Raw genomic sequence first — 72,089 nt, 5'->3', positions numbered from 1 at the left:
GGGAAAAATTATCCTAACACAAAGTATGATGTTAGAAATGGTTATGTTTTATTTCAATTTCGAGGAACTACCTAGATCTGAATAGAGACTGAGCTTTCTCTATTGTTGTAATTGTACTAGTACTTTGAAATGTTATTGAAAGAGAAGAGCATACCACTGCTCCATGCTTGGCACAGCTGTATTCTTCTCTGCAGATCCTCCCAAGCTGTCGGGCAGGATAGGGAATTTTGCTGCACAGCCATTTTCAGGTCTCTCCGGCAATTTTAGATTGGGTTTAATGCTCTGCCTGGGCCTCTCAAGGATCGCTGACAGAGTGACCATCATGTCCAAAGTCAGGCAAAACCACAGACAGAAAAAGACTCAATGACTCAGCAACAGGCTGACAGAACTGGGCAAACTAAATAGGGTGCTAACGAGTGCTAAACAACAACCGTGAAAACAATCAGAACTAAAAGGACAGACAATGTTTAAGAACAAAGAAAAAAAGAAAATGAACCTTACAATATGTTACGAAAGTAATGGCAGGATGTGCTTTTGGATTGCAAACATAGAATGGGCAGCTACAAGTTAGAATCGTTTGAACATTTTATTAAAATGCGGTCATGACAACAGGTAGAATTGCCTGGCCGGCACAAGCTTGACTCCCATTAAAAGTAATGTACCGGAATAAGCTGTGACTTTAATAGGGTATTCCTTTTATGGTTTTTTCTTAGGTCTCTGCTCATGAGATGACAGTGTAAGGTCTGAAAATTGGCTCTCCCTCAAAGGGTGATCTCTTGAAGCATTATAGGCAGAACAATGGACATTTTGTCAAGAGATGTCAGAAAACGTCAAATTTAAAATCCGCAACTGACATTTTCAAATAAAATGTGTAATGGGAAGTAACACAATCGATTGGGATTACTCAAGTGTGTAGTTTTGTAGTGACAGAACCTTTGTTTTTCACATAGATAATCATTATTTCCCATAGTTCGATCAAATCACAATAGTCGGGGGAGCTAACTCAACCCTGCTCTCTCTGAGTGACAGAGTTGAGTGCATACAAAGACAACCCAATAGAAGCAACAATTTCTTGAATTGATATTTGTCTTTATTCCCCTTTAACTCAATGATGTTTGTGGATTTTTTTAACATGAATAGCTAATTTTGGGTCACAAAATTTTAGCCCAGAACCTTGACTGCGTCATTTCATGTTTCATTTCTTGTTCTTCAGACTTTCTGATGTAGACTTGCAGTTGCTTTGGTTCATTGTTTTGCTTTAGTGAAGTGTTTTGTTTGTGCTAGAGATAACAGGGTCCATGTCACCAAATGCATAAACTGATTATGTCCCTCCCTGGTGATACCGAACAGATATTAATATACCACACAACAATAATATTAAGATTCAAATATTCTGTACTGGTCCCGGGTCCCCACAGGTACATATAATAATGTCTATTGTCACGTTGGTATAATGGCAATTACCGCACTGGAGATGGTCCGCCTCCCACAACATGCCAGCTCCCAAGAATGTCCGCCTCACACAACAGGCCAGAGCCTGTATGCCTCCTGGTTACCCCTAGTCCTTTTGTGTACCGATCTTCATTCACACAGCCTTGTGTAGTTATCGTTCCCTGAGTCTCACCATCAGAACTCTGCCTCGGGCTCCCTCCTGGTCTCGGCATCTAGTGGAACAGAATTAGGTTGCTGGGCGACACTCCCACTGCTCCCCGTGACACACTCTTAACAGAAGTTGTTACGGAAATACAATATTTATCTTGTCCCTTCAATTATACTTAGCAAGCGTTCAGCGTAGTACTATGTCCAGTTGGTTCGTCTGCACTGCGCACCATTGTTCCGTGGATCATGAGATTTCTTTGGACGCCTCGCGACTTCTTCGCTTGTGCCCTCCCTCCTTGTCACCGTCTATGCAGTAGGTCTTTTCTGTCCTTAAGCCTCCTCATCCACCTCCGTTAATGAGTCTGCCCACTGACACCTGGTGCTACTCAGTCTGATTCGCGCAGTGTTCCAACCCAGTGGTAAATGTCAGTTTGCACAGTCCAACCAACAAAATAAACATACAACATAGGACAGACATTGTATAATTATGCATTTTTAATCAACCACATACGACACTAGAATCCCATTTTTGGCCAGTGTCTGTCTGATCTAGACATGAACACTAACCTTTGCTTAGGCAAGAGAGGCCTGTAGATCCCTGGAAGTTGTTTTAGGAATCTTTGTGACTTTTCAGCAAGTTCAGCCAGGGTACACGAGTGGGCTTTGGTTCAGCAATGTATTGGCTGACGTCAGGATAACTCCTAGCACAGTTCCACAATTTCCTAATCTCTTTAAGACAGTGTTTCTTAGTCCTGGTCCTTGGGACCCAAAGGGGTGCGCATTTTTGTTTTTGCCCAAGCCGACAAGTAACCAACACAGCACTGGTGATGAAGGAGGTATGCGACACAGTCATCTCCCAGTTGGAGTAGAGGGTTTCACAAAGTGACCACCTGATCGCTGCCAAGCTGGTTGACAGCTCGATCTTTCCACAATTTATCCTGTCATTCCCTACATCTGAGCTTGACAATGCGGTGAAACTATGGCCTCTAGGAAACTAGGAGAAGTTGAAGTCTGAGCTGACCACTCTGCACCGCCACACTGAGCTTCACACTGTTAAGACAGCCCTGTCTCTGTTAAGATCCATCCATGAGACCGTCACTCTGCTGAAAATTATCATTACAACACGTATGACGATATCTGAGTCAGAGAGGAACTTTTCTACCTTGAATAGGGTAAAAACCTTCACTCGCAATACCATGGGACAGACGCGACTCAACGCATTGGCCATGTTGTCCATAGAAAGCCAGCTGATTCAGCAGCTACATGACTTCATTCCCAAAGTCATTAAAAAAGTTTGGACAGAGGAAGAACCGCTGTGCCACCTTTCTCTTCAAGTGAGCCCTCAGCCTTGGTGAGTGAAAGCATATTTTATCATCCTGCCTTTGTGGTGCTGGTCCGTGTATTGGTCATATTTTTGGGCTGTATCGATTGATATAGATTGTGACGAGTGTCAGTGTGTCCATGCTTATCTATTAAGGTTGTTGTCATAGAATGGATCTGGATCCCTAAATAGTTGTCTTTCCGCTTCGTTGTGGCCACCTTCAGTGGTGTTGAGGCCATTGTTGTTCGCGTATGGCCCTGAGCCTGGTTTGATTCCTAATTTTGCTTTTTAAATGTGACAGTGGTAATTTTACATGTGTTTGAGAGAGAAGGAGAACAATTACAGAAGAAGGTCTCTCTCTCACTCTCTCTCTCTCCAGTATGTGTACTACAACACCTGGTAGAAGCAAGCCGCTCTGTTGTTAAAAGTGTTTTGTGGAGCCACGCTGTTTGTTGATGTGTTAAATAAACACATCAGTAGCAAGAGCGAGTTTTGTAGCTTTTCTGGTATGTATTTGGAAAAGGTTTGTGCCCCACCAATTTTTTACATATAAGAACGCCACTGTAAATAAATGCTGATATTTGTTTGAGTTTATTTGTTTAATATGCCTGTTTAATATGCCAACCCAACCCAGATAGATATTCTGATATGTGTATTTCAACAGTTTGTGCATCTAGGGGAGCACATTCTTTTTCTCACTATAGTCAGAACCCCATTAATGGAGGGTGGGAATGGCCAAGGAATGTTTCTTCCTCAATCATTGTTTTTGGGGTGGGTAATGGTTTATGGTTGTTTTGTGTTTTTAGTTTTTTCGTGTACCCTCAGGGGTGGGGCAGGAAAGGTGTGGGTTAGTAAACATTATAATTTTGTAATTGTATGTTTACGTCTGTGTTTCTTGGGGAATGGGTTAGGGCCATGCTATAGTTTAAATACTGCAAGTAAATTAAGATGGAGGCTGTCAATGACCGTTAAATCATACATATATGCTATAAAAAAATGAATGATTTAAAAATACAGTGGGGAGAACAAGTATTTGATACACTGCTGATTTTGTAGGTTTTTCCACTTACAAAGCATGTAGAAGTATGTCATTTTTATCATAGGTACTCTTCAACTGTTAGTGACAGAATCTAAAACAAAAATCCTGAAAATCACATTGTATGAATCACAAGTAATTGATACATCAGAAATGCAGAACTTAATATTTTGTACAGAAACCTTTGTTTGCAATTACAGAGATCATATGTTTCCTGTAGTTCTTGACCAGGTTTGCACACACTGCAGCAGGGATTTTGGCCCACTCCTCCATACAGACCTTCTCCAGGTTTCGGGGCTGTCGCTGGGCAATACAGACTTTCAGCTCCCTCCAAAGATTTTCTATTGGGTTCAGGTCTGGAAACTGGCTAGGCCACTCCAGGACCTTGAGAGGCTTCTTACGGAGCCACTCTTTAGTTGCCCTGGCTGTGTGTTTCGGGTCATTGTCATGCTGGAAGACCCAGCCATGACCCATCTTCAATGCTCTTACTGAAGGAAGGAGGTTGTTGGCCAACATCTCGCGATACATGGCCCCATCCATCCTCCCCTCAATACGGTGCAGTCGTCCTGTCCCCTTTGCAGAAAAGCATCCCCAAAGAATGATGTTTCCACCTCCATGCTTCACGGTTGAGATAGTGTTCTTGGGGTTGTACTCATCCTTCTTCCTCCAAACATGGCGAGTGGAGTTTAGACCAAAAAGCTCTATTTTTGTCTCATCAGACCACATGACCTTGTCCCATTCCTCCTCTGGATCATCCAGATGGTCATTGGTAAACTTCAGAACGGCCTGGACATGCGCTGGCTTGAGCAGGGGGACCTTGCGTGCGCTGAAGGATTTTAATCCATGACGGCGTAGTGTGTTACTAACAGGTACAGTTAATACAGGTAATGAGTGGAGAACAGGCTTCTTAAAGAAAAACTAACAGGTCTGTGAGAGCCGGAATTCTTACTGGTTGGTAGGTGATCAAATACTTATGTCATGCAATAAAAGGCTAATTAATTATTAAGAAATCATACAATGTGATTTTCAGGATTTTTCTTTTAGATTCCGTCTCTCACAGTTGAAGTGTACCTATGATAAAAATTACAGACCTTTACATGCTTTGTAAGCAGGAAAACCTGCAAAATCGGCAGTGTATCAAATACTTGTTCTCTCCACTGTATTGGGCTGGTGTTGCCTTGGGGGAGGTAATCGGCTTGATTTCATTGTGCCATAGAGTTCCAGCAACGTCTCTGGCGGGGCGGGTGCCACTGACCTGGCCTTGCATATAAGGTAATGTGATTGAGCATTTCTCCAATTGGCTGGCTCACATTGACTTCATGGTTAAGGGAGGGGGTATAAAGAAGCAGACCGGCTGATCAGACAGGTTTCGGAGGACGCCTGTGGCAACTTACGATTCTCCTGACTCCGCAGGTACTGTTGTAGTGGTGGCACATGGTTGTACATTGGGGTTGGGAGAAAAAGGGTTTAAAATGTTTATTCTGATATTTGTCCAGTTATAAAGTGTACTGCCTTGCAGTAAAAGTGGGTGGAAATGTTCAGTAATGATATTTATTGTCCGATTTTTAGCCAGAGTTATGCAGAGACCTTGATGAATGGAAGGTGGAATCTGAGGACCCTTAATGTGTTGCAGTTTATTTCTGCAGTGGGCAGACAGACCCAATCCAGATGTTTATGGAAGAAAATGAGAATGGACTCTGTGATTGATGTATAGAGACAAGTCAGAATTGACTGTGAGGTTTTTAATAGCTCACTATCCAACTTTGTTTTCAGATGCCACAACTCTTGCAGTTTTGTTCTCTCACTTGAGATGATGGTCCCTAGGAACTTTTTATAATTTACCTGTAAGAAATGACCCATCAATGTGAAGAGAAGTTGGGAAATGTTCTGATGTCAATATCCACTTCCACTATTTTATCTGTGTTTAAGTTATTTTGACTGGAGTAGGTATAAATAACTATCTTCAATTGGTTTTCTGTTCAATCAATTTTGACACTACAGTTACCATTGGTGTTCTATTGTTTTCTTGCCTGCACATTAACATTTAAAAATGTTTTCAATTGGGAATGGAAATATGCTCTCACAGTTGAAGGAAGGCAGGACATGAGGAGCAGAGGTATGGCAGGGTAACCTCCTTTTAATTGTAACAACAAAGGTGAGGCAAATCGTAAACTAATGCACAACACAACTGGCACAAACAATGATCCACAACAGGAAGAGCAAAAAGGCTAACTTAAATAGGGTCCCCAATTAGAGTCAACGCGGGTGACGAGAGGTAACTCTGCAGTCCGTCTCCAAATGTGGTCCCCAGGCGCATAGATATGCCTAGAGGCCCCCAGCCAGGACCTGTCACATGCTCCACTCATCATCATAATCTTCATCTTTTGATGTGAAATAGAACAAGACCAAACATTGGACATAAAGAAAAACATTACTGAATGGGCAATCACTTATTGTTATTGCAAAAATGCTCACAGTTCAAAATTTTAAATGTAGTTGTGTTATGTAAACATTGCACGAATATTGTAATAAAAATGTAAAGTTGTACCATTGAGAGTAGAGGGAAAAGAACACACCACACTTGTTTGTAGATCTCTAGCTCATATAGATAGTGAGCTATTAAAAAATAGTTGTTTCGAAAGATACATTTCTGTAAAATCACTGAGATTGAAAATGGAAAATATAACAAACAAAATGCAAGTGGTTTTAGAGGTACAGGTCATCTGGATTGGAAGCTATTAAAAATAGTTCATGTGATTTAGGTAATAGAATAATGCATGTAATTCTAAAATAAAATCAAAATAATGAATATTGAAAATATAAGAGGTGTACCTTTCAGAAGAGAGTAACTGGAACACACCACATTTGTTTATAGATCTCTAACTCATGTGGATAGTGAGCTATAAAAAAAATAGTGGTTTTGAAAGATAAAACCTGTAAATTCACAGAAATCGAAAATGGCAAAACTAAGCGGCATACTCTGGACAAGGAAGTTCAGTGAACAAAGTACAAGTGGTTTTAGAGGTCCATGTCATCTGGATTGGAAGCTATTAAAAGTAGTTCATGTGAATATAGGTAATATGGTTGTAACAATGCATGACATTTTAAAATAAAGTATAGATAATTAATTTGGAAAAAAGAAAAGTAGTTCATATAAATTTGGTAATTGAGTTGTAATAACAAAATGGTAGTTAGTACATTTTATACAGAGAATTGTATAATAGAGTAAAGGTTAAGGAACACACCACATGTGGGTCCTTAACCTTTACTCTATTAGGCCTGGTGGTCCAGTACCCCCTACCAGACGATAACAGAGCAGATGTCTTCGTACTCCTTATGTAAGATTAGTGTCAGGATATCAGCACCTGAAACAAACATTTTGAGAGCCATAGTGCAAGTGCACATATTGCATGATCACATTATTGCAGACAAATCTTATAGCAATGTACATGGAATAATTTGTTCATGGAGTTCCCCATCTGCTGAATATGTTCTGATATTAATGCATTAACCTTTTTTCTGATAATTCATATGAAATAGAACATCTCATGTTGTTTTGAATTAATTCATTAGCGTTATCTCCAAATAGGACTGCTTTAGTGAACACACACAAATAGGGACCACAACTATTCAACTACCCATCTACCTGAGCTTTGAAAAACGATGATAAAATATTTCATATTTTCATATTTCAGAACAATGTCCACAACCTTTGCATGTAAAGCCAAATACTGTAATGCCAGGTACTTCTGTAGTAGGTGAAGAATGCTATGCAGTTAATTCTCATGCTGCTTTAAGGAGTCCATAAATGTAACATTCAGTGTTATACAGTTCTGTGCATGTACTTTCTTTTTAATATCTATAGCTATGGCCACCCAATGGTCATTTAAATTGACATTTATTATTACATTTTCAAGATACCACCAATTATGTGCTACTCTAGGTACCTTAGGCAGAACATCCATCGTTTCAGAAAATAGATTTTGTAGCTGTTGGCTAACAAAAGATGCAGGGCACATCAGCACAAAGTGATCCTCCAAATGAGATTTAGTGAGGTCAAGGTACTCGTCAATTATTTTATCACTGAACCAATTTCCATTGCTTATTGTATCAAAATCCTCAGCAGCCAGTGAAGATGGTTTTCTGTGAGTTGGCTTAGGAATGTCTTTATTTTGAGAGGAATCACATTTGTCAGTGCACATGTGAATTACTTCTATCTGACCAAAGTGGAGAACTTCTACACTACTTGTATGATCATTTGCAAGAAGACAGAATGTGTCCTTAAGCAACAATTTCTTGAGTAATGCAAAAGTATAGCCCACTGGCATCTTTGATGTCTTAGTGCAGTTTGCATGCCAAAGCTAGTCATTATATTTATACAGTTTCATAAATGGGAATTCATCAGAAATTTTGACTATACTGGAAAGAGAGTGTTTGCTAAATATCGAAGGTGAAGTAAAGCTTCTAGGTAAGTGCATGCTCACTGTGTCCATTTTTATAAGAAAAGTATTTGGGGTTTGGGTAACATAACATTTGTAATGTTGGGATTTCTTAGATACATTAAATGCTCTGTTCTGTTGGACTGAAACAAGATGTTCACCAATGCTTTCTGCAGAAATCTCCCTTGGTTCTACTATGAGTTGTTTTGTGTTTAGACTGTGAATGTAGAGCAGGTCATTTGCCAAGAAGTTAGCAGGTAGTATTTCCTGAACAAAATCTATATATTTTACATAACTATAATGAAGTTGTTGTTGAACCATGGATTGTGAAAACATGGTTGAATCGACTGCTTGTAACTGGGAAATGGCCTTTTTGAAGTGACAAGATGGTTTCACTTGATCAGCTCTAAGTAATCTCTTATGGCATTCTTGAAATGCTTGTTTGTTTTGATACCAGGGGAGTAAATGATATATAAAATCTAGCAGGACATTATGCTGAACTAATTTCAATGATGGAATGGTGTGGTTTATTTCTATCAAAACTTGCTTTAATACACAATGCTTAAATTTGTCCAGGCCTCTGAATTGCAGACAACAAAAGAGCAGCAAAGTTCTCTTTAATATCTGAACATTCTGTAATGGATTGTGAGTGTAGATTTTTAAAAGTCATTTTTACAATGCTGAGTTGTAACAAGTACTGCAAGGTTGAGTTGAACCAACAGTTTCAAGCTCTGTTTTCAAATCTACATATAGTTCTTTTAGGATAATTCATAAAATCCTTCTGAGAATTTAACAATTTGGCCAAATTTGACTCATTACACAATTAATTCTGATTATTGCTTATCCCTATATTTTCATTAAGACTAAATGAATTAGAACTTATAGGTGGAGGAACCTGAAAAGACAAAGATGCTTTGGTGCTTTTTTCCTTTTCTCCCAGCCTTCCACCGGTTGCGGCAATATTTGTTGCCTTTTGGGATTTCGAACTTTGATTTTCTCACATATGTCTCTCTGGCCAGCTTTATGCAGAGTATACAGTTTTCCAATACATTCATCAATTCTATGTTTTTTATCATCAAGAAATATAACTTTTGTGTTTTTGAACATCATCTCACTAATTTTCTAATTCTGTTTTTGGTTTTGACATGTATGCTTCTGAAAACCTCTGTAAATCTTTGTTTTTGAATTGTGTGTCCAACAACCCTTTCTTAAAGTACAGGTTCTGATCTGTGCATGGGACACTACTGCTAATGTCTTTGATGCTTTTTTCATGCATTTGAATAAAACAATAAATCAATAAAAGGTGATTTTAGGTCTTTTAGAACTTCCTGCTCACCCAGTCGCTCAGATAATCTGCACTCTAATTCATCCATTGAGTTACATTGTGTCCAATTGGATGGGTGGAGTAAAATGCCAGCAACATTTGCAAATACACAGTGCCTCTTTATTTTTTTGCACATAATCACTCTATAGAGTCTCCTAAACATTTCCTACAATACATTCACCACGGCCTATAAAATAGCAATTTTTTTATAGGGCAATATATATTTCATATACAGTCATTTGCATTGTGGCCAATAGTATGGGTGGAGTAAAATGCTAGCAACAATTGCAAAAACACAGTGCTCCTTGATTGTTTTGCATATAATCACTCTATATAGTCTCCTGAATATTTCCTACAATACATTCACCGCGGCCTATAAAATAGCAATTTTTTTATAGGGCAATATATATTTCATATACAGTCATTTGCATTGTGGCCAATAGTATGGGTGGAGTAAAATGCTAGCAACAATTGCAAAAACACAGTGCTCCTTGATTGTTTTGCATATAATCACTCTATATAGTCTCCTGAATATTTCCTACAATACATTCACTGCGGCGTATAGATTTATTTTTTCTGTATGAGTCAATACGTACTTCATATCCACTGAGTTACATTGTGGCCAATGGTATGGGTGGATTAAAATGCCAGCAACAATTGCAAATACACAGTGCCCCTTGATTTCTTTGCATATATTTACTCTATCCACTCTCCTGAACATTTCCTACAATGCATTCACTATGGTGTATAAAATAGTTTTTTCTGTATGAGTCAATATGTATTTCATATCCACTGAGTTACATTGTGGCCAATGGTATGGGTGGATTAAAATGCCAGCAACAATTGCAAATACACAGTGCCCCTTGATTTCTTTGCATATATTTACTCTATCCACTCTCCTGAACATTTCCTACAATGCATTCACTATGGTGTATAAAATAGTTTTTTCTGTATGAGTCAATATGTATTTCATATCCACTGAGTTACATTGTGGCCAATGGTATGGGTGGATTAAAATGCCAGCAACAATTGCAAATACACAGTGCCCCTTGATTTCTTTGCATATAATTACTCTATCCACTCTACAATACATTTTTAGAATAAACACTAAGCAAAGTGTCCAAATCAATACATTTAATATTATTAAAATCAGGTTTTAACGCGGACTTGTATTTTGAAGGCAAAATCCGAAAACCGGAAGTCTTACCGAATCTCTAATGTTGCCAGCATGACGCTTCTTTTGCTTTTCTATTCCATGAAATGAACCTCTTCCTGGAATCCCAATTATTGAGACAGGAAGTTGATCCCCTAGTAACACCAGTCACCACCAGGTGGTGCAAACTACATATGGTGGGTACATTTTTATATACAATAATGTCAATACCCTTTTCGAGAATGTTTTGAAGCAATAAAAAACATTAATAAATCACAAATAGGCTAACACATCCTTAGATTTTCAGTTATGTTCAGATAAAAAGTAAGATTCTGGAGGATCAAGGGTTATTGTATTAATTGTAATGACAATATCTGACAGACCTTTAGCCTGTAATGTAGCCCAATCATATTGATTTAGAATTTGCAAAAGTAAAACGCAAATTCTGTCAGCTATGTAAACTCTAACATTGATTGATCCCGCAAAAGGTGTTCAATTGTTTATAGGCTATTCCAATTTGTCTTCTAATACCTTAATATGAATGTAATCTAATTCAAACTGAGTTTGAGTAATCAAAAAGTTACATTATTGATGGTACAAATGTGGACAGGTAACTTGTAACTGTAACGGATTACATTTAAAAAGTAACCTACTCAACCCTGTAACTTCCTCACTACACAAGGATGTTCCCCTTTGATGTCTCTAGTCATTAAGTCTATGAACCACTGGTTTAGAGAGAACCTAGTTCAAGCCTAGTTCAGCCGGCCCGCAATAAAAAGCAATAATGTTTGCCCTCCCTGGATTCAAACACAGGTCTCCCATGAAAGAGGCTGTGTCTTTAACCACTACACCACAGAGCTATATGTTTGCAAGAGTTGGTATGGCATATATAGCGAGTTTGAATGTGTCGTTAGACACCATTAAGCATTGTGTTAAACTGAGTAACGTCTCTTGTTAAGTTAACCTGTACCACACATCTATGAACTGTATGGCTTTTGCCACTGGCTGTTTTAACAGCTTATTAGCCATTCATGAATGACATTGATACAATAACTATTTTGTTGACGATAATTGACTTTTTCGTCAAGTGAAAAGATGAGAGAATCGTGTAGCCAGCAAAGGTTTTGTCTGTCCTGAACAAATCCTAATACATATTTCGAAAATCCACCAGAAATAGTAACAATACCAAAGTAAACAGTTTTATTTTAGGCTTTCTATAACATAGCTATGGAAAGTTGTAACCAGCAAAGTTTTTGTCTATCCTGAACAAATCCTCTTTTGCCACTGGCTGTTTTAACAGCTTATTAGCCATTCGTGAATGACATTGAATAATTATCTATCATCTAACTGACTTTTTCAACAAGTGAAAAGACAAGCGAATTGTGTAGCCAGCGAAGAGTTCATGTATCCTGAAAAAATCTCAACATCCATCAGAACTGTTTCATTTTAGGCTTCCTATAACAAACCCTAAGGCATAATGTGTTTCAACGGTGACAGGAGTGAAACGCGGGAACTGTTGTTCCATAGTCCATCTCTCTAACCACTACACTGCTTAACAAGGGGGTGTATGTCTGTCTGTCTGTCTGTCAGTCAGTCAGTCAGTCAGTCAGTCAGTCAGTCAGTCAGTCAGTCAGTCAGTGACATTCGCTCTTCTAGGCTGGCTCCGCTTATGCAGTCCTGCAAAAAAGGAGTAGGTATTGTAAAAGAGACAAATCATTAATCTGAAGGCTATGTGCATAGCAATTGAAACCTCCCATTTCTAACTTATTAATAAAGCTATGAGCAAAATAATGCCCCCTTAATACATGTTATCAATGGACCTTGATAATTGTAGGTTCTTCTGAGAAGTATTACTCTTTTACAATGAGTAATAAAAACAACTGAAATAGTAGATTTTTATAGGGCGGAAGTAACATATATGTATATTGCAGATTACCAAACACTTTCTGGTAAAACCACTTGTTTCCCAACAAGGCTTATGAAGATTTCAATCAGGAGGACTTCCTTGTTTAAGACCGATGCAAGAAGAAAGACTTATGAACCATGCGATATGATAAACCAAGTGAGTATCAGTGAGTAAACCACATTTTTCATCTACAGAACACATATGACTTAACTAAAATGTCAGGGAGTTAGATAAACTGTCAGAATGATTACTATAACAAATACATTACATAAAATAATTAATTTACAATAGACATTTCTGTTGGGTGTACTTGAGGACTGGTATTAGGTAAAAACTGATGTTGCTATGATCATGCACAAGATGGCGCTATGATCATGCAAACAACACAAGTGACCATTTATGACAATGTTATCCTTTCCAGAACCACATGCACCCTCTTAAAAAAGCCTAACAGAAGACATTAAAATCAAACTTTTATTTTTCAAAATTACAACTAAAGTGCATACCGTTGTACACAAAAGTGCCAGAAATGTGTAATGTTCTGATACCAATAATTTTACACATGATAAAACAGTCATTATTGAAATGTGATTACTTAAATGTAATATGGCAAGAATCTCTAAGGAAAAGATTGCACATTATTCACTAGTGAATAGCTAGCTGTCCGTCAGTTGAAATATGAACCGCAGGTTGTCTAGTTAAAAGACATAATGACATACAGAATATAGTGCAGACACTTTTACATAGCAAATTACTTTCTAATTTTCCAACATAACCAACAATAATTTCTCTAAACCTTCCAAATCTATGCCAAGCACCACAATGTTTAATTCATTGGATAAATTATTACTTAATAATTGTATAATTGGCAATAGAGTAAATCTTTAAAGAGTTAGCTTAACTTCACAAAATCAATCCAGTATACAGTATACAATCACTTACATTACACTCGCTTTTGAGTTTCTTTACTGGCACTTCGAAATGTGCATTGAACCAACACGTTATCACAGGTTTTCATGATATAGACCTGAATTGTTTATTTGAAATTTGTGCACACAAACCTATTTTTTCATGTACATGTTCATGTTTCGGGTCTCCACTGATGGATAAGTACAGGACATAATTTAATCAGCTGTACAGGAGACACTTTTTTTCCAGAGGTGGACTGAAAAAAGACATTAATGAAATAATAGTTAGATAAGGGTTAAGGTAAGGGGTAGATAAGTGTTAAAGTGGATTTTAAGTACTTAACACAATAACAGGGTCTAATGTTCTTGCTAGCCCGTACGCAATGCAAGTTTCACCTTCTTCCTGTTTGAAATCCAAGTTGAATCAACCTTTAAAATGCCTTTCTTCCAACACTTGAGGTCGAGTCCGGTGCACAAAAAAGGGCCTTTTTGGAACCTGCCGTGTGCATTCCATTTGAAAACCAGTAATATCGTGCTAAATGTACATTTCTGTTTATGTAGTAATCTCTATACCTCAACCATACTCTACTGTGAAGATGACTTCAATTCAACAACAACGGTGTTACAACTATAATAGAAATTTGATGGACCTGAAAACAAGAGGCCATACAAAGATAAAAGAAACCTGAGCATCAGCAATACAAAAACATCCAATGTTCCTACATAGCAAAAAGAGGATGCATTTCAATGAAAGTTACAAGGGTTAAAAAGTTTTGCAGGATACTCCTATATCAGTTTAGTGGACTGATCATCAAGGCACCAATAGACTCCACTTAATGCTTCTAAAATACAAACAGTTATTTATCATCTTATAATCATTTAAAATGTAAGATTGGTTTCATATTCATGTTTATTTGATTACATGTATATAACCAACACATTTTCTTCATCTGCTGAGGTAAAATACTACAAAGGCTTTTCTTCGTACGCTGAGTTCTAATTAGTTCTAAACCAGAACGTAACATTAAAAAAAGAGAAAAAAATATGATACGCTCTATTAATCTAGTTTGGGTCGTAGGCACTAGTATGTTTCGTAGTTTTTTCTAGTCCTCCTTGATACGTCCTTTAAAGGCATCCATACAGTTGAATGCCCCTGTGTACATTCCAAGCAGAACCCCAAGCTTGAAGGGGATAATACTGTAAGGAAAAAAATAATCAATTAGTTTATGTATTAGCAAACATAACCTGCAATTTATAGTCTATTAGCAGAACAAAAAAGAAAGTAAGTATCCATGACTTCACTGAAACTTAATGACATTAAAATATATCAAGCCATTGTTTTGTTAGTGGGAGGCATGTCTCCAGGTTATTGTTAGGTTTTTGTTTTTTAATTTTTCCCCCTCAAAGATTTCAGTTTGTTTTTCAATTGAATGGTTCACATTATAGATCACATTAAAAGTGAAAAAGTTCTGACATGATCTATCTGTCTCATACTTTTACACCTGGCATTTTAACAGGGGTGTGTAGACTTTTTATATCCACTGTAATATACAAATACAAAATTGCCCAGGGCATTGAAAAGACATAAATATACAGTATATATCCCAGAAGTCATTTCATGTCTTAATGATTCCGCCTGATTGGGGGTTAGTGATTATTCTGTGTGTTTACTGTAATCATGGCTGAATTGTGTTGCATTCAACATGAAGAGCAAAAGTAGACATTGAAACTGCTCAAAATAAAGACTTACCTACCGGACCCAAATGGGATGACTATATCTATAAAACATGTTACAGAAGCAGCTAAACTCTGAGCTTTTACTATTTCAAATAAATTAAAATAACAATTAATGTTTCTTCTTACATTAATATGTTATACTGCCTAATTGGTATTTGACTCATCTATTGGATCTGTTTGCTGCAGTACTACTACAGTAACTGAAATTGAGTCTTGCTTCCCACTCAACCTGGTGCGTCTTTATCAGCACCAACTCATTGGTATCCATAACTTGCATCAATGCATAAGGGCTTTGTAAGTGTTTACCACTACTTGCAAGGTTTTTTCGAGATTGAAAGACAAGGTGTTAAAAGATCACATTGACTAGAGTGCCATAATGTATAACTTCTAGAAAATTCCTGAGAGGAAATGGGCATGAGATACTTAACACAACGCATATGTGCTGACTAACACTGAACAACGGACAATAGATAAGATGTGGTGTTCATTACTGATAGGCCCCACACACCCTGTCCACACCTGCTAGGAACTGTCCATTTGACTGTCATAGATTCTATCGATAGACCCAAGGACTATAGGGCAGGTTGGAACATACCATACAAGCGTACCATGTAGGATAAACCTTTCTTATTGGAGGATAATGGACTATGTAATGATTGGCTATGACCACTGAAAATCACATTGTATGATTTTTAAATAATTAATTTGCATTTTATTGCATAAGCTGGGACCACAGTCTCAAAGAAAACCATTAGTAACACACTACGCCACAGGTGTCAAACCGGTTCCACGGAGGGCCGAGTGTCTGCAGGTTTTTGCTCTCTCCTTGTACTTGATTGGTTAATTAGGTCACTGATTGGTTAGTTTCTACCCTCACCTGGTTGTGTAGGTATGAACTAGGAACCAATTTATAGGAAAAACCAAAAACCTGCAGACACTCGGCCCTCCGTGGAACCGGTTTGACACCCCTGCACTACGCAGTCATGGATTACAATCCTGCAGTGCACGCAAGGTCCCCCTGCTCAACCCAGCCCATGTCCAGGCCCGTCTGAAGTTTGCCAATGACCATCTGGAAGAAGAAGGATGAGTACATCCTCAAGAACGCCATCCCAACCGTGAAGCATGGAGGTGGAAACATCATTCTTTGGGGTTGCTTTTCCGCAAAGGGGACAGGACGACTGCACCGCATTGAGGGGAGGATGGATGGGGCCATGTATCGCAAGATTTTGGCCAACAACTTCCTTCCCTCAATAAGAGCATTGAAGATGGGTCGTGGCTGGGTCTTCCAGGATGACAAAGACCGGAAACAGCCAGGGCAACTAAGGAGTGGCTCCGTAAGAAGCATCTCAAGGTCCTGGAGTGGCCTAGCCAGTCTCCAGACCTGAAACCAATAGAAATTATTTGGAGGGAGCTGAAAGTCTGTATTGCCCTGCGACAGCCCCGAAACCTGAAGGATCTGGAGAAGGTCTATAAGGAGGAGTGTGCAAACCTGGTCATGAACTACAGGAAACATATGATCTCTGTAATTGCAACCAAAGGTTTCTATACCAAATATTAAGTTCTGCTTTTCTGATGTATCAAATACTTATGTCATGCAAAAAAATGACAATTAATTACTTAAAAATCATACAATGTGATTTTCTGGATTTTTGTTTTAGATTCCGTCACTCACAGTTGAAGAGTACCTATGATAAAAATGACAGATTCCTACATGCTTTGTAAGTGGGCAGTGTATCAAATACTTGTTCTGCCCACTGTATGTGTAAAAGACTGTGTTAACTTTGTAATTATTGGGGAACATGTAACTATGGAAGATCAACATCTTGGACTCATGCTGAATAAAGATTATCCTCTGACTACCAGTTGCATTAATTTTGTTCATGGATCAAAAGTTGACAGAATCTAACATTCTAATACAATTCTAGAAGGTAATCTACATCGGTTGGACAAAATTATGTAAACACCACATGGAAAAGGACTGCTACTTTGAAATAACTACAACCCCGTTTCCAAAAATATTGGGACGCTATGTAAAATGTAAAGAAAAACAGAATGCAATGATGCGCCAATCATTTAAACCCTATATTCAATAGAAAATAGCACAAAGACAACATATTAAATGTTGAAACAGAGAAATGTTATTGTTCTCGGGACAAATACATGCCCTTTTTGAATTGTATTTGTTTTGAAAGTGAAATGTTTTCCCATTCCCATACTTGATATAGGAATTCAGCTTCTTAACAGTTCAGGTCTCCTTTGTCATATTTTCCGTTTCATAATGTGCCAAATGTTTTCATTGGGTTACAGGTCTAGACTGCAGACAGGCCAGTTTAGCACCAGGCCTGTTTTACTACAGAGTCATGCTGTTGTAATACGTACAGAATGTGGTATGGCATTGTCTTACTGAAGCAAGACCTTCCTGGAAAAACACTTTGTCTGGATGGCAGCATACAGTTAGGTTCGGACATATTTGGAAACTGACACATTTTTCACAGTTTTGGATCTGTACGTCTAGACAATGTTTTTGAAATGAAACAACCGAGATGCAGTTGAAGTGTAGACTTTCAGCTTTAATTCAAGGGGTTGAACAACAACATTGTATAAAACTTTTAGGGATTGCAACCATTTTTATACACAGTCCCCTTATGTCAGGTGCTCAAATGTAATTGGACAAATTAAAACAATCATGAATAAAATGTTTCGTTTTTATTCATGACTGCTTGAAGTCTGAAACTCATGGACATCACCAAATGCTGGGTTTCCTCCTGTGTGATGCTTTGCCAAGCCTTTACAGCAGCTGTCCATCTATAAGGTGAAGCGCCGTCCAATCAACGTCGCTGAATTTGGCTGAAACTGAGCAGACTACATACAGAAATCCCCAGCTATCCGAGGTTCCACATTCGCAAACTCAAGTATCCGCGAAATTTTTCAAGAAGTCCAAAATTCTAAAAACGTGCTAATTTCAGCCATCCAAGCGTCGATCCAGTTAATTGCATGAAGTGCAAATATAAAGAAAATATAAAGTCAACTGTGCATTACATAACGATTATGCAAATAAACGGTCACGCGCACGATATGTTGTTTTCCGAGATGCGATTGTGTTGAAATAATACTTATCTGCGATTTGTGTCATTTATGCGCGATTTTCCACATCCGCAAGGGTTCGTAGAACCGATCCCTCGCAGATACGGGGGATGTACTGTATCCCTATTAACTTATACACAGAATTCATCTGTCTGCTTCTGTCTTCTTTCATAAGAATGCTGTTCCAGAACTGGGCTGGCTTTTTTAGATATTTTCTAGAGAAGTCTAATCTGGCCTTTCTATTCTTGAGGCTTATGAATGTTTTGCACCTTGTGGGGAATCCTCTGTGTTTGCTCTTGTAAAAGTCTTCTCTTTATGGTAGACTTGGATAATGATGTTGATGTATGTTGTATGCCTACCTCCTGGAGAGTGTTCTTAACTTGGCTGGACGTTGTAAAGGGTTTACCATGGAAAGGATCCTACAATCATGCACCACTGTTGTCTTCATCCACTATGATCATCCACTGCTGTTGTCTTCTGTGGACGTCCAGGCCTTTTTGTGTCGTAGAGCTCACCATTGTGTTCTTTTTTCTCAGGATGTACAAAACAGGATGTACCTAATGTTCCTGCTCTCTCTGATGGATTTTTTTTGCAGCCTAAATATGGCCTGTTTCACATAAATAAACTGCCCTGGAAAAAATTAGGAGTCCACTGCACCTTTTTCATTCCTTTCCAAAACAGTTTTGAGTGAGGAACTGAAGGATTAAAATTAAGAGACCACTGCAAATTTATATTTCATTTTGAGATGACATAACATGGTTTTAAATGCAGTGTTTCCTTTTGCAAGAGATTTGTGGAGTTTTGAGTTTTGTGTTTAAAGTTTTGAGAAAATGTGCTATGTGTAAGCAATTGAGAAAAACTTTTTTTCTCAAAACCAAACCTTAGGGAAATGCATCACAGCTGTCAAACACTGAATGAAAATTATTACTGTTTAAACTCTGGCCAGACTGAAATGATGCATCTCACTGTGTGGCATCTGATTGATTTCACCTTTCACAGAAAAAAGTTTTCTTTATATACATAAATCATTTCCAATTCACAAAATAATAGCTATGAACCACAAACTGATCCACATTTTGAAAATGTTTTTTTTCTACCCAAAGAGTGATTTATTTGCGGTTCACACATGGGAAACAGTGGGCAACTGACCCAGTTCAGAACTCCACTGTGCAGACACAGTATGAGATAACTTAACCATTAAAAAAAAGGTTAATCAATGAATGCCCATCTATCCAGCCAGGTGTCGTTCAAGAAATGTACAGATGGCCCTTCCCCATACCAAGCAAGCAGGTTTTCATGTAGTTTGCAGTTGTGTCGCTAGCCTAAATTTCCAATAAGCATCTAGCAAAAAAAATAAATCAAAATGTAATGTGAAATGTATCCCATAATGTGTATTTTTGCCAGACTGCATACGCGGAGCCAGCCTAGAATAGCGAATGTCTCTTACTGACTTTCATGTGGGAGACCCAGGTTCGATTCTCAAAAGGGTAGCCACGATTGTGGGCCGGCTGAACTAGGCTTGCCTGTTTTTTTTTTTTTTACTGTTACAGAAGAGTATTTCTGTGGATATTTTTTCTATATAGTGCTTCAGTAAAATGAGACCCATATAACCCTGGAATGTTGATCTTGCACTTCCAAACAAGTTGCACTTTCAACTTGTTTGGAAAGGAAAGAAAAAGGTACAGTGGCTTCTTAATTTTTTCCAGAGCTGTATTTACCATATGTAAAGAAAACATGAATGAGCAGGCAAAACACGTCTTTTATTTCTTACGGGATTCACATTCAACTGTAGGTCATAACAGAATGTCACAATCATAAAACAAAACATGGCAACAAAGAAAAAAATTAACTGACCCCTGTTCAAAAGTCTGCATACCTTTAGTTCTTAATACTGTGTATTGCCCCCTTTAGCATCAATGACAGCGTGCAGTCTTTTGTAATAGTTGTTGATGAGGGCCGGAATTCTTGCAGGTGGTAGGTGGCAGGTGACAGGTGACAAATTGCCTCCAGGCTATGCAGTCTTTGGTCGTCTTGCATGAACCGCACGTTTGAGATCTCTCCAGAGTGGCTCAATGATATTTAGGCCAGGAGACTGTGATGGGCACTCCAGAACCTTCACCTTTTTCTGCTGTAACCACTGGAGGGTCAACTTGGCCTTGTACTTAGGGTCACTGTTGTGTTGAAAAGTCCAAGAGCGTCCCATGCGCAGCGTTCGTGCAGAAGAATGCAAATTGTCTGCCAGCATTCAAATTGTCTTGCCATCAATTTTCACAAGATTCCCTGTGCCTTTAGAGCTCACACGCCCCCAAAATATCAGTGAGCCACCACCATGCTTCACAGTGGGGATGGTATTCTGTTCATTATAGGCCTTGTTGAACCCTCTCCAAACATACCGCTTATGGTTGTGACCATAAAGATTAATTTTGGTCTTGTCACTCCAAATTTGTGTGCCAGAGGCGTGTCAAGGTGTTGTCGGGCATATGGTGACTGCGCTTTTTTTGTGGCATTAGCACAGTAAAAGCTTCTTTCTGGAAACTCGATGAAGCAGCTCATTTAGGTTTAAGTATCGTCATATTGTGCTCCTTGAAACAACCACACAGTCTTTTTCCAGAGCAGCCTGTATTTCTGCTGAGGTTACCTGTTTTTCTTTGTATCCCAAACAATTCTTCTGGCAGTTTTGGCTGAAATCTTTCTTGGTCTACCTGACCCTGGCTTGGTATCAAGAAATCATCGAATTTTCCACTTCTTAATAAGTGATTGAACAGTACTGACTGGCATTTGCAAGGCTTAGGATATCTTTTAATATCCTTTAATATTAAAATAAACTTTATAAAGTTCCATTACCTTGTTACACGGGTCTTTTGACAGTTCTTTTATGGCTCAGTATCTAGCCTGCACAGTACATCCATGTGAGAGCTAAGAAACTCATTGACTATTTATACACAGACACTAATTTCAATGTATTTTTATAATTGTATTATTATTATATTCTCTTTAAAACAGTGTATTAATGTAATATCATAATGTATTCTAATGGGTTTATAGACGCATTTTGATTTCTCATAAAGGCCTGAATTTTAGCTTATTTAGGAAACAATCAACATGATAATTTAATTTAAATAACATACAACTTTATCTTCACACAAGCAAGAGAATCTCATTGTGCCATAAGGTGCAAAACATGCGTGTGCAGCGTTCTGACCAGATCCCTGACCAGAGGGATGTAATAGCTTATCCAGGCAAGGGCGTAGGTGTGAGTCAGATATTGGGGGGGACACATTTAACTAAGTGTGAATGTTAATATATTTACCAAAATGTCTTTTTAATATGTAGTTGTGTTTTTCCACTTCTAGTTCAATTCTCTTTGTCCATGATTGCATTAGATATAGACACGCTCTGATTAATAAAAAGGCGTTGGCATTATTTACCAATAAATTGCGAATAGGACCAGTGCAACTGACACAGTATCGTTCAGAAGTAGTCTGGTTGAAAATACTGGGGGCAATAATTTTTTCCACAATGCTTGCTTGCAATACTCATTATATCTGGAAGGATTGTAGAAAATAATCACTGCAAACTATGTTGTCTACTCAATAGAGAGGAAATGGGCATGAGAATCTTAACAACACAGATGTGCTGACTAACTCTGAACAAAGGACAATACATAGGACGTGATGCCTGATACTGATGGGCCCCATACCTCCTGCTAGGAGTTGCCCATGTGACTGACATAGGCTGTATGGATAGGCCCATTGACCATAGGTTGGAACATACCATACAAGGGTCTTTTGTAGGATGAACCTTTCTTATTGGAGGATATTGGACTGTGTAATGGTGGTAGGCTATGACCATTGACCAGCTCCTATGTATCCTGGCATAAAAGACTTAACTTCATATATATTGGAGAATTGGAAAATCAAAGAACGATGGAAGGTTAACATCGTAGCCTCATGTTGAATTAAAATAGCTCTCCCCTGACTTTTGTTCATGGATCAAAAATTGAATCTAACAATGTTTTCTGTACCGATGCCTTGCGGGTGTTAAGACTCAAGTGATCAGTGTGAAAATTCCAGTTTGACTTTAAGAAAGTAGTGATTTCTGAACATCCAATTGTCCGAAATAGCATTTGTAAATTATGCCTTGTGTGACTTTTCAGCTGGAAAGGCATTTGAGATAGATGATAATGTAACCAGAGTAAATTTTTTAAATGACTAATACTACAATGATGTTGGTAACATAGCCAGACATGTTAGTCCATCTTGAAGTTTTCCAATCTACTCCTACAGACCGACTTAAATTACTACTTCTTATTCTCTTACCTGTTGGTTTGTGGCCTCTCTCTCCCTCGCTCAGCCTACCTTTCTGATCCGTGCTATTGTTATGACTGTCTCTCCTGAATGAAGTACTAATACAATGACTCTGACTGATTTACATGATGACATATCAACAGTCTATCTTGGTGTGGCACTAATCAATGATTTACCTGTTGGTTTGTGGCCTCTCTCTCTCTCTCTCCTTGCTTGTTCATGTCTATAACTTTCCTGCCATGATCATACATAGCATGAACCAAATTCTTAAAATATTGAACTCACTTTAGCTATAGCTAGCTGATTCAAAACATAAACTGAAGAAAAAAAAAAAGCTTTTTTGTGTAGATTGTTACCAAGAACCTTAGCTACTTAAACTTCCTTTTTGACTGGTTGTGGCTCGTCCATTACTTGCTAGTTACAGTGGGGAGAACAAGTATTTGATACAGCGCCGATTTTGCAGGTTTTCTCACTTACAAAGCATGTAGAAGTCTGTAATTTTTATCATAGGGACTCAACTGTGAGTGGCAGAATCTAAAACAAAAATCCAGAAAATCACATTGTATGATTTTTAAGTATTTATTTTATTACATGACATAAGTATTTGATCACCTACCAACCAGTAAGAATTCTGACTCTCACAGACCTATTAGTTTTACTTTAAGAAGCCCTCCTGTTCTCCACTCATTACATGACAAGTATCAGAAAAGCAGAACTTAATATTTGGTACAGAAACCTTTGTTTGCATTTACAGAGATTATATGTTTCCTGTAGTTCTTGACCAGGTTTGCTCACACAGCAGCAGGGATTTTGGCCCACTCCTCCATACAGACCTTCTCCAGATCCTTCAGGTTTCGGGGCTGTCGCTGGGCAATACGGACTTTCAGCCCCCTCCAAAACACAGCGAGTGGAGTTTAGACCAAAAAGCTCTATTTTTGTCTCATCTGACCACATGACCTTCTCTCATTCCTCCTCGGGATCATCCAGATTGTCATTGGCAAACTTCAGACGGGCCTGGACATGCGCTGGCTTGGGCAGGGGGACCTTGCGTGCGCTGCAGGATTTTAATCCAGAACGGCGTAGTGTGTTACTAATGGTTTTCTTTGAGACTGTGGTCCCAGCCCTCTTCAGGTCATTGACTAGGTCCTGCCGTGTAGTTCTGGGCTGATCCCTCACCTTCTTCATGATCATTGATGCCCCATGAGGCGAGATCTTGCAATCTCCCCAGACCGGGGGAGATTGACCGTCATCTTGAACTTCTTCCATTTTCTAATAATTGCACCAACAGTTGTTGCCTACTCACCAAGCTGCTTGTCTAATGTCCTGTAGCCCATCGCAGCCTTGTGCAGGTCTAAAATGTTATCCCTGTTGTCCTTACACAGCTCTCTGGTCTTGGCCATTGTGGAGAGGTTGGAGTCTGTTTGATTGAGTGTGGGGACAGGTGTCTTTTATACAGGTAACAAGTTCAAACAGGTGCAGTTAATACAGGTAATGAGTGGAGAACAGGAGGGCTTCTTAAAGTAAAACTAATAGGTCTGTGAGAGTCAGAATTCTTACTGGTTGGTAGGTGATCAAATACTTATGTCATGCAATAAAATACAAATTATTTATTTAAAACTCATACAAAGTGATTTCCTGGATTTTTGTCTCTCACAGTTTAAGTGTACCTATGATAACAATTACAGACCTCTACATGCTTTATAAGTAGGAAAACCTGCAAAATCGGCAGTGTATCAAATACTTGTTCTCCCCACTGTACTTGCAGACCCTATGGTGAAGACTAAGACAGAGATTGTGCAAATCTTTTTAGCAGGCTTTCTTCATTTCAGATTATTCATTTCAAATCACTTTTCACACAGCCATAGGAACTACTCAGTATTATCTAGCAAGCAACTACTGTAAAGTTTGTTTTATTAAACTTGAAAATAAAGATAGCTAGCAAACTACATCTTAATTTTTTTGCCAATTCGAAAGCTTATATATTTTATCACGTTCATTCGTTCTATAGCTATGGAAATGTATTGATGTTTATATATGTTGTACTTACTGTGAAAACAAAACTTATAGCTACAGTAATTCACTTAGCCAGCATACACACACTGCTCGTCATGAAAGAATGAATGAGAATGTTGGATTATGTTGCAACGGAGATGTGACAAGTTCCAAAGCATAATTTTTTCAAAATAAAAGTATGCAAAACAGCATGTCCCCTCCGTCCCCCCTGCTCCTACACCCTTGTATCAAGGTAACTTCAGGAGCAACTTTGTGACATTGGGTGTAACTTCCCAATTAACCCATACTACGAAAGGTGTATATGTTTTACCTTAGGTATGCGGTCATGGCAATTTATGCTGCATCTCTAAACTTCACTGAGCAGGTTATATTCGTGGTTAACTTTAGAGACCACGCAACTCCTCTAGCTTTCCCCAATTATATTCTCTATGAAAGGTATCAATCCTATTCTGAAGGAATTCAGCATCTTTGCCGGATTCTAGTGCCACATTTCTCCAATGCCACTCGCCGAAGTAAAGCCCTCACTGTTGAACAGACACCTTACTTGGTGAAATGTTGCCAGTGGACACTTCATGTATTCCATGGGTGATGCTGAGCATCTGGGCCCAGTTGTTTAAAAAATTTAATTGGGATCAGCATGGATCCAGATTTGAAAATCCCATGTTTTACTCTCCAAGATCAGGTATTTCATTTTACATTTGTGCCAGTTTGTCAAAGTAACATTGGATTGGATCACCCTGATCCAGATACATTATTTTCAAGTTCACCAAATCCGGATTACCACCGCTCTAAATGGGACTACATATCACAATGTAGGCTACTAGCTATGTAAAGCCATGTTTCCTAATCCTGGGCCTCGGGACCCAAAGGGGAGCACGTCGTTGTTTTGCCCTAGCACTAATACACTGAAACAAGCAAACTAGTGTATTTGTTTATTTCAGAGTGTTCATTTGTTTCTGACTATTTGCTTGTTTCTGAGAATTTGTGAGTTTTTGAGGATTTGTCTGTTTCTGTTAATACTTTGGAAAGGTTTGTTTTGGGTAGTAGTGGATGCCTTTACTTTTGGGGTGTAATCTTAAGTACACTGGGGCAAGTTCCTTGGAAATACATGGTTATAATTTTGCAGGAATGTGTACTGTAGGATTCGTTTTTTTCATGCCTGGATGGGTTAATGAGTATGCGTGTATCAACGTATAGCTGGAGTGACACACCATTGTTCCATATGTAATAGGTTACCTGCCTCAGATGGGACTAGGGGAACATTAATAATTTTCCCCTTGTGAATAGGTTACAAAAACGGCACTTCTTTGCGGATCTCTCCTGGGGAATCTAGTGTGTGGCAAGAGTTGTTTTCAATGACAGTGTATACAGTGGGCCCAGAGTCCTAGTTTAAGCACATCCATTGTTAATTTATAGGTGACATGAGTAAGCTAATAAAAAACAAGGGGACTTTTTGGAAAAATACAATGTTCTTTTCTCCAAAAGAATAGGCTACAAAACATAGGACGTATCAGTTCCATTGAAAATTTGATTTAGATAAAGTAACATTTTGGGACAAAGGAGCAATTGTACAGTTGCTGTGAAATACCTTTTAAACAGGCAAAAAAAATATAATAATAATTTGAAGCTGGTTAATTAAGTGAATAGCTTACTTTAAATATGACTATTCAGAAATTATTTTGATGACGTACCAAACGGTTGTGTTTTAGTATCAAAACAATACTGACATTTTGGTAAACTGTGCATTACTGCTCATTCTACTCAAACACATTGAGATACTGTCTTTACAACTACACGGGGTAGTAACCACTGGGAGTATTTGTTGTCCCAAGTCACATCGAAAGGGATCTCAGATGCTAATCAGGCATCACGCTCCAGACATACACTATGTCACTTTTAGACTTAGGGTAATTCTTATCTTTAGACATTGATAACTACTGGTATGTACTCTGACGGATTTTAGTTGCTTAAGGGGGTAATACACACACACACACGGACGGGAACACACGCGCACGCACACAAATCATTTTTAATAACAATAATATATAGCAAAAGTTGCTAGACACAATACATAATATATGCATTTCCTAATTAGAACAAGTTCATGTGAAATCTGTTGAACTTCAAACCCTGTTGACAACAAAACCAAGAATGAAATGCTCACTCCAAACAGGCTGGTTAGATGTATTTTTAAGTGTCATGTGAAGTAGTTCAATAGTGCTGAAATTTGTTTTAATAAGTGTGAATTAAAAAAATATCTAGTACTAAGTACTCCCCCTATTTTTCAACCCCCCAGATTGTAATAACCAGACTTTTCCTGGTTGCAACAACTCTATAGTAGGTAGGAACAACCTCTGATTGAGGCATGTATTTTCCAATCTCATATTGCCAAGAGTTTCTGATACTTATCAAGCTGCTAGCTCAACCAGGAACCTGGTACACTTCAGTTTAAGTTAAACACCTTTCCCAGCTTTACGACTATAATTGAGATTGAACGTCCCTGATATTAACCGCAAGGAATCACTAAAGCACATCATGACATTGTCCAACTTTACACACTGAGCCTACATATTCTACACATGAATGCAAAAAACACAAAATAATACTGTAGAAAGTGTGGAACCCTGAGCATTGGAAACTGTCACATAATGCATAGTGTTTTTATCCTCTATTACAATCAATTACCCGATGAATCTATGGGCAAAATTGTTGTTTACGAAATAATGAGAGGGAGCTGTTTATGTACAAAAGTTCCTATCAAAATATATAATGCTGATATAGACAACACTATTGTCTGCTAGACAATGACAATCCTAACACAGCTTTGCATTGGCCCTCTTTTTTTCTACCACATTAAATACATAGCTATAAATGCAGAATAGTTTTTAGGTTTGCTCAACCACCATAGATTAAGATGCCATCATTCAGGTTTTCCAAAAACAAAATAGAAAAAATATATTTATTAAGTATTCACATATTCCAAGGAGATTTACATATGATGCCCACATAGAAACTGGTGAACATACATCTAACCACACCCCAAACATGTAAAGTGCATTTGAAGCACAATGCTGCATTTGTTTTGTTGTTGTTTTATTTCTTAATCTGTCATTGGATCGAAGTTAAACATTCAAACTTCCCAATGTAATATTTATATAAAGGAGCTCATTCTTAGGTGCCATAAAATACAGTAGACCTGTATGCAAACCCATCAACACACGTGTAATCATGCAGAAGCGTTTGGGGAGACATCTAACCTCACCCAAAACATTAGCATGAACAATTTCACTCCAGCCATTACCCAAATGTTGGTATAAATGTTATGCTAACAAAAATCACCGGGGAAAAGTAAGAGTGAAATGCAGACTACTAATAAACATACATATCAGCACTGGAATCCATAACCAATGCCACTTATTTGAATGGCTTTGTAATGAAGACAATTCGTATGACAGCATCAATGTGTTAAACGTAAGCCAAATGCAGCACGAAGGGCTCAGTGCAGTTTAAAGTGCAAGGTCTCATATGGCTCTAGATTCTCAGTGCCCCCCAGGTACCTTCCCAGGAGAGCTGCTTGCTTCCACTGCAAGGAGCTACATGGACAGTAAGGGGATGTCAGACACTTCATAAAACTACACACACCCCATGTGCATTAACTATTTTTTTAAGTTCTCCACCAGAACCAGTGCTTCCCAAATAACAACAGAGACATTGTAGGATTAATTGTGCTGGTTTCTTTGAACTGTATCAGAACTGACTGAGTTTGCCTGATGTGTAGTAACACACTTCATTAGTGCTAGCAGTTTAGCCTGGCTATGCACTCGTCCATAGACAGAACACTAAAGCGCAGTTGATTGGCAACCCAGCCCAAAAGGTTAAGACTACATACACCAATGGTATAAACATGCAGTGACTATTGTCTCAAAGATTGAAGCGGTTTGGTTTGACTAGACTAAAGTGTAAAAAAATGGGAGGGGGGGGGTTTGTATACTGAAACAAAAATTATACAATTTGGATAGACGTGGGAATATATAGGAAAAGTTGCAATTTACTTGAATGTGTCTGTGCAGCAGATCTCTCTGGGATAATCAGTGTGACAAATAGTGAAGTTAGCCTGGTAATTTCCATTATGAAGACTCTCAAAACAAGAATGGAATACTCACTTCTTTAGGCCCATCACAAAATACATGCTCTTTGGAAGCAGAAGGTAAACTTGGTCAGTTAAAATGGCTTCAATTATCTTCTTTGCTACGTAGTCTGGATCCAGCATAGGTATCAAACGGGGCCATCTGAGCAGCAAAGAAGAAAAAGTTACCCTTCATGTGTATTCTAGCAAAACAGTATGCAATCTTTTTAAAGCAGCATTTCTCTCATCAGTACAGAAAAAAACTTGGTCTGTTTTGTCAGGGATTACTCAATACCCAAGGGCAGCAAGCCCTTATAATATGAAACATGTTTACTAGCAACATTGAGTACCAAGTATTTAAGTGTGTGACAAACGAATACCATGGAGCGCCTAAGTCTTCTGGTTTTCCCTTTTAATTAAGACCAAGACAGCCAGGTGAGGGGACGTTTTCTTACAAATAAGTCAACTTTATTCATCTAGTACAAAGGACGGACCAAAGATCCAGACACTTGGTCTCTTTGGAATTAATTTAAAACGGCTGTATAAAGTGTGTTAGGCATTGTATACACACCCACATTTCAATTCTACCATATTACAGTTAGTGATACACAATAATTATATTCCACCCTGTCAATTCAGACATACTTAACAATTCATAAAACAAGTCAATTTAAGAGCCAAATCTTAAATCTGCTAAATAACTAAAATGTAATGTCCCATAAAAACCCCAACTGGTGAAGCTTTAAGGGATATACCAGTAGAGCATTATATATGGATGTATACACTTTCAGCAGAATATCTTGTAATAATATATTGTGAAACTGCAAGGAAGATTATTATCCTCATATAAAAGCATAAGGAACTCAATCTGTAAACCACCCTTTATTGCTGATTACTTACTTACTACTGCAGCCATCAAACATGCCTGTGTTTATGAAGTATGGACACACTATGGTAGTTTTGACTCCATCCTTCCCCGTAGCCAGCAGCTCCAAAGCAACAGACTCAGCAAAGCCAATAGCAGCAAACTTACTGGCACAGTAATCTATCAGAAACAACAAACACGTATTTACAATTGGCATACAGTACAATGCAATGCTGCAGGACTTTGTTCTGTTTACATATAAAAAATAAATTATATGTAGAGACCACAAAGTTGTTGAAACCAGGGAGGGCAAAGTACCATTAAAACCAGTCCATCTCATGAATTTGTCCAGCAATGTTCTCATGAAGCCATCAAGCATGTCCTTTAACATGAACCGACAAGCTGCTACTACCGGAATTGGTATATGATTAAATGTTTTGAACTAAGAACCAACAAAAACACTACCTTAATAGATGTCCTATTAATATAATTGTGGGAAAACAGAATCTTATCAAAAACCATCCAAGCACGGCATTGTAATGGTCAGCTATTGCCCTTCCGGCCAGTTGCTGTGACTTCTGTTGCAGAAACAGCTTCTCACACTCTTGTTTGCCATAAACCAAAGCAAAAGTCAATGCATTTGTCGCTAGCCTCTACTTCCAATACAAGCCTCTAGAGGGGGCAGAAAACTGGCTAGCAACAAAGTGATGGCATTGGCAATATCGGGTCCAAATGCACACAGTTAAACTGAGTGAGTCAGTCTGGAAACTTTATGGTACTGTAACCTTATATGTTGATAGAATAGTTTGCGGGAAAGGTGACAAGGCTATAGTTATATATATAGTTATAAGGCTATAGAACCACATAGTATTGACTTCTGAACAATATTGTCACATTAATACAAGTCCATACCTGGAAGGAGGTAAAGGTCATTCCATGTCCAAAGAAAGGTAAAGTACCCTTTATTGGCTATAACAGCCCATCAGTCAGTCTACAGCCAACACTAAAGGAATTGTTAGATTTTGTTTGTTACAATTAAACCACTTTGTGAAACACGTTAAGCAAACCTGTCAGAGGTAAAGGTTATCCAGACAGTTGTCAGAAATGTTAATGGCCAGAGAAATTCTTGTTCTGAGCAATCAAGGATATTCCATGTGAGACATTGCCAAGAAACGGAAGAATGCTGTGTACTACTCCCTTAACAGAACAGTGCAAACAGTCTCTAACTTGAATAGGAGGAGTGGGAGGCCCCAGTGCACAACTGAGCAAGAGGACAAATACATTAGTGTCAAGTCTGAGACGCCTCACAGCTCTTCAACTATCATCAACTGGCAGCTAAATTTAACACTAGAACCGCCAAATGCCTACGCCAATTGGAGTTTGAATTCATAATTAAAATAAAACTGCCATATTGAAAGCTTTACCCTCCTTCCATGACTTTTCCTAAATAGGTGTAAATTACCGTGTTCCATTGTCAGAATTGTAAACTGACAAACGGACAAGAAACCAGGCATGCCCAGCCGGTCCACAACAAAAAGAGATGATCGTTGTTGACCTCCCTGGAGGTGAACCCAGGTCTCCCACATGATACACTGTGTCTTTAACCACTATAGCACAGAGCAATACATGTGCTGGGTGTCAGTCTAGCCACTTGACATTATATAATTGTGTCACGCAGTAAAATCACGCAGTTTGAATATTTAGCTAGACAGTAAGCATTGTGTTAAACTGAATAAAGTTTCTGATTAAGTTTACCTCAACCACAAATAGCATTTATGAACTGTCTGGCTTTTGCCACTGGCCGTTTTAACAGCTTATTAGCCATTCGTGAATTACATTGATACAATAACTATCAATATAGGTGACGATAACTGACTTTTTCGTCAAGTGAAAACACGTGAGAATCGTGTAGCCAGCGAAGTGTTTGTCTATACAGAACAAATCCTAATATCCACCAGAACTGTTCCACTTTAGGCTTGCTTCACGATTCTCTCGTCTTTTCACTTGACAAAAAAGTCAGTTATCGTTAGTGATGGCCATTCGAGGCTTCATTACCGTTCTTCCAGCAACAGAATATTATGCTATCAGTGCTAACTCAGATTTACTTTTTCAAAGTAAAAGCCATAATTGAAATAATAGTTAATCTTATTCTGTACATTTTATGTTTAATGTCTGTTCCAATGTTGTTCTTTTTCACAGACTAGATTGGTAACTATATTGCCATAAACATTTCAATTACGGCTTTTATTGTGATAAAGAAAATCTGAGTGCTGCCAAAATAACGCTAATGAAGCCTCGGGTGGCCATCAATAGTTATCGTCACTTATATTGAGATATATATATATATATATATATATATATATATGTTATTCACAAATGGCTAATCAGTTATTAAAACGGCCAGTAGCAAAAGAGGATTTGTTCAGGATAGACAAAAACTTTGCTGGGTACAACCTTGAGTAGATACGTTATGGGAAGCCTAAAATTAAACTGTTTACTATATTGTGACTATTTCTGGTGGATTTCCTAATTATGTCTCAGGATAAACACTTCGCTGGCTACATGATTCTCTCTTCTTTTCACTTGACGAAAAAGTCAGTTATCTTTGCCTATATTGATACAGTAGATATTGTATCAATGTCACTCACAAATGGCTAATAAGCTGTTAAAACAGCCAGTGGCAAAAGCCATACAGTTCATAAATGCTATTTGTTGAGGTAAACTTAATAAGTAACGTTACTCAGTTTAATTAATGGTGTCAAACAAAATTAATCAAACTTGGCGTGATGTTAATGAGTGAAAATAATATAATGTGAAGAGGCCATACTAATGCCCGGCATATGGGCAGTTCAGTGGCATAGTGGTTAATGACAATGCCTTTCATGTGGTCGACCCGGATTAGATTCTCAAGAAGGCAGCCATGAACACATTTTATTGGGCCGGTTGAACTAGGCTTGCCTGGTTTCTTGCTCAATAACTTATTCATTGCGCCTATAGACAAATCCTATAGCCAATTATTTGCTTATTTTACTGAAGATTAAGATTCTACAAATGTATCTGGCGAAATAATGATTCACAAAAGGAAATACCAACGATATTGTTTACCAGTCACCAATTCAACAAAGGTATTACAAGTTACAGTTTTTATTTTAGGAGGGAAAGAGAAACTAAAATCACACACACCATATTGTTTCTATTCTTTCTGCTTATTTTACTGAAGATAAAGATTCTAGAAATGAATTAGGCTACATAATTATTCAAAAAATGAAATTCTACACCATGTGCAGAATTATTAGACAAATCGTGATCCTCACATTTTTTTTTTTATTGTTGAACAAACTATAATTGAACCACTAATCTGAATGTTTAACAAAGGATTTTTTTTTTGTTGATCTTTCTCAGGGGAATACATAAGTGTGCACAATTACTAGGCAACAATTAGTGTGCAGAATTATTAGGCAACTAAATTACAATAATTTCTCCAACTCACTTGTTTATTCTCAATTTGTAGAGTAAGTGCAACAAATAAGTAACACAAAACGAAAATTAAATAACATTTCTGGCCTTTCAAAAATATTCAATGACCGATATAGCCACCCTTCTTTTCAATTACTGCCATGAGCCAATTACTGCCATGAGCAGTCTGTCAGATTCTTGATCTGTTCACGATAAAAATTTGCTGAAGCAGCAACCACAGCCTCCCAAATGCTGTTCAAAGAGGTGTATTGTCTTCCCCGACTGTAAATCTCATGTTTTTAGAATAGGATTTGAGCCAGGTACGGAAGGGGGCCAGGTCATTATTCTGGCATCTTTGTGGCCCTTGCTTGCTAGCCAAGCAGTGGAGTGATGGATGGAGCATTGTCCTGCATGTGATGGAGCATTGTACTGCATAAAGAACATGGCCTTCTTGAATTCTGAGGACTTCTTCCTGTACCACTGCTTGAGTTTCAGTCCATCATCAACCCGAAAAGGTCCAACTACCTCATTCTTAATGATAGCAGCCCATACCAGTACCCCTCCTCCACCTTGCTGGCGCCTGACTCGAAGTGGTGCCCTGTATCCATTAATGATGGCCACAGGCCCATCCATCTGGTCCATCAAGAGTCACTCTAATTTCATCTGTCCTCAGGTTTTTCTTTGCCCAATCTATACACTTCATTTTGTGAATCTTATTCAGTGGTGGTCTTCTTTCAGCCTTCTTGACCGTGGCCATGTCTCTAAGCACTTGACACCTTGTACTTCTGGACACACAGGTAGGTTGCAGTTCTGGAATATGGTGGCAATGGGTTCCTGATAGCTTCCCGTTTAAGTCTTTTGCAGTTAATTTGCGTCATTTGCACCCCAGTTGATTATTAGCAACAAAACGTTTGATTGTCCGGTGGTCACGCATCAATAGTTCAGCTATTTCAAGAGTGTTTTATCGGTCTGAAAGGCATTTTACAATTTATGACTTAAGTGTCAGTGAAATCTCTTTTTTGGCCCATTGTACCTGAAGCTGCCTAATAATTATGCTCACCTTGATATCAGGTGTTATTCCCTGTTGCCACACCATCCCTTATTACACAAATACATATCACCTGAAAATTATTAAATCCAATGAGCATTCAAGTTCATATGGTTTGGAGTTGGAAAATGTACATAGAAATAATACAATCAGAATACTAATTTCACTAATAATTGTACATGCAGTGTACAGTGGGGAGAACAAGTATTTGATACACTGCCGATTTTGCAGGTTTTCCTACTTACAAAGCATGTAGAGGTCTGTAATTTGTATCATGGGTACTCTACAACTGTGAGAGACATAATCTAAAAGACAAATCCACAAAAATCACATTGTATGATTTTTAAATAATTAATTTGCATTTTATTGCATGACAAGTATTTGATCACCTACCAACCAGTAAGAATTCCGGCTCTCACAGACCTGTTAGTTTTTCTTTAAGAAGCCCTCCTGTTCTCCACTCATTACCTGTATTAACAAATACTTATGTCATGCAAAAAAATGACAATTAATTACTTAAAAATCATACAATGTGATTTTCTGGATTTTTGTTTTAGATTCCGTCACTCACAGTTGAAGTGTACCTATGATAAAAATGACAGACCTCTACATGCTTTGTAAGTGGGAAAACCTGCTAAATCGGCAGTGTATCAAATACTTGTTCTCCCCACTGTATATAGTTTGATGACGACCCAGTAGATCAGTGGCCCCCAACCCTTTTCACTTAATGTACCCCCCAACATAATTTGCACTGCTTGGAGTACCCCTGAAGTACACCCTCATGTTAATTTCACTAGTAAGTCTATGGTGTCGTAAGTGTTTTCAAGTACCCCCTGTGGAGAGGCCAAGCACCCCCAGGTGTCCTAGTACCTCTGGTTGGGAACCACTGCAGTAGATGAACTGATGCTATGGCTGGATAGTGATGCTGCAGAAGAGAATGTCCATGCTAATAGGGACAATTCGTATGCTAATGACGCCAAAGGGCGTTCGGCTCTGGCAGCTATTTTAGTGTTAATAGTACCCTCAATACACCAGTCTCAAAGGTGAAGAGGCAACTCCGGGATACTGGCCTGCCAGGCAGAATTGCAAAGCAAATGCCGTATCTCAGACTTGCCAATAAAAAGAAAAGATTAAGATGGGCAAAAAGAACACAGACATTAGACAGAGGAAGACTAGAAAAAAGTCAAGTACTGGCTATGAATGATTCTGAGACTAGCACTAACAGCGACAATGTTCTTATTCTCATTTAAAGCATTACAGTTAAAAGACCACTGACAACTTGAATGCTTCTGTTCCTCACTCAAAACCTTCCTTTTCAACTTTTTTGGAAAGGAAAGAAAAAAAGTGCAGTGGTTTCTTAATTTTTTCCAGAGCTGTATGTTGAATTGTCAGGCAGCCTATATCGTTTGTATTATGTTTCAATAATAGCCTAATTAAATTGTTGAATGGTCATGGAAATCTTGTATTTCATTTATAAGTTCATTAAAATTCAAAGACTATCCTTCACCTGGGAGTATCGCGCATTCATCCATTGACGTCACGCATTCAGTGAGGGGTGAGTAGCACCTGGGTAACAACACTAAGTGCTGTGGGCTGTTGGCCAATCAAGGCCAAACGGGCAAAAATAATAATAAATGAAAAAAGGTAAATTTAGAATTCTGACAACGGAACAATACGCCTATTTATATATGGAATTCAATTTACACTACACTACATTCAGTCCATTAAATTAGAAACAGATTACTGTAGATAGCTAGCTAATAGCTATACAGTACCTATAATGAAAACAATGAATCCAATCAGTCCATGGCTGGTACATATCTTTAGAAAACAATGACAGTTGAATAGCTAACCACTATGCTATGTGAACTAAACTATAGAACCATAAACCTTTTACCTTAGGCTTACTATAATGTGGCTACGGAAACTTGTAGCCAGCAAAGTTTTAGTCTATCCTGAACAAATCCTAATGCCTAATTTGTTTTGGCCGTGGCGATGATCGAACACTGTTCACCTATGTGGCAGCCCGCATCTCTAACCACTATGCTATTTAACAATGGGGAGGCAGTCAGTCAGGCACTCACTCAGTCAGTAAGAGATTTGCTTTTCTAGGCTGGCTCCGCTTATGCAGTCCCACAAAAAGAACCAAAAAATTCATAATGGCACTTGATGGTCCGGTTTTGTGGCCACATTTAATTAAAATCTATTAAAAACAATGAAACTACTGAGGAACTCAGCAATCACAAACATATTGGTATTACAAATAAAACATTGAAAGGGGATGACTGAAGAGTGCTTACCATACTGAGGGAATAATATATTATCGTACATACATTATAAATTGCAAAACTCCACCATGCAAATTGTGATGCAATTGTAATGAAATCAGAGCACTGGTACAATGACAAAGTTAATCACTGAGGTTTAAAAATCCACACAAATGTTTCAGTAAAGTACACTGAAATTGTGTTATCATTAGAAAGTATGTTCTGTATTGGTACTGTACTTGTCTACTAAGACAGCTCCAGCACTTGCAAAGCTAACTTATTGTTAGGGGAAATATGCCCTGACATGTGTTGACCCACGTCTTCCTAGTTGGAGGAGCAGTATGGAGGAAAAGTGGCTTGGCACAGATGCCCAGGAGGAAAGTCTGCAGTGATCTTCAACATGCCTGAATTTTGTTTGGGAGTTGTTGCAAATGAGACTGGGCAATACAATTCAATAAGACAAAATTAGAGAAGGGATAAGAAGAGCATTTTAAAAACATTCATAAAGTGACCGTCCTTGACCCATTTTCAGGCCATTTACCCCAGTCCATGCAATTAACTCTTCAACAACAGTTCATGGACACGTTAAATATTAAACCTCTATTCCCATGCAAGGTCTACTGAAAACATCTCTCACTTTGCCTCACAGTAGAACTGATTTCATAATGTACTGCCCAGATACAGATCCGCACTATGGCTATAGGGTGTGTAGGCTTTTTTTCCCTTTTACATCTGGCCCTGTTACAACACACCTGATTTAGCATGTCAAAGATTACTTATCATGGTAATGGACTAACAAAGAATGCACATATGCATGCGCACACAGTGGTATTGAGGACAATTTACCTGCTAGTCCATTGACTCCAATCAGACCAGCTGAACTGGCAATGCTGACCAGGTGACCATGGTTGTTGGCTGTCATCGCTGGGAGGAATGCTTTATATGTCTAAAATAAATAATTTTTAAGACAGATGTTACACAACATATGGAATTCAATTTGAAATGGTCTGCTGGGATTGCCATTTCAAAAAGGCCCACAATGCCAATAGTACTTCTGCACATATACATTACAGGCAATTTCTCAGTGAAATAGCCGACAAGTTACAGAAAACCGACAAGATTGTTTGGTGGATGTTATGTGAGCTGGTTTGTCAGCTCACCCAAAAGTGGGCCATGGTGTTAACTTCCATGGTTTTCTCAATTAAAGAGTCTGGTGCTTCCATGAACTTTCTGCCGGTGACGATGCCTGCATTGTTGATGAGAATGCTTACATCCCCTGCTTCCCTCTTGACCTGAAACATTTATTATTACACAGTACAATTCAAAAACATGTGGAATCAAAAGACATTTCCTACATCCTGTCAATCCTTTTATGGTACAGATTAAACATATTTGCTACGCAGCCATTGAAATGTATAATTGGTTAAAATGGGGATGGGTGATGCTAAACAAAAGATGCTAAATGTTATTTGTCTACAGTTGAGCAAACAATCATGTGCCAAGGAGTCAGGTTTTCATGTGGCTTTGCTTGCTTTATCAGTAACAATGGACACATTATCCATTCATTCATTGTGCCCCTAGCAGAATAATGGTTGGCTTTGACAGATAGTTAACTACACACACAATATAGTAACACTGCAGTAACAGTGAATAAGTTTCCAAATGTAGCATTAAACAAGGACTGCATTTTTAATGTAAAAAGGGACTATCCACAGCTTTTGTAGAATTTAAAATGGTCCAATTTTGATCAGCATGATCAAAGTTTGAGATAGAAGTGTTGCATCGCGCTCCATGCAATATATGTTGTGTTGTTCATAGCAACATAATTTCATGTCTATCTTTAAAGCAAGCAAACTTCTCAACAGGTGGGTAATATTCATCACTGACCATGTATACATGTACACCTATTGTCAATTTATTTAGGTTTAAGTTGACCACTCCTCTTAACATTTAAACAAATAAAATGAAAAGTAGTAGGAGCCACACAACTTTAGGATTAATAAAAATTGAAGATAAGTAATTGATTACCTGGTCAGCCACTCTGTAGACCTCAGCTTTGTCACTGCAGTCACATATGTAGTAGTGGATCCTTTGTGCACCTTTCTCCTTCACTAGTTTTGCAGTCTCCTTTAATCCCTTCTGATTGATGTCCCAAAGGATCAAAGAGACACCCAAGGGGGCAAACTTCTCTGCCATTAGACGGCCAATACCGCTACCCGCCCCGGTGATCAGGACGATTTCCCCGGTTACATTTTTCTTCTTGAGTGGGATGAAAAGTTTAACAAACGCCTCTATGTTGTAATAGACTGACATTACGACAACCTGAAGGGTTTCCAGGAGGAAGTTCATTTTGCTGATCCCTATAAAGACAGTTGAGAGAAAAAAAGATAATTTGGTTTAACAGTTCATGCAGGCAAATTGTTTTTGTGAGACTTGATTATTATAGATTGTTCCAGCCGATGCAGTTTAGCGATCAAATGTACAGTTTAGTGTCCAGCTTGGCGTTTTTGTTCACTCATTATATTGCTTATAGATAGAACAATTATTAAACTAATTCAAACTGATATTTAGTGAAATTCCACTCAGATCACAAGATAGGAATCACGCGATACGCAATATCTATACAATGTGAGACCGTCACACAAACAAAAGCGTCGTAGCCTACATTGAATGAGATACAAAAGCAGTATAAGATTGTTAACAGAATTCGAGCGTTTCAAAATGTATCATCATTTTAACAAAACATAGTTACATCAATGAGCTTCAAACCTGATATTTTGTTGATTTAAAAAAATGCCTAGCTATTCTGAACAACAGAATTGTTAAAACACCGTTGAACTCAGCAAGCGATGCACACAGTAATCAAAGGAACAACTAAAACACGAACTGGAAAATATATTTGTGTATAACTTCACAAGGCGCATTACCTAGCTTGTTCAGATAATACGACAGTGCGCCACTGCGTTGATTGCACCTTGAGCTTTGTCCGTTGCTTTTCTTATGAAGTTCATCCTACCCAACAACCCCGGCTCAGAGACTAAGTAATATCTCTTGACAGCCAATCAAAACTCAAAAGGGAACTACGCAAGGAATTCTGGGATTTAGTGAAAGCTTCCATTCATACAAGGGCCTAGGATAAATCATATTTAAAACAACTGAAATAAGAAAAATATATTTTGTTCAAAGAAATAGTGTACGAGAAATAGGAAAGATGCGCTTGTAAAATGTGCCATAATATTATTCAGTAAAGCTTTTTATTGATGTATTTTACAATTATTTAACCAGATAAAATTGATTAATTATATTAATTAATTACCATTATTTTTCAGAGATAACGTGGTCAAAGACATAAAACTGCACGAGAAAAGGAAAAAAGGAAATCCACATAAAAAATACAACAAAAAATAAACAAAAGCACTATCCAAAATGTGAAATGATGGAAAATTCCTTTTCACTTTCAAAGACTTTAAAGATATACTGAAGAATAACATTTTAATTCACAACCCCTTTTCCATAAAAGTTGGGACACTGCGTAAAATGCAAATAAAACAAAATGAAATGTGCAAATCATTTATCCTTATATTTAATTGAAAATAATACAAAGACAACATATCAAATGTTGAAACTGAGAAATGTTATTGGTTTTGGAAAAAAAAATGCCGATTTTGAATTTGATGCCAGCAAGACATTTAAAAAAAGATGGGACATGGGCATGTTTACCACTGTGTTGCATCACCTCTTCTTTTAACAATTCTCTGTAAACGTTTGGGAGCCGAGGAGAAAGTGAAATATATTCCCATTCCCATCTTTCTTGATATAGGATTCCTGCTACTCAACAGTTCGGGGTCTTTTTTGTCATATTTTTCATTTCATAATGCGCCAAATGTTTTCAATGGGTGACAGGTCTGGACTGCAGGCAAGCTGGTTTAGCACCTGCTCTTTTACTACAGAGCCATGCTGTTGTATTACATGCAGAATGTGGTTTGGCATTGTCTTGGTGAAATAAGCAAGGCCTTCCTTGAAAATGAAGTCGTCTGGATGGCAACATACGTTGCTCCAAAACGTGTATTGTTCAGCATTAATGGTGCCTTAACAGATGTGCAATTCACCCATGCCATGTGCATTAATGCACCCCATACCATCACAGATGCTGGCTTTTGATCTGTGCGCTGATAACAAGTTGGATTGTCCCTCTCCTCTTTAGCCTGGAGGACGCAGCGTTTGTGATCCCCCATAAATATTTAAAATTGTGATTCGTCAGACCACAGGACGTTTTCCACTTTGCCTCAGTCCATCTTAAATAAGCTTGGGTCCAGAGAAGGCGGGCGCGTTTCTGGATCTTGTTTATATATTTTTTCTTCTTTGCATGGTGGAGTTTTTAATTACATTTGTGGATGCAACAACGTACTGCATTCACAGACAATGGTTTTTGGAAGTGTTCCTGAGTCCGGATTCTTTTAATCTTTTAGTGATATTATGTACCATAGATAAAATTGCAAACTCTGTGCAATTTTACGTTGCAATTATACATTGAGAAAAGTTTTTCTTAAATTGTTGCACTATTTGCTAGCACTATATTTCACAGAGTGGTGAACTCCTCCCCATATTTACTTCTGAATAATTCATCCTCTCTGGGATCCTCTTTTTATACTCAATCATGTTACTGACCTTTTGCCAATTGACCTAATTAGTTGTGGGATCTTCCACCAGGTTTTATATTTTTAGAATCTTTTCCAGTATTTTGTTGCCCCTATCCCAGCATTTTTGGAAACGTGTTGCTGGAAGGAAATTCAAAGTGGGCATATATTTTTCACAAAACAATAACATTTATCAGTTTCAACATATTATTGTTTTTGGCCTTTTTTCTATTGAATATAGGGTTTAAATGATTGGCACATTGCATTCTGTTTTTTTTTACATTTACACTGCCTCCCAACTTTTTTGGAAACAGGGTTGTATGAAAACAAATACTAATGTGCAGAATTAAGATGTGGTACATACAGTGGATTTGTACCCCAAACAGCCATAACATTATGACCACTGACAGGTGAAGCGAATAAAACTGATAATGTCGTTATCATGGCACCTGTCAGTGGGTGGAATATATTAGGCAGCAAGTGAACATTCGGTCCTTAAAGTTGATGTGATAGAAGCAGGAAAAATGGGCAAGGGTAAGGATCTGAGCGACTTTGACAAGGGCCACATTGGGTCAGAGCATGGACAACTGGGTCAGAGCATCTCCAAAATTGCAGCCCTTGTCAGGTTTTCCCAGTCGGCAGTGGTCTGTACCTATCAAAAGTGGTCCAAGGAAGGAAAAGCGGTGAATGGGCGACAGGGTCATGGTTGGCCAAGGCTCACTGTTGCAAGTGGGGTGCGAAGGCTGGCCCATGTGGTCGGATCCAACAGATGAGCTACTGTAGTTCCAATTGCTGAAAAAGTTAATGCTGGTACTGACAAAAAGGTGTCAGAACACAGTGCATCACAGTTTGTTCCGTATGAGGCTGCATAGCCACAGACCAGTCAGGGTGCCCAAACTGACCCCTGTCTACTGACAAAAGCGCCTACAATGGGCACGTGAGCATCAGAACTGGATCATGGAGCAATGGAAGAAGGTGGCCTGGTCTGATTAATCACGTTTTCTTTTAGATCACAATGTATGGCCGGGTGCATATGCATCGCTTACCTGGCGAACACATGGCACCAGGATGTATTATGGGAAGAAGGCAAGCCGGCGGAGGCAGTGTGATGCTTTGGGCAATGTTTTGCTAGGAAACCTTGGGTCCTGCCATTCATGTGGATGTTACTTTGACACGTACCACCTCTCAGAGCATTGTTGCAGACCATGTGCACCCTTTAATGGCAACGGTATTTCCTGATGGGATTGGCTCCTTTCATCAGGCTAATGTGCCCTGCCACAAAGCAAAATATTTCAGGATTGGTTTGAGGAACATAACGAGTTCAAGGTGTTGACTTGGCCTCCAAATTCCCCAGATCTCAATCCAATCGAGAATCTGTGGGATGTGCTGAACAAACAGGTCCGATCCATGGAGGCCCCACCTCGCAACTTACAGGACTTAAAGGATCTGCAGATAACATCTTGGTGCCAGATACTACAGCACACCTTCAGAGGCCTAGTGGAGTCCATGCCTCAACGGGTCAGGGCTGTTTTGGCAGCAAAATGGGGACCTACACAACATTAGGCAGGTGTTCATAATGTTATGGCTGATCTGTGTTTGTACACTGGATTTGAGATCCTCTCAATCTCTATCAGTTTGGATGGGGGTACCAGTGAACTTGTTCTGTGGTGTTCAAGTCCAGGCTTTAGCTGGGCCCCTCAAGAACATTCACAGACTTGTCCCAAAACCACTCCAGGGTTTCTTGGCTGTGTGCTTCAATTTGTTGTATCTTCACCACCAGTCCTTTGTGTTCATTTAGCCACTCTACCATAAAGACTTGATTGAGTGCTGCTGAGATGGTTTTCTTTTAGGCAGGTTCTCCCATTTCTGCATTTCATAATGATGGAGGCCAGTACGCTGCTGGGAACTTTCCCTACTTCATTAATGGTTTTATAACATTCCCCAGATATATGGCTCAGCTTGAATTTCAGAGTTCTACAGCAAGTTCCTTGGACTTCATGGCTTGGTATTAACTCTGACATGCATTGTAAAATGTTGGACCTTAAATAGACAAGTGTGTGTTTTGTCATTATGGGATACTGCATGTAAACTGATGCCAAAAATACACGTCATTAATTCTAAATGAAGTCTATAACACTAGCACTGCAGTTGTGTCGAAGGTACAGATGCTTTGTAGGTGACTGTTTTTACTGTATTCAGAAGACCACTGGTTCCCACCCTATGTGCAGATGTCAGACAGTGAATGAAGCACTACTGTTATATTAATATACATTCTGATGGTAATACGAAATATATGTAGACATTTGTTCGATACAACATTTCCCTTGACCACTTACACCACTTTTTGATTATTTGATTAATGTATCTGATCAAGTTTTATAAGTGAACAACATGGCAGATTGAATAACCTATAATTATTGTCAACCAGATAAAAAAAACTATATTAAAGCATTTTCAAAGCACTTTGTAACACTTCTAGTTGTGGTGTAGTGTTGGCAAGGGAACCAGGCGCAGGCAGTTATCTTGTTCGTGGGTTTTAATGAAAACAAACACAAACGGAAAACGATTACTGAATGAAAATAAAGTGCGCGACAACGCGACTTAACAACTAACATTCAAACAGTAGCTCAAACAACACTCACCAGCATACAAACAGACGCAACAGCAACGATGTAGGGAGCAGAGGGGAAACATTTAAACACATACAAACGATATAAATTGGGACCTGGTGTGAAAGATTGGAGACACGTGACAGTCCGGGATGTGTTCGTGTGATATGGGAACTTGAGAATATATGGCACGGTGGCGCTGCTGCTCACCGCACTATGACACACTTTTCACCATACAACAAAAAAAGCTTTGAAAAACAGCTTATGACATTTTTTATAGTGAAACAATTATACAAAACATACTGCAGTAAAAATGGCAACAGTCTTAAACAGCCCTGATATTGTTAAGAAGGGTGTTCCATGGGAGGTATGGCGTAGCATGGGAGGAAAAGACATGGCCCCCCTTTGTGCAGAGCATCGTCATTGGTAAATTAGGCAGTATGGTTTGGCTTAGATCAGACAGGTAAGCAGATTCCACAGGCAAGTTCAATGCCACTAAGTTCTTGTATGTCTGCAAGGATATATATGTTTGTGTCAGGATTCTTACAGCACATTTTCAAATAGGCTGCAATATTTTAATTGAGTTTGCAGGCCGGCCTCCAAGTGTTCCTATAATCAATCATTGTAAAAAAAAAAAAAATGAAATTTTCTGCATCAAATGTTTTGAAAGAAAGGCCTTAGCTGAAAGATGTTCTCTGGGTTAATTACATTTTACAGATGTTATTAATGTGGTAATTAAAGTAAAGAATAGGCTCTAATTTCACATTCAGATTGGTGATGATGATGATTGAGGATATGGAAATGAAATGGTTGTCTAAGGCAGGGCAGATGCTGCAAGAGGTGATGATCTGCTGAGGGGTTGCTTCAGTCCTGCTGCTATTGATTTGGCAAATGTTGTTCTGCATTCAACATTTTACTTCATCTAGCCAACGTTGACAAAGCTGAACTGTATGTCAATGGAATTGGTCACTGCTGTCCAAGATTAGCAAAAATGTCTGTACGGAATACAGTGGGAGAACAAGTATTTGATACAGTGCCGATTATGCAGGTTTTCCCACTTACAAAGCATGTAGAAGTATGTCATTTTTATCATAGGTACTCTTCAACTGTGAGTGACGGAATAAAAAATCCAGAAAATCACATTGTATGATTTTTAAGTAATTATTTACCATTTTATTGCATGACATAAGTATTTGATACATCAGAAAAGGAGAACTTAATATTTGGAACAGAAACCTTTGTTTGCAATTACAGAGATCATACGTTTCCTGTAGTTCTTGACCAGGTTTACACACACTGCAGCAGGGATTTAGGCCCACTCCTCCATACAGACCTTCTCCAGATCCTTCAGGTTTCGGCGCAGTTGTCACAGTACCCCCCCTCTGAAGCACGGCCCCACCGGGCGATCCGGGCGACGTCGGGGCGATCCGGGCAACGTCGATGGAAATCACGTATGAGGGCGGGAGCCAGGACGTCCTTCACCGGAACCCAGCTTCGTTCCTCCGGGCCGTACCCCTCCCACTCCACGAGGTACTGAAGGCCCCCTGCCCGGCACCTCTAGTCAATGATGGAGCGGACAGAGTATGCCGGGGCCCCGTCGATGTCCAGAGGGGAGGGGGGAACCTCCCGCACCTCACACCCCTGAAGGAGACCAGCCACCACCGGCCTGAGGAGAGACACATGAGGGGTTAATGCGGTAGTCGGGGGGAAGGCGTAAACGATAGGTCACCTCGTTGACTCTCCTCAGGACTTTAAAGGGCCCCACAAACTGCGGGGCCAGCTTCCGGCAGGGTAGGTGGAGGGGCAGGTCCTTGGACGAGAGCCAGACCCGGTCGCCCGGATGATATACCAGGGCCTCCTTGCGGTGGCGGTCCGCAAAGATCTTTTGGCGGCGGACAGCGAGCCGGAGGCGAGCCTGCACAGCCTCCCATGTGCCCGCTGCCCATCGGAACCAGTCGTCCACCGCAGGGGTACCGGTCTGGCTCGGCGTTCAGGTTGCCAGAACCGGCTGGTATCCCAGCACGCACTGGAAGGGTAACATGGAGTGGAGGAGTGGTGCAGAGAGTTGAGGGCGTATTCCGCCCAAGGCAGGAACTCTGCCCACTCCCCCGGCCGGTCCTGGCAGTAGGACCGAAGGAACCTGCCCACTTCCTGGTTTACACGATCCACCTGCCCATTGGACTGGGGATGGTAGCCCGAGGTCAGGCTGACCGAGACCCCCAGGTGCTGCATAAAGGCCTTCCACACCCTGGACGTGAACTGGGGGCCCCGGTCAGACACAATGTCCGCAGGCACCCCATAGTGCCGGAAGACGTGTGTGAATAGGGCCTCTGCGGTCTGTAGGGCAGTAGGAAGGCCGGGCAGAGGCAAGAGGCGGCAGGACTTCGAGAACCGATCCACAACGACCAGGATGGTGGTATGGCCCTGTGAAGGGGGAAGATCAGTGAGGAAGTCAACTGACAGGTGGGACCATGGTCGTTGTGGAATGGGTAAGGGGTGCAACTTACCCATAGGCAGGTGTCGGGGTGCCTTACTCTGGGTGCACACCGAGCAGGAAGAGACGTACACCCTCACGTCCTTGGCTAAAGTGGGCCACCAGTACTTACCGGCCAGGGCGCGCACTGTTGGCCCGATACCAGGATGACCGGAGGAGGGAGACGTATGCACCCAGTAGATGAGGCGGTCGGACAGACGCCGGCACATACGCACGACCCTCAGGGCATGCGGGCGGAGAGGGCTCGTCACGCTGCGCTCTAGCGATGTCCGCGTCCAGTTCCCACACCACCGGCGCCACGATGCATGACGCCGGGAGCACGGGAGCATCATCCACTGGCCTCTCCTCCGTGTCATGTTGGCGGGACAGTGCATCGGCCCCGACGTTCTTGCTCCCCGGCCTGTATGTAAGAGTAAAAACAAACCGGGTGAAGAACATAGCCCACCTTGCCTGGCGAGGGGACAGCCTCCTCGCTGCACGCATGTACTCCAGGTTTCGGTGGTCCGTACAGACGAGGAAAGGGTGTTTAGCCCCCTCTAACCAGTGCCGCCACGCCGACAGGGCTCGAACCACGGCCAACAGCTCACGATCACCTATGTCATAGTTCCGCTCCGCCGCACTGAGCTTCTGGGAGAAGAAGGCACAGGGACGGAGGGTGTTACGACTCCCCATCCGTTCCACAAACGCCCGCTCCGCTTCCGCGGTCCACCGCAAACGGGTCGCCCCCCCTTCAGAAGGGAGGTGATCAGAGCCACAACCTGGCTAAAGCCCCGGATAAACCTCCTGTAGTAATTCGAGGAGCCTAAAAATCGTTGCACGTCCTTCACCGTGGTTGGGGTCGGCCAATTACGCACAGCGTCAATGTGATGCTCCTCCATAGCCACACCTGTGCTGGAAAAACGATACCCCAGGAAGGACACAGACGACTGGAAAAACAGACACTTCTCGGCTTTCACGTACAGGTCATGCTCCAGCAGTCTAACAAGCACCCTGCGCACCAAAGAGACATGTTCGGCCCGGGTGGCAGTGTAAATCAAGATGTCATCGATATACACCACCACACCCTCGCACAACATGTCCCGGAATTCATCGTTGATGAAAGACTGAAAGACTGACAGAGCATTCATCAACCCGTATGGCATCACTAAATACTCATAGTGGCCGGACGTGGTACTAAAGGCTGTTTTCCACTCATCCCCTTCCCGGATACGCACCAGGTTATAAACGCGCTCCTGAGGTCTAATTTGGTGAAAAAGCGGGCCCCGTGCATCATCTCCACCTCCGCAGAGCTCAAAGGGAGAGGGTAGCGGAACGGAATGGTGATCTTGTTCAGCGCCCGGTAATCGATGCACGGGCGCAAACCAAACTAGCCTCCGTTTCGGTACGGGACAGTGGATACATGTGACCCTTAGGGAGTGCGGCACCGTCATTGAGGTCTATCGCACAATCCCCCGGCTTGTGTGGCGGTAATACAATGGCCTTAGCTTTGGAAAAAACCACAGCCAAGTCCCTGTATTTGGGGGGAATTGGCACGGCGGGAGCACTGTCTGGACTCTCCACCGAGGTCGAGCCAACGGAAACACCCAAACACCTACCTTGAGACTTCCGCGACCACCCCAAAAGAACCTGACTAGACCAGGAGATAACAGGGTCATGTAGGGACAACCAGGGGAAACCCAAGACGACAGGGAACGTGGGCGAGTCGATAACATGAAAGGAGATGGTTTCACTGTGTTGGCCGCCGGTGACCATAAGGAGAGGGACAGTGGCTGGGTGACCAAACCCGATCCCAGTGGCCGGTTGTCCAAAGCTCTCTCACGGGTAGGGGGGTGGTAAGGGCTCGAAGGGGAATGTGTGAACGTAGAGCGAATGACATATCCATGAAATTCCCAGCTGCGCCTGAATCTACCAGCGCCTTACACTGGGAAAGCAACGGAAAACCAGGGAACTTAACAGGGACAGTGCACCGAGAGAGGGGAGAGGCAAGCGTTGAATGGGCATGTGCTACCTGGGGTGACGCGGACGTGCCATGCCTGTCGCCTCTCGACTCGGGGAGGGAGGTGTGATGTGGTGCGGTGGTACGGCCTTGTCTCCTTTTGGAGGCGCTCCACACCTGTCCTCCCCGACCTCTGCCCGGGAGCGCAGCCGTCCCCAGGTCCATGGGGACATATAGTGGTCGATGAGAGCCCGCTCGTTCCACCCTGATCCCGCTGCCAGGGTCCCGAACTCCAGTGCGAACTCCTGCGCCGATCTCGTCCCCTGCCGCAGATGGAACAGCCGTTCACCCGCCTCTCTCCCTTCGTGAGGATGGTCGAACACAATTCGGAAGCGATGGATGAACTCGGCATAGCTGCCCTGGGTGGGCTGCTCGGTGTTCCAAATGGCGGTGGCCCACTCCAGGGCTTTCCCGGACAGGCAGGAGACAAGCGAGGAGATCTTCTGGGCATCTGTCGGCGCAGGATGCGTCGCCTGGAGCGCGATGTCCACTTGTAGCAGGAAACCCTGTGTAGATGTATTGATTGTATAAGTTAGTGAACTGTTGTAAGAAATGAAACAAAATATTAAGTGTTTGTAACTGTGTTGAAACTGAAGGTGCAAGTAGGAGAATAGGAAACCCTGTTCAAGCGGTTGCCGGGGAGAGAAAGATTTAGTATGTCTGTCTTTTGAGAAACAGGACACAGGTTAGAGGCACACACACATAGTCGGACAGACAACACAGAAACCACAGAAACCACAAGGGGGGGCAAGGGGATACTTGCAGTTATCCTTATAAGGAATAGAACTGGGATTGGGCCAATGGCACACTTGCTTTGTTAATTTAACGCCTCTATCTTTTGGGCGTAGTTGAAGTATAAATGCTGTTTTGACCATTGATCCTTAGACATTGTGCGGCGTCACTTGTCTCCAGAAGCTTCTGTAATAAATGGATATACGATACGATAATTGACCTGACTCCTGGTGTTTTATTCTCCTTTCCAACAAACCAACTCGGGGAAGTGTTGACTTCAACACCTGGCAGCGGTCTGCCGTCGTAATCCCTGGGCAGCGGGATGTGCATCGCCCCCACGCTGGGCGACACAACCTGGGGAGGCGGAAAGACGACCAGTGCTGTGGGGTTTCCATAGCGGCGCCTAGGCTGGCCAACATGGTCGAATGTACCTGGATTGCTTCCGCAACACCGGCCTCGCCTTCGGCTCCTTGTTGCTCCATTTTCTATTTTAAGAGGTGTGTTATTCTGTGACAGCTTCGGGAGGAAAAGGAGGAGCAGGAGAACGGAGCGATACTTCTTGTTTTTCTTTAATAAATGTGATTACGAATGGCGAAGCGTAAAAATGCTTTGCTTAACAGCGAGACAATAACACACAAAGACAGGGGAAGCAGAGGGAACATATATACTGGGGGGAATGATGAGGATGAGAACCAGGTGCGCTAAACAAGACACAGGTGAAATGCATAATGAGATGGACGGTGGTGTCAGAAGGCCGGTGACGTCGAACGCTGGAGCCCGTCTGCTGCAGGGGGAGGTGAAGCAGCAGAGGGCGCAGTTGTCACAGAGGATTTCTAAAGAAAAACTAACAGGTCTGTGAGAGCCGGAATTCTTACTGATTGATTGGTGATCAAATACTTATGTCATGCAATAAAATGCAAATTAATTATTTAGATTAATTACACATATGCTGACAAACTAGTCTCTCTCATTCTATGATTTTCTGTCTCCTGGAGCTATTTGTGCAACCTTGCAATTTTAGACTACACCGTAGTGGCTACTATGCCTGTACATTCTGCAAATGCTAATTCCGTCATCTGTACTGTTGGAGGAGGATATAAGCTTGAAACTTGAAATGCATAATCAGAACAATCTGTCATGACGTTACTCTGCTGGTCTCTGTACTCATTCTCTGTCAGTGTCATGATGGTTGTTCCCGTGGATCCACGTAATTAAACTTGAAATAATCAACTGTTATACAAGACTCTGAGAAGTTTTTATTGTAATAAATCACAGACATTTACCATCTTCCACAAATAAATAATACAAATACTGAGATATATTTTGTTGCAACATTTATTAAATTGTATTATTGCATGGAAACAAAACTGGATAATATTTGTGCATTTTTAACAGTGCCTGGGTTATTATTTTGCTTGAAGGTATTTTTGCAGCCACGTGACAGTTTTCTGGAAGAAGCAACCAGGGGTTTAGCTAAATTGTCCTGGTACTTGTATAGTTATCATCAGGATGAGTGGAAGCAAAACATCTACTACCATATTTTACACAACTGTAAATATGAAAATAAATCAGTAAAATTCAGTTTTTCAACACCTAACATTCCACTTATGAGGGAGGCCAGTTACATTTTTGTATGTAACCTGGACAGATGACCTGAAAGTAGAGCTCTTGTGTTGTATAATGACACTAGGTTTTTTTTATGTGTTCTAGTGCTATCTTTGTTTGCTAATCCAAATCTTATTCTCTGTGCACTTATATGTTTGTATGCAATATTCCTCCCCAGAATGTTTGCATGCAATCCAGTCCAGCTCAGTATTTGTAACATTTTGGATATGAAAGTTCTTCTCAAAGCAACTGCCTTTGATAAATTAAATGAGACAAATGAAAGGCATGAATTAACATGTCAGATTCAAAAGGGGGAAATCCATCCTGCTTTGTGGAAATTTAACTTTAAGGTCCTTTAAGAAATTTTTAAATACTGCCTTAATGTGATGAAGAGCATTGATAATATACATTCCCTTCAGAAAATCATTGCCTTTTTCCATATTTTGTTGTAAATTTATAATGGATGAAATGGATCTGTTGTGTCACTAATTTACACGCAATTACCCCAAATGTCTCATATCCCATCATGGTTTCACATTTTTCTAAATTCAATAAGAAAAATACTTAATGAGTCATATACATTGCATGTTCTCACTGTGTGAAATAATAGGGGTTCATATTTTTTTTGCATGGTTACGCTATCTCTGTACCCCATACAATCCATTGACATGTAAGGTCCCTCAATTGATAATTCATTTAAAGCATTTCAGCAGTTTTTCTCATGTTAGTCACTCCATTAACTTGTAATTGTCAGGTCTCTATTGGGGGCCTCTAGGCATCTCCATGCACATGGGGGTCACAGTCAGGACCTGACCGCAGAGAGTAACAAAAGTTACTGATCCCAGTTCTACAAATTGCTAAATGTTTGTTTGCCTCAAGAAAAATATACATAACTGCTGAAATGTTGTTTAAGAACTCTTTGTAGCTTTATTTGTAGAGTAGAGATACATCCCGTGGGCCAGATCTGGCCCGAAATGTTTTGAGTAAAAAACAACAACTTTGTAATAAGCAAAGTAAGAGATTTCTGTAAAACAATACATTAATTAAACCTACCACTACAAACTCTACAAAATCTCTATCCACAGGAATGCTGCAAACTACAGAATCTCTATACACAGGAAGTAGGAAAAGCTGCCAGCTACTGTGCTGCCATAACGATAAGCTATCGTAGCAAAAATGCTGTAGAAAACGAGAAAAGTTAACATAGAATTTAGGGTATTTCAAAATGGAAAGAGCTGTTGGTCTTCTGTGAGGTACATGGCAAACCTATATGCCTTATTTGCTCACAATAACTGAGTATAACATGAAACAACACTATGAGACCCAGGCTGAAAAATATGACAAGTACACTGGCTGACGAGCTAGCATCATCTCTAAAAAAACAACAATGTGTATTTTCCAACTGTTGAGAGACACATGATGGAGCAGTTAAGGCCAGCTTTATCATTGCCAGTGAAATCGCTGCAGCATCCAAAATGTTATCGGGGGTGAAGACCTGCATGCTAAAGGCAGACAAGCTGGTGTGCCCTGAGAAGCAACAAGTTTTAGCTTACATTAGCTTGTCGTGAAATACTGGGGCGGAGACAATTGGACAACTTGCCAGAAATTTGAACAGTCAGCTAAAATACAAAGTTAAGTAATTTATTGCATTCTCTACTGCTATTGATAAAAGAGATTTTATGCAGGGGAAGTGGGCTGGGTGGTGTTGCTATAGCCACGTCTCTCACAGAGCCAATTTCTGGAACTGTCACTGTAAGAGCCATTTTTTGTCTTTGCCTAAACTCTTATCAAGTGTGTCCACTAGGGGGCTCTTTTTGGGTATTTGGTAATTGAATTTAGGTAGGAACCTTCCTTCAGACGATAGGTGTTGATTGACACACAGTTTTTTGACCTCATCTGCAACTGAGAGCAGCTGCAGTCAAGAGGACATCGCATATCTGTGGATTATATGTGCACGTCTTTGCTCTTGGGTCAGAAACCGTCTACCAGTGCAAGGAAAAACACTGGTTCTGCTCTACAAACGTCAAGTAGAGGAGTTTTTGTTTAAATGGCGCCCAACGTGAAGAGGTATGTTAAGTAGTGCTACTTGTTGATTGGCCATTTAACTTGGTGTGCACACAACATGGGACATAATTCCAATGCATTGGTTGTCAAAGAGTAACTTTACGAACTAGATTTATTGTTGGTTCGATCGTGCTCTGAACATTTTGGATTATGAATCCGGCTGAAGCAGATCATAGGTCTAGTGAAGCGCTTCAGTTGAACAATGGTGTTGTTACTAATGTTGATGTTCAAATGGACAAACAAAAACGTGTTGTGAAATTAACAACTAAAGCATTTGCAGAAAAGGTTGAAAGGTTGCTAAGTGATAGAAAATCTGTATTAACTAAAGCTACAAATTTAAGGAAAAAGATTCAAGGTCAGATTCAACAAAGAAATGTAAAAGAGGTGCAAACTGTTTTTGTTGACTTTTTGGATTTGTGTGATGAAGTAAAAAGTATTCATGGTTCTTTGATGGGTATGTTACCTGAAACTGAGAAGGAAAAACATGACATATGGTTTAAGGCAAAAATGATTGTAAATAATGATTTTATTTCTGAAGTTAAAGCCTGGGTACCATTTAATGAAAATGATGAAATTACTACAAATGAGGTCATGAGTGACAAAGTTGATGGGGTCAATCCAAATGATAGTATTTCAAATGTTGGTAGTAGACATCCAAGTAAAACAAGTACATGCAGTAGTGTTTCTTCTGCTAGAATTATAGCTGAGGCAAATAAGGCTGCACTGCTTGCTCGTATGGAGGCCTTAAAGGAAAGACAGGACTTGGAGGAGCAAGAGCAAATGATTAAGAGGAAAAAGGAGCAACTGGAACTGAAAGTAATGCTATTGGAATCCAATGCGAAGCTTGCTGTTCTAAAGGCCTCTGAAAGTCGCAGTGTCTCTAATGCTTCTCAAGTTTCAAAGTCTCAAGTGGAAAAAGCAAACAGTAGAGCATCTGCAACCGTATTAAATCCGATGGCAGAGGAGTTCAAACTTGTTGGCCGTAGCAAAACTGCAAATAAAGTAACAGCAACGGATCCCTCTTTAACCTCATCTGTGCCATATCAGGAAATTAATCAACAGCCTTGGCATGATATGGACTCAGAAAGGCAGAATTACCAACGTGCATCTGAAATAGCTTTTCAACCTGCATCAGTTCAACATGGACAACAAGTATCTGCAATGATTCTTCGGCCACAAAAGGAGATTCAGTATAGTGACATTGGCACCATAATGCAAAAGCAAAATGAAATCACATCAGCTCTTGTCCAACAACAACGTTGTTCATCTTTACCAGCTAGAGATATACCATTATTTGATGGAGACCCTCTTCAGTATGTTTCCTTTATCAGAGCATTTGAAAAGGGAGTGGAGGAGAAGACAAGCTGTAGTGACTGTTTATATTACTTGGAACAGTTCACTAGGGGGCAACCAAAAGAGTTAGTGCGTAGTTGCCTACACATGACCCCTGACCTTGGCTATGCTAAAGCAAAACAGCTATTAAAAGAACATTTTGGCAGTAAGTACAGGGTTGCCACTGCTTATCTGGAAAAAGCATTGTCTTGGCCCTCAATAAAAGGAGAGAATGTCAATGCTTTGCAATCGTATGCTCTTTTTCTGCGTGGTTGCTGCAACGTCACAGAGGAATTGCAATACCTTCAGGAGTTAGATATGCCCAGCAATATGAGAGCTATTATGTGTAAATTGCCTTTCAAGCTCAGAGAGCGGTGGAGAACTGTTGCCCATAACATTCTGGAAACTACTCAAAGTAGAGCTTTGTTCAAAGATCTTGTGAACTTCATTGAAAGACAAGTTGGCATCCTATTGGACCCCTTGTTTGGGGATATTAGGGATTTGCCTACTGCAGGCGCAGGGAAACGACCCACTCGTTCACCGGGGTAAACTCCAACACATGGCGGCGGGCTGGTGTGGGTTTGCTTATAGCTCCCCAGCTCTGCCGCCATGTGTTGGAGTTTACCCCGGTGAACGAGTGGGTCGTTTCCCTGCGCCTACGGGTCGGGGATAGGTCTCTCACTGTTGTTTGTGCCTACGGGCCGAACGGCAGTGCAGAGTACCCGACCTTCTTGGAGTCTCTGGGAGGGGTGCTGGAAAGTGCTCCGACTGGGGACTCTATCGTTCTACTGGGGGACTTCAACGCCCACGTGGGCAACGACAGTGACACCTGGAGGGGCGTGATTGGGAGGAACGGCCCCCCTGATCTGAACCCGAGCGGTGTTCAGTTATTGGACTTCTGTGCTAGTCACAGTTTGTCCATTACGAACACCATGTTCAAGCATAAGGGTGTCCATCAGTGCACGTGGCACCAGGACACCCTAGGCCGCAGGTCGATGATTGACTTTGTTGTCGTTTCATCTGACCTGCGGCCACATGTCTTGGACACTCGGGTGAAGAGAGGGGCGGAGCTGTCAACTGATCACCACCTGGTTGTGAGTTGGATCCGATGGCGGGGGAGGAAGCTGGACAGACTCGGCAGGCCCAAGCGTACTGTAAGGGTCTGCTGGGAACGTCTGGCCGAGTCTCCTGTCAGAGAGATCTTTAACTCCCACCTCCGGCAGAGCTTTGACTGGATCCCGAGGGAGGCTGGAGATATTGAGTCCGAGTGGACCATGTTCTCCACCGCCATTGTCGAAGCGGCCGCTCGGAGCTGTGGCCGTAAGGTCTCCGGTGCCTGTCAAGGCGGTGGTGGACACCGGAAGTAAGGGATGCTGTCAAGCTGAAGAAGGAGTCCTATCAGGCCTGGTTGGCTTGTGGGACTCCAGAGGCAGCTGACGGGTACCGACAGGCCAAGCGGACTGCAGCCCGGGTGGTTGTGGAGGCAAAAACTCGGGCCTGGGAGGAATTTGGTGAGGCCATGGAGAAGGACTATCGGCTGGCCTCGAAGAGATTCTGGCAAACCATCCGGCGCCTCAGGAGAGGGAAACAGTGCCCTACCAACGCTGTTTACAGTAGAGGTGGGCAGCTGTTGACCTCAACTGGGGATGTTGTCGGGCGGTGGAAGGAGTACTTCGAGGATCTCCTCAATCCCGCCGTCACGTCTTCCATTGAGGAAGCAGAGGATGAGGGCTCAGAGGTGGACTCGTCCGTCACCCGGGCTGAAGTCACCGAGGTGGTTAAGAAACTCCTCGGTGGCAAGGCACCGGGGGTGGATGAGATCCGCCCTGAGTACCTCAAGTCTCTGGATGTTGTGGGGCTGTCTTGGTTGACACGCCTGTGCAACATCGCGTGGCAGTCGGGGACAGTGCCTCTGGGATGGCAGACCGGGGTGGTGGTCCCTCTTTTTAAGAAGGGGGACCGGAGGGTGTGTTCCAACTATAGGGGGATCACACTTCTCAGCCTCCCCGGGAAAGTCTATGCCAGGGTTCTGGAGAGGAGAATACGGCCGATAGTAGAACCTCGGATTCAGGAGGAACAGTGTGGTTTTCGTCCGGGCCGTGGAACACTGGACCAGCTCTATACCCTCTACAGGGTGATGGAGGGTTCATGGGAGTTTGCCCAACCAGTCCACATGTGTTTTGTGGATTTGGAGAAGGCATTCGACTGTGTCCCTCGCGGCATCCTGTGGAGAGTGCTTCGGGAATATGGGGTCCTGGGTCCTTTGCTAAGGGCTGTCAGGTCCCTGTACGACCGAAGCAGGAGCTTGGTCCGCATTGCCGGCAGTAAGTCAGACTTGTTCCCTGTGCATGTTGGACTCCGGCAGGGCTGCCCTTTGTCACCGGTTCTGTTCGTAATTTTTATGGACAGAATTTCTAGGCGCAGCCAGGGGCCGGAGGGTGTCAGGTTTGGGGACCACACGATTTCGTCTCTGCTCTTTGCGGATGATGTTGTCGTGTTGGCCCCTTCAAGCCAGGACCTTCAGCATGCACTTGGACGGTTTGCAGCCGAGTGTGAAGCGGTGGGGATGAAAATCAGTACCTCCAAATCCGAGGCCATGGTCCTCAGTCGGAAAAGGGTGGCTTGCCCACTTCAGGTTGGTGGAGAGTGCCTGCCTCAAGTGGAGGAGTTTAAGTATCTAGGGGTCCTGTTCACGAGTGAGGGAAGGATGGAACGGGAGATTGACAGACGGATCGGTGCAGCTTCTGCAGTAATGCGGTCGATGTATCGGTCTGTCGTGGTGAAGAAAGAGCTGAGCCGCAAGGCGAAGCTCTCGATTTACCGGTCAATCTACGTTCCTACTCTCACCTATGGTCATGAGCTTTGGGTCATGACCGAAAGGACAAGATCCCGGATACAGGCGGCCGAAATGAGCTTTCTCCGCAGGGTGGCTGGGCGATCCCTTAGAGATAGGGTGAGAAGCTTGGTCACCCGGGAGGAGCTCAGAGTAGAGCCGCTGCTCCTCCACATCGAGAGGGGTCAGCTGAGGTGGCTTGGGCATCTGTTTCGGATGCCTCCGGAACGCCTTCCTGGGAAGGTGTTCCGGTCCAGTCCCACCGGGAAGAGACCCCGGGGAAGACCTAGGACACGCTGGAGGGACTATGTCTCCCGGCTGGCCTGGGAACGCCTCGGTGTCCCCCCGGAAGAGCTGGAGGAAGTGTCTGGGGAGAGGGAAGTCTGGGCATCCCTGCTTAGACTGCTGCCCCCGCGACCCGGCCCCGGATAAGCGGAAGATGATGATGCCTACTGTACCAAGACCTGTAAATAGACCAAGGCTATGTCCAGAAGGAAGAATTAAAGGAAACCTCTTTGCCACTACTGTTGCACCAGTGGAATATGTGGAAACCTCTAAGAATATGAAGACAGGGTTGTCTTCAAACAGTTCTAAAGTAAGTCCATTGTGTGTGTGGTGTGCTAAGCATCATGTATTGGAGTATTGTCAACAATTCAACAAGAAGAAGCAAAGGGAAAAGATGGCCTTTCTAAAGGAGAAGGAGCTTTGTTTTGGTTGCCTAAGTGCTGGGCACATGAGTCATAATTGTGGCAAACGTCTGACCTGTAGGATATGTAGTCAGCACCATCCCACTGTGCTTCATGTTGACAGACATACTGACAATACTGCCAATTCAGAGGAAGCGGAGGCATACAAGTTCTTAGGATCTGCCGAAACATGTGGTCATACAGGGGTTGGAAAAGATCGTTGTCTACTTACTATCTTACCAGTTCAAGTCAAGGCCAGTAAAGGAGATCAAATAATCCAGACATATGCATTCCTGGATCCCGGCAGTTCTGCAACTTTTTGTACTGAAAGTCTTATGCAGCAACTGAAGCTTTCTGGTAGAGGAACTCACTTTCTGTTACAAACTATGGGACAGGAAAAGGTTGTATCAGCATATGCAGTTTCAGGTTTGGAAGTAGCTGCTATTGATGGTACCATCTTCTACCAGCTTCCACAAACACTCACACAGAAACAAATGCCTGTAAGTTCTGACAATATTGTATCTAAAGGAGATTTGTCTAAGTGGCCTTACCTGGCAAAGGTTAAAGTTCCCTGCATAATGGCTAACGTTGAATTGTTGATTGGAAACAACGCTCCTAAGATGTTGGAGCCTTGGGAAGTCATAAACAGCCATGGGGAGGGCCCGTATGCTATGAGAACGGCATTAGGTTGGGTCATCAATGGTTCCTTGCATGCAGGCAGCTTTGAGGCTGAAGATTGTTCTGCAATGGTTAACAGGATTTCTGTGTGTAGATTGGAGGAGATGTTGGTTAAACAATACAACCACGACTTTAATGAAAGAGCTGCAGAGGAACCAGGACTGTCAAGAGAGGATATAAGGTTTTTGGAGATTGCAGAGAGTTCAGCCAAACTTCAGGACAATCATTATACCTTGAAGTTGCCATTTCAAAAAGAAAATGTGCATCTTCCTAACAATTTCTCTGTGGCAAAACAGCGGATTCTTGGATTGAAGAGGAGATTCCAGAAAGATGATCAGTTTTATCAGGAGTATGTATCATTTGTAAATGAAATGGTCAAAAAAGGATATGCAGAGCAAGTGCCCATTCATCAGCTTAAAGGTGAGAGTGGCAAGGTATGGTACCTTCCTCACCATGGTGTACGTCATCCCAAGAAGAGGAACTTGAGGGTGGTTTTTGATTGTGGTGTGGCATTCAATGGAACATCTTTGAATCGAGTCCTTTTACAAGGTCCCAATTTCACAAGTACATTGATTGGAGTCCTCTTGAGGTTTAGGCAGGAGTCGGTAGTGGTTATGGGAGACATACAATCAATGTTTCATCAAGTTCGGGTGGCAGAAGAGGACCGGGACTTCATTCGGTTTTTGTGGTGGCAGAATGGAGATTTTACAAAAGAAGTGGATGTGTTTCGTATGAATGTCCATCTCTTTGGGGCTGTCTCCTCTCTGAGAAAAACAGCAGATGATCATTGTTCTGAGTTCCGAAAAGAGGTTGTTCAAACGCTCAAAGAAAACTTCTATGTAGACGATTGCCTTAAGAGTGTGGCATCTGAAGATGAAGCACGTTGTTTAGTTAAAGATCTTTTTAATCTTTGTCAGCGAGGAGGTTTCACTCTGACAAAATGGAGTAGCAACAGGCGCACTGTCCTGCAAACCATTCCCGAGGAGCACAGAGCCAAAGAGTGGAAGGAGCTGGATCTGGACAGGGACAGTCTGCCTGTTGAGAGAGCACTTGGATTACTGTGGTGTGCGGAAACTGACTCATTTAAGTTCAAAATGGAGGTCCATGAGAAGTCTTCTTGCACAAGACGTGGGATGTTGTCGGTTTCAAGCTCAGTGTACGATCCACTTGGGTTTTTGGCACCAGTTGTGCTACCTGCTAAAATTATGCCACAGGAATTATGTCGGAGGAATTACGGATGGGATGAGACTGTGCCCTACAACATTTTGCGTGACTGGACAAGGTGGTTGAAGGAGCTGAATGCACTTACAGAATTCAAGGTGGAAAGATGCGTTAAGCCTGTGAGCTGTGGATCTTGCATACATGCTCAGCTTCATAATTTTTCAGACGCAAGTGAACAAGGGTATGGCACAGTCACTTATCTTAGAATCCAGAATAGCAAAGGTGACATTCATGTTGCGTTCCTCATGGGCAAGGCCAGAGTAACACCATTAAAGGTCGTCACTGTTCCCCGTTTGGAGTTAACTGCTGCTGTGCTCGCTGTCCGTGTTGACCTGATGTTAAAGAAGGAGTTGAGGCTCCAGTTACAAGAATCTGTCTTTTGGACAGACAGCACATCTGTACTTAAGTACATCATGAATGAGGACAAACGTTTTCATACTTTTGTTGCGAACAGAGTCTCCATTATCCGGGAATGCACAAAGACATCACAGTGGCGATATGTTGGTTCAAAGGAGAATCCGGCTGATGATGCATCCAGAGGAAGAAGGGCTGACGATTTTATTAAGAAAAATAGATGGATAGAAGGCCCCAAGTTTCTGTCCAGGCCAGAAAAGGATTGGCCCAAGAATCTTGTGCACACTGCAGTAGGGATTGATGACCCCGAGGTCAAGAAAGACGCTGTTGTAATTGTGGTAAATACTCATGGTTTACTGAAGGGTACAGATTTGCTGATTGCTTACTTTTCAGATTGGAGGAAACTTCGAGTATCAGTTGCCTGGTTACTTAGGTTGAAGAGGATGTTATTGTTGAGAAGAACTTGCAAGAGGATGGAGTCAGATATTGCTGATACCAGCAAACAGAGTGCCTTGGTGCAAGAGAGTCGGATAGCTAAAGGTGCAACACGAGGAAACGCCTTGTCAGCAGAAGATCTTACACAAGCTGAGCTGGCAATAATCTGCTACTGCCAACAGCAAAGATTCCCTGAGGAGATTGCTGCTTTGTCTTCTGGGAAGGACATAGTAAGTAAACAGAGTACCATCTATAAGCTAGACCCATTTCTAGATGGTGGGCTTCTGAGAGTTGGAGGACGGCTGACACGGGGTTCTTTGCCAGAAGACATAAAACACCCACTTCTCCTCACTAAGGATCAACATGTGGCTACCCTCATACTGAAGGATATACATCAACAACTTGGCCATAGTGGGCGAAACCACATGTTATCTACATTGAGGAGGAGGTATTGGATCACAGGTGTCACCTCAGCTGTGAGAAAGGTAATAGCAGAGTGTTGTTTCTGTAAAGATATAATGGACGGATGATGGGACAGAAGATGGCTGATCTGCCCAAGGAGAGGATTCTGCCAGACCATCCGCCATTTACCAACACAGGTGTTGACTATTTTGGACCAATAATGGCGAAGAAGGGAAGAGGCACAGCAAAGCATTATGGTGTCATCTTCACCTGTTTGGCCTGCAGAGCAGTGCACCTTGAATTGGCTACTTCTCTTGACACTGATTCCTGTATTAATGCTCTGCGCCGATTTATCAGTAGAAGAGGGCAAGTGGAGCATCTTCATAATGGTACAAATTTCATAGGAGCAAAAAGATAACTTAAAGAGGCACTTTCCGCATTGAATCAGGCTAAAATTCAAGGAGTTTTATGTCAGAAGGGCATTAAGTGGAGTTTCAATCCTCCTGCTGAGTCTCATTATGGTGGGGTTTGGGAGCGGGTTATCCGCATGTTGAAGAAGATCCTCACTGCAGTTCTCCAACAGCAGATGCTTGATGACGATGGTTTCCATACAGTCTTGTGTGAAGCTGAGGCCATCTTAAACGATCGACCAATAACCAAGTTGTCTGATGATCCAATGGATCTTGAAGCTCTAACCCCTAATCATATCCTGTTGCTGAAAGGGAAACCAACATTTACCCCTGGATTGTTTGATGTACATGATTTGTACATAAAAAGAAGATGGAGACAGGTTCAGTATATTTCAGATCTCTTTTGGAAGAGATGGGTGAGAGAATATCTACCTTTGCTCCAGGAGAGGCAGAAATGGAATAAAACTAAGAATAGCCTCAAGCCTGGAGACATTGTGGCCATTTTGGATTCAATGGTGCCTCGAGGCTCCTGGCCACTTGGAAGAGTTTTGGAAACATTCCCTGACAAAAAGGGTCTGGTTCGCTCTGTGCGTTTACAAACCAAAACCAGTGTTATAGACAGGCCTGTAGCAAAGCTTTGTTTTTTACATGAGTCTATGGGTTAAGGGGTTTGTTACTAGCAACATGTGTGTTTATTGTGCTCATTATTTGTATTTATATGTGGCTCTTTTGTTATGTGTTGGGAATTGGTATGTTTGATTCATCCCAATTAGGGGCCGGTATGTAAGAGCCATTTTTTGTCTTTGCCTAAACTCTTATCAAGTGTGTCCACTAGGGGGCTCTTTTTGGGTATTTGGTAATTGAATTTAGGTAGGAACCTTCCTTCAGACGATAGGTGTTGATTGAGGGAAGGTGCACACAGTTTTTTGACCGCTACGCTATGCTACGCTATGCTACGCTATGCTACGCTATGCTACGCTATGCTACGCTATGCTACGCTATGCTACGCTATGCTACGCTATGCTACGCTAAGTTATGTCATGCCATGCTGTGCAGGAAGAAAAAATGTATTGGTGAACTATGGATTTATTGACTGTTGATGGACTCTTGCATAATGGGAAATGAAGACCAGTCACGGTAAAATAAACTACAATCCAAGCATACTAACGTGGACAATGAACTAAGTAACAACTCAAGTGTGCGCGTCCATTAACAAGCACCGTCAAGCAGCCCTCAGCTGCCTAAAGTATTAGACTTGGCTGCTTACAATTTAGTCACTGTATATTACATCAAGAAGCCTAATGCAGCAAGAGCTTAAAAATTGACAATGTCATGCATGCTGTTATCCAAACTGTGAATTTTATCAGAGCCAAATGACTTAAGCATTGACATTTGATATTCTTCAGACCCCAATATTATGCACAGCCTACCCTACCATGCTGGGGTCCTCTGGTTGAACCAAGGAGCAGTTCTCAAACACTTCTTCAAATAAGGCAAGGTTAAAAGAAAGCCAGTGACATAGTTGGATGAGACAGACTGACTTGCGGATCTTGCCTTTTTAGCGGACATTACAGAACACTTGAAAGAGTTGAACGTTATCATGCAAGTCCGCAACAAACTCATCACAGAGTACTGTGACAGCGTTTGTGCTTTCCAAAAGATATTGGCTCTGTGAGAGACGTGGCTATACCAACACCACCCAGCCCACTTCCCCTGCCTAAAATCTCTACCAGGTGATCATCAGAGTATGGACACTTACAAGAACATGCTGTCCAGGCTTGTGTGAGTTTAACAATCGATTCACTGTCTTCACTCAAAAGGAAAATTGCTTTTTTGCACTTTTTTGCTCTCGTTCACCATCAAGACTTCAGATCTGCCAGAGGAACTCCAAATTGAGCTGACTGAACTGCAGTGTAGTGCACCATTGAATGTATATATTCAAACATAATATGTAATTATTAATAGTGAACATTAATAGAAAAATGATTCCTATGGCACTTATGATTGGCTATTGTACTCTCTTCTACTTGAAATGTATTCTTGTCAATGTATTTGTTGCAGTTCTCTCTTTTGCATTATGTTACAATGTGTGTTATTTTCATGTGCCAATAATGCATCAATTGGTATCTGTAGGACCTCTTGAATGATTTAAAAAAAGAAATCCGCAAGTAGCCTAAATATCCATCAAATTGATTTTAGCAAACTATTATTCGGCCTCCATGAGGTCTCGTTTGAACAAATATGGCCCACAACTTAATATAAGTCTAACACCCCTGGTGTAGAGGATGGATGGGGGCACTCAACCAACTACCACAGGACCACATCACTTCCATCATACTTGCCATTCTGGACCAATTACAATTTTGCATACCACCCAAAAGATCTACAGATTACATCACGAAACGCAATCCAGTCTATCCTGGACAAGTGAACATCTACTGTATGTTCAAAAGTGCGACTGCACTGCCAGCAATCACAAGGTTCTTTGGAGAGTGGTGTGGTCAACTTAAAATATCAACAGAGTCAAAATTTCTTCCCAACAGTACATTAATTCCAAATGGTGCCACAGAAAGGGCACAAAGATCATTGATGGACCACAGCCAACCAAGCCATGGGCTGTTTATGCTGCTACCATCTAGCAGACAGAGAGCATCACAACCGAAGGAACTGGATTTATCCAGAAGATGATGCTATGCTATGCCATATAGTAAATTATGTAACAAATTAATTTAATATATATTGAGAATATTGCAATTACAGTACAAGTATCAAAGATTACAGTACTCTGGAGATTTGAGGTGCTTGCAAGAGCAGAGAAGCATTTAGAGTTCAAGAAAACACAAGAAAGCGCTTTCTCAAACTCTTTAGTTAGGGGTTTATATCCCCTAACTCACAGGTGTCGAAACCGGTTCCACAAAGGGCCGAGTGTCTGCAGGTTTTTGGTTTTTCCTATAAATTGGTTCCTAGTTCATACCTACACAACCAGGTGAGGGTAGAAACTAACCAATCAGTGACCTAATTAACCAATCAAGTACAAGGAGAGAGCAAAAACCTGCAGACACTCGGCCCTCCGTGGAACCGGTTTGACACCTCTGCCTAACTAAAGGTGTGTGGGTTGGTTTACTGACCTAAGGATAACAAAAGTACTGTGGTCCTGAGGAATACACCACTTATCGATTAGGGACACATTCCAATCTGTTCTGGGGCCATCTCATATGACAGAGTGGTGTTATCTCGAGAAGCACGCTAGCTAGGCAATAATGTCATAATATGTGTTGAGTGCATGCATTCCTTACTGAGTTAATTACTACACATTTTCACTCTTTTTATTCACATCTGGTTTTAACACGCTCAATATCTTCAAATCACGGTGACGTAGAGAAAACCCAGTGTTTGGATTATATCATTTAAAAAGGTGAAAACCAAATATATTTACTCACAGGCCGTAAATCATTATATAAATGTATGTGTTTAAACTGTCAGTGGGGTGTGACACGATTGATATGTGTCACTGAAGCTGGTGGATGCTAGCTAATCATGATCATTTAGCTTAACATGCTAGCTAGCATAGAAGCAGTGGTTTTGCTACCCAGGAATATAACATTTGTGGCTTGTTAATTCAGCTCTGGAAAACATTGAGACCATTGCAAAATCTCAGGTTTTACTATTCATAGGTATGTGTTTGAGTAAAATGAACATTGTAGTTTTATTCTATGAACTACTGACAACATTGCTCCCAAATTCCAAATAAAAATATTAGTAGAAAACAAAAACTGGTCAATATAAAAAAATTAAATATGCATTGTTTTCAGACCTCAAATAATGCAAAGAAAACAAATTCATATGAATTTTTCAGCAACAAAATACTAATGTTTTAACTTAGGAAGAGTTCAGAAATCATTATTTGGTGGAATAACCCAGATTTTTGATCACAGCTATCATGCGTCTTGGCATGCTCTTTACCAGTCTGTCACATTGCTGTCTGGTGGTCCTCAATCCACACCTTGATTGACCTGGCTGTATGGCATGGAGCATTGTCCTGCTGGAAAAACCAATTCTCAGAGTTGTGGAACATTGTAAAAGCAGAAGGAAGAAGGTGTTCTTCCAGGATAATTGATTCATGCATCCTTTACAAAGACATATCTGCCTGATTCCAGCCTTGCTGAAGCATCCCCAGATCATCACCAATCCCTCACCAAATTTCACAGTGGGGGTGAGACACTCTGGCATGTAGGCCTCTCCAGGTCTCCGTCTAACCATTAGATGACCAGGTGTTGGGCAAAGCTGAAAATTTGACTTGTCAGAGAAGATGACCTTACTCCATTCCTCTACGGTCCAATCCTTATGGTCTTTTGCAAACTTCAGCCTGGCTCTTTTTTGCTTGAAAGGAATTTTTCTAGCTTTGCCCCTAGGAGCCTGTTCTGAACTGTCCTTGCCATGCACTTCACCCCAGCTGCTGTTTGCCATTCTTTTTGTAGGTCACTTGATGTCATCCTAAGGTTGTTGAATGACTCGAATGAGTTGACGGTCATCTCTGCCAGTCTGTAGATTTGTTGTCCCCAATGTCTGTTGCTTGACCTTGTTCTTATGAACCGCCGTCTTAGAAATCTTCAGGATAGAAGCAACCTGACGCTCACTGTATCCATCTGCCAGTAAAGCCAGAATTGAACCCTTCTTTTCCTCACTCAAAGCTTTTCTTTTCAACTCTTTTGTCATGCTGAATTTTTTTTCCCCCAAATTACCTTTGAGGTACTACTTGCACAGTTTTTGCCATCCAGCTGGTCCTATTACAAGAGGATAGTGATGACCACAGCAGTGGTTTTTATACTTTTCCTTGTTAAATTAGATTTGGTTCAGGTAATCACCTAGTCAGTAGTCATGTAGAGATGCTGTTTTAAGAAAAATTAGGAGTGGTCTCTTAATTTTTTCCAGAGCTGTATATTACCATTGAACACTTTTGTCACCTAACTGTGAATTTACTAAAATTTAGGCAAATGCTGGTGCAAGGTGAAGAGGACCTGGCTAGCTAATTGTAAGCTAGCTATCCAACATCACCAGCAAATTATTCTAACTGTGACCACAATCAACCCCATAGAAAATCTTTGGAGGGAGTTGAAAGTCAATATTGCCCAGCGACTGTGCCCTGTTCACGTCATTCCTCACCGGGAACCGGTGCACCTCCTTAACTGCAACCTTCCACTCCACATGAACGCATCACTCTTCCCGCCTCACAATCACCAGAATACTGATCACCTGCGTCACTTACCTGTTTCGTTTGTTTTCTCCCAGTATTTAGTTCTTCCAGTCCCAGCTTTCTGACTGTGAGGTATTGATTGTTAGTTCGCTGCATCTTTACTAAGCCCTCTTTCGGATTGCTACAGTTTTGGATTTTGTGTACCGACCTGCTCCTGCCCGATCTACCTTTTGACTCTGATTGCCAGTCTAGTCCCTATCTGTACTTTTACCTGTCTGTTGGATTACAGTACTTTGACCTTCTGCCTGCCTGTGACCTGGAGACCTGCTTAGCCCTCTTGTATCTCAGTTTGTATTGGTGCCTTCTGTGTATGACCCCAGCCTGTACATCTGACCATGTTTCTACTGTTCCCCGTTGTCAATCAGAGCGGTGCACATCGCAACTGGAGCCACAACACCTGCCTCTGTCTGGTATCGTTATAGCGACAGCCCCAAAACATCAATGCTCTAGAGGAGATCTGAATGGAGGAATGGGACAAAATCCAGCAACAGTGTGTGAAAACCTTGAGAAGACTTACAGAAAATGTTTGAATTCTGTCATTGCCAACAAAGGGTATATAACAAAGTATTGAGATGAATGTTTGCTATTGACCAAATACTTATTCTCCACCATAATTTACCAATAAATTCATAAATCCTACAATGTGATTTTCTGGAATTTTTTTTCTCCTTTTGTCTCTCATAGTTGAAGTGTACCTATGATGAAAATTACAGGCCTCTCATCTTTTTAAGTGGGAGAACTTTCACAGTTGGTGGCTGACTAAATACTTATTTGCCCCACTGTATATATATTTGATTGACATTATGTAGTCATTCATTCACAATGCCATGACTGACATTTCTGCAAGGTAATTATATATATAAATATATATATATTTTTTTAAATAACAGGAACACTTCTTTGATGGAAAAAAAGGCACAGGATCTTTAGCATTGCGCCTCAACAACATGTCCAGGAATACATATCAATGGCCAGTCAAGGCAGCCACAGTGCCTCAAGCACAAGGACCAAACCGCCGAAGATCAGCAGCCACAGCAGCTTGATGGAGATGCTTGCAGGGAGGCTATATAATTTCTTGTTCACTCTCCTCATGCAGAAAGTGTGTTTCAGAAGATGAAGATGACCTTGCAACATTGTCAGGACCTAGTGGGACAGAGTACAGGGCAGGACTGATCATTTGCACTGAGATTGAACATGAAATACCTGTGTTTTGCAGAGAGTCAAAGCAGTCTTGTATTTTTTGTAAGAACTTATGAGAGCCTATATATCTTTGTTTGTAAATGTGCATGTATAGTTAAATTGTGCCCAATACCCATGGTGCTTGGAAGATTTTATTTCTGAATATAAAAATAAATGCAATTATGATTTGTTTTATACATCTTCTTCCGCTTCATCCGGGGCCGGGTCGCGGGGGCAGCAGTCTAAGCAGAGATGCCCAGACTTCCCTCTCCCCAGACACTTCCTCCAGCTCTTCCGGGGGGACACCGAGGCGTTCCCAGGCCAGCCGGGAGACATAGTCCCTCCAGCGTGTCCTAGGTCTTCCCCGAGGTCTCCTCCCGGTGGGACGGGACCGGAAAACCTTCCCAGGAAGGCGTTCCGGAGGCATCCGAAACAGATGCCCAAGCCACCTCAGCTGACCCCTCTCGATGTGGAGGAGCAGCGGCTCTACTCTGAGCTCCTCCCGGGTGACCGAGCATCTCACCCTATCTCTAAGGGAACGCCCAGCCACCCTGCGGAGAAAGCTCATTTCGGCTGCCTGAACCCGGGATCTTGTCCTTTCGGTCATGACCCAAAGCTCATGACCATAGGTGAGAGTAGGAACGTAGATTGACTGGTAAATCGAGAGCTTCGCCTTGCGGCTCAGCTCTTTCTTCACCACGACAGACCGATACATCGACTGCATTACTGCAGAAGCTGCACCGATCCGTCTGTCAATCTCCCGTTCCATCCTTCCCTCACTCGTGAACAAGACCCATAGATACTTAAACTCCTCCACTTGAGGCAGGCACTCTCCACCAACCTGAAGTGGGCAAGCCACCCTTTTCCGACTGAGGACCATGGCCTCGGATTTGGAGGTACTGATTTTCATCCCCACCACTTCACACTCGGCTGCAAACCGTCCCAGTGCATGCTGAAAGTCCTGGTTTGAAGGGGCCAACACGACAACATCATCCGCAAAGAGCAGAGATGAAATTGTGTGGTCCCCAAACCTGACACCCTCTGGCCCCTAGCTGCGCCTAGAAATTCTGTCCATAAAAATTATGAACAGAACCGGCGACAAAGGGCAGCCCTGCCGGAGTCCAACATGCACAGGGAACAAGTCTGACTTACTGCCGGCAATGCGGACCAAGCTCCTGCTTCGGTTGTACAGGGACCTGACAGCCCTTAGCAAAGGACCCAGGACCCCATATTCCCGAAGCACTCTCCATAGGATGCCACGAGGGACACAGTCGAATGCCTTCTCCAAATCCACAAAACACATGTGGATTGGTTGGGCAAACTTGTTGTTGATTGTTGACGTGCTGTACTCTGCTTGCTGTTACCTACCTGGCTACCTGCCAAACTTTTTCGAATTTACTCGATATGAACTAATTGGTCAAAATTCTATTTTAGAGTTTTACCAACGAAATATTTATCTGTTGAGCTCTTACCCAACTTTTCTACACCGGGACTCTTTTTGGACATAATTAACATAACTACTCACCCGAGGCTAAGTATCATTACAATGCCTTATCACTGTAATTGTTGTAGCAACAACACAGAGGAGAATGTTCGTCTTAAGTTAAAGATAGCAGAGTTAGAGGCTCGGCTTCTGACGCAAATGCCAGGCAAGGATTATGCTAGTGTAGAAATAGAAAAATCTGCGTCAGTGCCACCAGGTAGAAACGATAGTTTTGTTAGCCCCCCGGCACAGCTCCTGCAGCCGGGCAATAACTTTATCTTGGTCACTGGGAAGAAATGCCGTCGACTAGTTAAACCTGAATCGTTGCTAAAACCAACTGAGACTTTGAACAGGTTTTCCCCACTGGAGTCGGAGTCAAGGCCCGAGCCGTCTTCGGAGGGGAATGGTCGGCAGGCATGTTCTACCGGTGGCCTTGAAAAACTGAAAACTTTAGTCATTGGCGATTCCATTACATGCAGTATTAGACTAAAGAATCAGCCGGCGATCGTACATTGTTTACCGGGGGGCAGAGCCACCAACGTAGCCGCAAATCTGGGGTTGGTGCTAGCGAAGTCTAAAACTGGCAAGTATAGAGAGTACAGAGATATTGTTATCCACGTTGGCACCAACGATGTTAGGATGAAACAGTCAGAGGTTACGAAGCAGAACATAGCATCAGCGTGTAAATTAGCTAGAAATATGTGTCGCATCGAGTAATTGTCTCTGGCCCCCTCCCAGCTAGGGGTGGTGACGAGCTCTACAGCAGATATGCGCAACTCAATCGCTGGCTGAAAACGGAGTTCTGCCCGTCGCAGGAGGTAGAGTTTGTAAATAACTGGCCTTCTTTTTGGGACTCTCCCAGAAATAGGGCCAGGTCTGATCTGCTGAGGAGCGACGGACTCCATCCTAGCTGGAGTGGTGCTCTTCTTTTATCTAGGAACATTGACAGGAGTCTCACTCCTATAGCTTTAACATGAGATAGGGTGCAGGTCAGGCTGCAGGCTGTTAGCCAGCCTGCTTCCATAGTGGAGTCTGTCAATAGCATAGCCAGAGTAGTTAGTACAGCTTTACCTATTGCCACTGTGACTCGTTCCAGGCTGAGAAAAGTTAAACAAGGTAATGCTAACAAAAACAACCTTATTAAGATAAAGCCTTCCTCCACCTCGGTCAAAAATAAAAATAATTGTATCACTTTGCATCTCAAAATGGGACTCCTAAATATTAGATCTCTTGCTCCAAAGGCAGTTGCAGTAAATTAATTAATCTCTGATCATAAACTAGATGCTATTGGTTTATGTGAAACGTGGCTAAAGCCTAATGAATTCACTGCCTTAAATGAGGCCTCTCCTCCTGGCTATACTAGTGATCATATCCCTCGTGCGTCCCGAAAAGGAGGGGGTGTCTCTAATATTTATGACAGTAAATATAAACTTACTCTCAAACATATGACAGAGTTTCATTCTTTCGAAGTTTTACTCATGAAAGTTAACCAGGCCGATAAATCATTTTACATAGCTACTATTTATAGGCCCCCCGGGCCATACACATTGTTCCTCACTGAGTTTCCAGAATTCTTGTCTAAACTTGTAGTCATGGCAGATAGTATTCTAATTTTTGGCGATTTCAATATTCATATGGAAAACTCCAATGATCCTCTTCAAAAAGCCTTTGAAGCTATAATTGACTCAAAGGGTTTCATCCAACATGTCTCAGGTCCAACACATTGCCACAATCATACCTTAGATTTAGTCCTGTCACAAGAAATAGATATTGTAGATCTAATAATTTCCCCCCAAAATCCTGGATTTTCGGATCACTGTCTTATTACATTTACTGTTAAAACAAAAAATCCACTTGCCCCCCAAACAATGAGTTTCAAAAGCCATACTATAAATTCTCGGACTACAAATAAATTCCTTGATATTCTTACAAGTTCGCTCATTAACGACAGAGTAAATAAATCTGTAAACGATCAAATCGAGGATCTAAACTCAATACTGCGAAATACATTAGACATAGTTGCACCACTAAAAACTAAAGAAATACGCAACAAGAAACTTGCTCCCTGGTACACCGACAATACTAGAGCACTTAAGCAAGCCTCCAGAAAACTGGAGCGAAAGTGGCGCTCCACCAAGTTGGAAGTATTTAGACTAGCCTGGATAGACAGTACAGTACAGTACCGAATATCACTCACGTCTGCTCGATCAGCTTATTTCTCCAACCTGATTGAGGCGAACAAAAACAATCCAAAATTTCTCTTTGATACAGTTGCAAAGTTAACAAAAAAGCAAAGCTTAGCAAGTGAAGTGGGTCTTCACTTTAGTTGTAATGAATACATGAACTACTTTGATGAAAAGATCGTCACCATTAGAAAACAAATAACTGACTCCTTAAATAGTTATGGTCCTCAAAATCTCAGTTGTCCAAAAAATTTCCTGAACCTCCCTGACCAGGTGTCAATTGGGACACTTGAATTTTTTGATACCGTATCGCTCGACACATTTACAAAATTTGTAATGAGTTCTAAACCCACAAACTCTCAGCTAGACCCGATTCCTACAAAATTACTTAAGGAGTTATTTCCTGTGCTAGGTCAGCCAATGCTGAACATAATAAATTGCTCCCTTTCCTCCGGATGCGTACTCACTAAAAATTGCGGAAATTAAGCCGCTTCTAAAAAAATCTAATCTAGATCCCGACATATTAAACAATTATAGGCCAATATCGAACCTCCTGTTCCTCTCAAAAATCTTAGAAAAATGTGTTTCCCAACAACTAAATGCCTTCCTAAAGACAAAAAACATTTATGAAATATTCCAGTCTGGTTTTAGATCCCATCATAGTACTGAGAATGCACTCGTGAAGGTAACAAATGACCTTCTAATGGCCTCAGACAAAGGTTCCGCATCCGTCCACACTATTGATCACTCCCTTCTCTTAGAGAGACTGGAAACCAATATTGGGCTACGTGGACATGTTCTAGCCTGGTTTAAATCTTATTTATCTGAAAGATATCAGTTCGTTAGTGTGGATGGCAAATCATCTGACAAGTCAAAGGTATGCTTTGGAGTTCCTCAAGGCTCAGTTCTGGGC

The 72,089-nt window shown here is 41.3% G+C and overlaps 1 protein-coding gene across 3 annotated transcripts; it reads right to left on the bottom strand.

Moving 5' to 3' along the window:
• Positions 1-13,238: 13,238 nt before the first annotated feature.
• On the bottom strand, positions 13,239-39,624 carry sdr16c5a (short chain dehydrogenase/reductase family 16C, member 5a). Of its 3 annotated transcripts, none has more exons than XM_010868219.3 (7): positions 39,517-39,624; positions 38,618-38,949; positions 37,750-37,881; positions 37,436-37,535; positions 29,854-29,998; positions 28,991-29,116; positions 13,239-14,883 (listed from the first exon to the last, which is right to left on the bottom strand). In XM_010868219.3, exons 2-7 carry the CDS (start codon positions 38,936-38,938, stop codon positions 14,790-14,792), a joined length of 918 nt encoding a protein of 305 aa, XP_010866521.2. In that variant the 5' UTR covers positions 38,939-38,949; positions 39,517-39,624; the 3' UTR covers positions 13,239-14,789. The 3 variants fall into 3 exon arrangements, with proteins under 3 accessions (XP_010866521.2, XP_010866520.2, XP_010866519.2); XM_010868218.3 differs by lacking the exons at positions 13,239-14,883; positions 39,517-39,624 and adding exons at positions 26,469-28,420; positions 39,359-39,456; XM_010868217.3 differs by lacking the exon at positions 13,239-14,883 and adding an exon at positions 26,479-28,420.
• Positions 39,625-72,089: the final 32,465 nt, after the last annotated feature.

This window comes from Esox lucius, chromosome 3, assembly GCF_011004845.1.
Source record: "Esox lucius isolate fEsoLuc1 chromosome 3, fEsoLuc1.pri, whole genome shotgun sequence".
NCBI classification, from domain to species: Eukaryota; Metazoa; Chordata; class Actinopteri; order Esociformes; family Esocidae; genus Esox; species Esox lucius.
Note: the sequence above shows the minus strand (reverse complement) of the source record. Positions and strands in the feature narration are given on the sequence as shown.

What these genes read in the sequence shown, in the direction of transcription:
- sdr16c5a (XM_010868217.3), bottom strand. Translation starts at nt 38,938, where the DNA reads ATGAACTTCCTCCTGGAAACCCTTCAGGTTGTCGTAATGTCAGTCTAT. An exon ending in TTTGATGGCTGCAGTAGTAA is followed by an intron (nt 29,117 to 29,853) that starts GTAAGTAATCAG and finishes TTTGCTGCTCAG; the next exon opens with ATGGCCCCGTTTGATACCTA. An exon ending in TTTGTGATGGGCCTAAAGAA is followed by an intron (nt 28,421 to 28,990) that starts GTGAGTATTCCA and finishes CTGTCCATGTAG; the next exon opens with CTCCTTGCAGTGGAAGCAAG.